Source organism: Macrotis lagotis, chromosome 1 (genome assembly GCF_037893015.1).
Source record: "Macrotis lagotis isolate mMagLag1 chromosome 1, bilby.v1.9.chrom.fasta, whole genome shotgun sequence".
Taxonomy (NCBI): domain Eukaryota; kingdom Metazoa; phylum Chordata; class Mammalia; order Peramelemorphia; family Peramelidae; genus Macrotis; species Macrotis lagotis.
In genome coordinates, this window is record NC_133658.1 from 235078812 (window position 1) to 235150900 (window position 72089).

The following is a 72089-nucleotide window of genomic DNA, read 5'->3' on the forward strand; positions in this document are numbered from 1 at the left end:
TGGTTAGAAGACTGAGTTGTGAGAGTTGTTCAAAGTTGCATAAAAAGGAGATAGCAGAACTAGGATTCAAATCTCCTCAATTAACAAGGAATGCCAGAGGATCAGCTACATGGCAGAGGATAGAGTATCAGGATTGTCCTCTGAAAGACTGAATTCAAATCCAAAGAAGTAAGTGAGTGGTGATTCTGAGCTATGATGGTGGTGCTATGAATGGAGACAAGGAAAAGAATGTGAGTGTTGTTGAGGAAATATTTTTTCAAATATTGGGAAAAGATGGAAAGTTAAATTTGAAATCTTTAAATTATAAATTTTAGGGGTGGCTAGGTGGCACAGTGGATAGAGCACCAGCCCTGGAGTCAGGAGTACCTGAGTTCAAGTGCAGCCTCAGACACTTAATAATTACTTAGCTGTGTGGCCATGGACAAGCCACTTAATCTCATTGCCTTGCAAAAAACCATAAAATAAATTATAAATTTTATAAATTTGTCATTTTAAATTTTAAATTAATTTTACATATTTAAATTAAGTTTTTGCTTTTAATTTTAATTCATTTTTATTTTTTGTGCTTTAATTTTATTTCTTTTTATTTGTTTGTTAGGCAAGGCAGAGTCAGGTATAATGGGAAGGAAGGAAGTCTAGACAAAGGTCTAGGAAAATTTGAGACTGGAGAGAGTACTTTGAGCTCAAGAGAAGAAGGAATGCTTCATAGCACATGTGATTTGCAGGCAGTGTTCCTGGAACCTCTGGATGGCATCTATGTAGCAGTAATAAATAGCAAAAGTCCTTTATAATATATACTTATTATATATGATGTTATACTGTATATAATTCTAAATAATATAATAATATATGTGATATATATTCACATATATACATGCATATATAAATGTATATGTAACATATATGTGTGTGTATATATATATATACTTACACATATACATACATAGACAATACACAGACACAAACACAAACATATACACACATATAATCGGGGTAAAGTGACTTGCCCAGTGACACCCAGCTAATAAATTTCAGAGATTGAATTTGAACTCACTTTCTTAGTCAAACTGACTTCTTTGTCTTAAGTCTGCTGGTTCAAGCAACCATTCCTAAAGTCTATGGGTTCAGTCTACTAGTGGGCTACTGAACTTTTCTCTCTTCCATAAAACAAGACTGAGTCCTAACTTTAGTTGGCCACCTGTAAATATATGCTGAGGAATCCATAAAGGGACCAGGGATTCTATTCATAGCATGGTACAACCTGTAGAAGGCCTGGGTTCAAGTCATACCTCTTTGAGTTATCCCTCAGCAAATTTTTTAACCTCTCAATTCATCAGGCAAATCAAGATGATAATTTGTAGAGATGGTACCCATCTTCTCTGAAAGAAAGCAAGTCTGAGTTCATTATGTGAATCACTGCTCCAATAAAAAGTACATTTATAATTGATGACATTTGTATAGTGTATTAAAGTTTGTAAGACCCTTTTCCTTTCTTATCTTAAGGGGAGTTTTATAAATATGTATAATATGTGTGTGATGGCATGTATATGTACATGTATATGTATACGTATGTGTATGTGTATGTGTATATGAACACACCATGAAGTTTGCCAGCAGTCTTATCTCTATTGAATACAAGAGCAAATGGGCCACTTAGCTCTTAAATATCAATCCTCTACAAACAATTTTTGTCTACTATATGCCATGCAAAAAATTCCCTGACTTCATGTAGATCTCAGTCCAATGGGGGAGACAAATGGAAGCAACTATGTACGAACAAGAATGGAGTTAATCAACTGAGGGAAGGTACTAGAATTAAGGGAGCTCAAGAATGGTTTATTGTAGGAGCCTAGTTGGAATTTGAAGGAAGCCAGGGGATCAAGAAAAGGCAAGATTTAGACCCAAGTCTTCTTGATTTGAGGTCCTGTATAGCATTCACTTTGTCATTCTACTTGTGGGAGAATGAAGAGATCTGACCATGGACACATAGATAGTAAGTGGTAGATTCAGGTCCTTTTCCCCCAAGTCCATCCCTCAGCTCATAAAACCAGAATTTTCTTTTTAAAAATTTTAATAGCATTTTATTTTTTTTTAATTACACATAAGGACAATTTTCAACATTCATTTTTTTTAGGTTTTTGCAAGGCAAATTGGGGTTAAGTGGCTTGCCCAAGGCCACACAGCTAGGTAATTATTAAGTGTCTGAGACCAGATTTCAACCCATACTCCTGACTCCAAGGCCGGTGCTTTATCCACTATGCCACCTAGCCGCCCCTCAACATTCATTTTTTTCAAGGCAAATGGGGTTAAGTGGCTTGCTCAAGACCACACAGCTAGGTAATTATTAAGTGTCTGAGACCGGATTTGAACCCAGGTACTCCTGACTCCAGGGACAGTGCTTTATCCACCTAGCCACCCCTCAACATTCATTTTTGAAAGATCTTGTGTTCCAAATTTTTCTCCATCCCTCCTTCCCCTTCTCCATCTCCAAGACAGAAAGTACTCTGATATAGGTTATACATGTGCAATTATTTTCCACATTAGTCATGTTGTGAAAGAAGAAACAGAACCAAAAGAAAAAAAGCATAAAAGATTGAAATAATATTCAACAATCTGCGTTCAGACTCCATCAGTTTCTTCTGTGAAGGTGAATAACAATTTCTCTCATGAGTCTTTTGAAATTGTCTTGGGTCATTGTATGACTAAGAAAAAGTAAGTCAATCATGGCTAATCATCACACAACATTATTGTGTACAATATTCTCCTGGAAAGTAGGACTTTCTAAAAAGATCCTTTACCTGACACAAAGATATATTGCAGGGTCCCTGAAAATGTTCTTATTTCCCCATGCACTTAAGGTCTGATTCATTTTACACAAATTCAGTTTACTCATAGTTCTCTAGAAGACAAAGTCCATAGAGGGGGAAAAGGAGTGAAGAAGAAAAGAAGGAAGGGAAAAGGAGTCCCATTCTGGATTCAAGACATCCTCATCCCAAGCCACTGGGGGCAGGTGCCAGTGATCCAGGGAAGGTTTTGAAGATATCAAGAAAAACTAACCACAAGGGGAATTTATGTCTTATTTTCATTTCCCAACTGAAACTCATCCAGGGCCCCTGTGATCTCAATTGTCAGATGAATTTTATTTCATTTAAATTTACTCAAATCCCTTGGTTAATTCTTTGCATGAACTGGAGTTCTATTGGTTGAATTCTTTTAGGCAATTTCAGTAGCTCCTGGTTGATGCTCTCATCCTGCAGCTCTAAAAAGTCCCAAGGGAATGGCATTAATGGGTTGGCACCATGTGACCCTGAGACTGCAAATGAAATCTATAGGTATAAGTGATTTCTGTTGGAATCTTGAAAGGGCTTGTGTGCATGAGAGAAGATGGAGGGAAGCTAATGGCTACTGGGATTTATTTTCATAATTTTTAACCCCATCAGAATTTCACTCTAAAATGGCTGAGAAAGAAAGGTGTTCATGTTAGTGGGTTTGGAACTTACAAGCATCTGCTTTACAAATGCAAGCAGTAGACCTCTAAATATGTACATTTCTCCACCCATACATACTCATCCTCATCTCCCCTATTAGCCTTTTATTTTCCAATTTAGATCAACTGGAAAGTTATTGTCCTCAAAGCATCCCTGCTCTCCAGGGTTAGCTGGCATAGTGAAAAGGGAATTGAACTTAGAATCCAAAGACATTTGGGTTCAGATTCAGGCTCATTTATTAACTATGTAACAAGAGTAAGCCATTTAGCCTATGTGAGATCCTAATTCCTCAACCATAAACCAGAGTTGATAAAAGTACATGTGTTACTTACCAGGGTATGCTGGTAAATGTTTGACACTGAGTCTAAAACAAACAAACAAACGGTGTGCTCAAAAAACAATGTATACACATATTTTTTTTTGGTGTTTTTTTTTTGTAAGGCAAACGGGGTTAAGTGGCTTGCCCAAGGCCACACAGCTAGGTAATTACTAAGGGTCTGAGACCGGATTTGAACCCAGGTACTCCTGACTCCAGGACTGGTGCTTTATCCACTACGCCACCTAGCTGCCCCTACACATATTTTTAAATTTCAATCTGCATAATTTGTATTTTCTTAAATCTAGAAATCAAGAAAACAATAAATCAAGCCCCATTTTATGACAGTTATTTCTTTCTGAGGAATAAATGGTTTCAGCAAAAATTTAACAATAGGCTCTCTCAAGAGAATTAGATCTGACTCCAGCACTCTCCTAAACAGTCCTTTCTACTAAAGATTGATAGAGAAATTACTCTAGAATCAGGAAATCAGGGTTTACTTCTGACCCCTACCACATACTGGCTGTAGGACTATGGGCAATAATCGCCCTGGGTAATTCCTTAGACTAAATCAAATAACCCTTAATGGAGAAAGGTAGGACAGATGAGTACCTCCTCTTAAAGAGTTCAGATTCTAATCGACAGATTATTACACATTAGCAGCAGCATAATAACTAGTATTTATTGAGTCCTTAAAGGTTTGAAAAGTACATTACAAACATATTATTTTGCCTTCCCAACAATTCTGTGAGGTGTGTACTATTATTATCCTTATTTTTTATATGAGGAAATTGAGACTGACAGAAGAGCTGTGACTATTCCAGGGTCACACAGCTGGTTTGGATCTGAATTGGCCTATTAATTTTGGTCTTCCTAATACCAGGTACAGAAGTCTGTCTACCATGCAGCTAGTTGTTTTATAAATGAAGTTTATTTATAAAGAGGATGGCAAGTCCAGAGGGTCTTCATTCTAGGACAGTTAGTCCAATTGATGCTGGGGAAATTTGTGGTGCCATCAAAAAGATGAGAATTCTTGGTTTGTTTTTTTTAGCCTTTTTTAGTTTTTCAAGGCAATGGGGCTAAGTGGCTTGTCCAAGGCCATACAGCTAGGTAATTAGTAAGTGTCTGAGGCTGGATTTGAACTCAGGCACTCCTGACTCCAGGGCCAATGCTCTATCCACTACACCACCTAGTTGCCTCAAGAATTCTTGAAAGTGAAAAACTCATGACAAGTCCTGAAGGTAGAAAAGCTCAGGATTTTTTATTTTACAAGCCTGCAAAGTTCACAGATAAAAACTTTTTCCTGAAGAGACAATTAGCTGTTTGAGGACAGGTTGAATAACAAAGATCTAGGTGAGAGTGTTTGAAGGGAAATAGAAAGTGAAATAGCCACAGAGCTGGCTGGGTTTAGGTTCAGTGAATCCAGCCACAAGGGAAGTTTAGGCCAGACATTTATAGTCTTGCTCATTTCCTGTGCAGGGAAGAGTCAGGGAAAAGGGGGTAAAGGGATCCTACCTCCTCTATGTGATTGAGGTCAAATATCCATTCTGAAAGTCAGGAAGCTGGAGGAGGGCTAGAAAGATGAGCTGAGATTGCTCTTATCTAGGGGAATTTACATTGACAATGAAGTTACATTGAACAATAGGAGGGAATTTACATCTGATTAGGGTCATGCTGCCAAGGGAGCCCTCAGAAAACATCAGATAGGCCCAAATAATTTTTTTAATATTAAAACTAGACAGATATTTTTCCTTCTATACAATGACAGTGTTGGAGATCTTCAGGTCATAGAAACTGGGCAGATAGGAAGTTCTAGAGGAACTTAGGAAGTAGCAGCAGGCAGATGATGAGACCTAGTGGTCTTCTATCTCACCAGAAAGAACATTGGAGACTCCTAACTTATACAAACTCCATGATCAATCAAACATCCTAGATGGAATTCAATATGCATCAGGACTGGGGGAAGAGGCAAGGAGAGGAAAGTACCCCAGTGTTGGTGAGAAGAAAATATGATATTTTGGATAGATAGTTGGCCTAGGAGTCAACATGTCAATAAATTCCACCTCTGAGGCATACTTGTCAAATAATGTCATCTTTTAGTATCCTAGGCAACCTTCTAAGCCTATAAATTGCAGCATAGGTTTTGATAAGTGTTGATAGGGTAAGTCTTCCTCATTAGATATTCTCTATACCAATGAAAGCACAGATTACATTCTGACAAAAAGAAGGATTTTATAATCTACTAAATGAAGGATTCAGTATGTCAAGAGAAATTCTAATATAGCTAACATGGACTAAAAATTATTGATGTAACAAAACAAATGACTGTCATAGGGCACTTTCAGAGATGCTGCTTCATTAAAAAAAAATCTAACTATCTTGGTGAGATAAGCCGTGGTATTTTTTTTATCCCCCCTTTACAATGAGGAAAATGAAAATCTGAAAAGCTACCTGGCAGCATGACCCAGTTAAAAAAGAACTAGTTTTGTAGTTTGAATTTCCAGCTCTAATTCTATGATCCTGTTGGTTGCTAGGGTCAGAGGGAATAAGTGACTGATTCCAGAGACATTATATTCAATTTTTTTAAAGTGGTAAGATGTCTTAAATTTCCATATGGCAATCTGATTGAAATTCACTGGCAGTCAAAAGTCAACTAATTATCAAGATTTCTGCATTGCTCTAGGTCCAGAGGATCAGTGTTTTAGAGGCTGAGGGCAGAGAATGTTTGGAATGTCTGATGTTCTTGTAGCCCTCCCCAAGGGTCTGAGAACAAGCTTTCTATCAGGAAGAAGAGTATTTATATGGGAAGGATAAGGCCATGCAGAACCATGAAGAATCACAGAACATGAGAGTTGGAAGGGACCATCTGAATCAATCCATATAGAAAAGAAATCCTCACCATACAAATAACCCTTTGTATATTGGTTTCAAAAAAGACCCCAGAGAAGAATAAAAGACTTAGTTGCTTTAGGGAATGAAGCATTCCCTTTATGTCTAGAAGGTTATGGGTTTGTTTTCTTCTGAAACTGGGTCTTTATTACATTTTCTGAAATTTTTTTTCTTCAGCCACAATGATTCTCAACAACCAGGGAAGCAGTTGGCAGGCAATACAGTAAGAGTCTTTATGCTCAGGGAATGAGACAACCCCAGAAAACCAAAGGGGTTATCCATGCCTATTGCACATTGTTTCCAGTCCAAACCTCTTAAAAAGTTCAGGAATCTTAAGAAGGTGGCCTCGGCAATAGGGTCTGAAGCAAGAGAATTTGGGGTATTCAATTTCCATTCCATTAGCCTAGGTGTCATCAATTTCAGAGTACTTAGCAATATACTTGCTTCCCCTAATATACTTGCTTCCCCCAAAGCACACCTCATAGAATTATAGGATTATAGTTATAGAACTGGATGAGACCTCAGAGGCCAAACTATTGGATGGGCTAGGAAGAGGGAGGGAGAGAAACACATCCTGCAATATCCTCATTCAGAAAGACATTTATTCAGTACCCTGTGTCTCTTTGACTGGAAAGATGGCCAAAGTAATTTAAAGAATGCTCATAGATCAAGTCAGCTTTTGATTTCTTATTAGTTGCACTGCTTAGACAGAACTCTATGATTTCATCTTCCACCCCACCTTTTCAGCTTTCTTTTGCATATTGTCTTCCTTCATTAGATTGTAAGCTCCTTGAGAATAGAAACTTTTCTTTTTTTTTTATTTGTATCCATAGCACTTAGCACAGTTCTTGGCGCATAGAAGGTAATTAATAAGTGTTAATTGATTGACAGTTAAGGAAATTGAAACCCAAAGAAATTGCATCATTTCTCTAAGAGCACAAAGAGAGAAAGGGGCCTCAAGGATGAAAAGGAAGAATGGCATCAAAGGACTGGGGTCAAGGTCACTAGAAATCTCAAATCCTGACATGAGTACAGTATTCCTTACACTATACAAACAGGAACCATTGTCACCTCTTCCCCAAGGGAAGCTTATCTATATCTACAGAGTTAACTCACCTTCCAATAGACCCCAGAATCTACAGACCCAAATAATACCACTAAAATTAGAGGATGGTAGATTTAGAGTAGGATCTAGATTAATTACCTAATATCATATAAATAGAGAGTGGTAGAGTTCAAAATTCAATCTTGGACCTTTGACTCCAAATCCTAATGCTTTTTTTGTGGCAGCAAATTATAGAATCACAGAGTTTAAAGGAACTCCAGTAATTAAGTAGCCTGATCAAACTTTTATAGATACACCCTTCACAACATATCTAAGTAGTAATTCTCCACTTTCACTTTAAGACTTTTAAAGAAAGGAGCCAACTTCTTCCCCTTAAGCTATCCCATTCCTTTTTTGATGGGTTATATTGTTAGAAACCTTTTACTTACATTGAGTTGAAGCCTGCCAGTCTTCAACTATCGCCTATGGCTCCTTATTCTTATATGACCAATAGAAAAAAAATCTAATCCCTCTTCCACATAAATCATCCTTCAAATTCTTGAGGATATGTGTCATATCTCCTCTGAGTCTTCTCTCCACTTTAAAATATCATTTCTTGCTGCTCTGTGTCCCTTTCAGCACCTTCTAATTTGCTGCTTCCAATGCTCTTAGAACTCTTTTTGATATTCTTGGGCTATAGACCTACAACTAAGATCATTAGCTCAAAAGATGTGGGAGACAATGATGCATAACAGAATAGATGCAACTGGTCTTCAAATTCTTCATTTCCATCTGTGTGACCCTGGGCAATCATTGAACCTCTTTGGATATCAGTCTCCTCATCTGTAAAATGAGTTTATGGGATTTGATGGCCTCTGAGATTCTTTCCAGTTCTAGTTCTATGATTCAATGAAACCCACCCATGAGAGATCACAAGAAGCCCTCATTCTAGAGCATTCAGGTGAAGTGGCAAGAATTTGCCCCAAATCTCTGGACTATTCTACTCAGCTCTTTGATGCTTGGACTCTAGGAGGTAAAGAAAATCAACAGGCCCAAGGAAAAGGTTCTAGGTTCAGTTAATTTGCAGAGTTCCTGGAAAAAATGTGCTCTGAGTTAGGTAGTGAAAATAAAATCAGAATCCATTAGGAAATAAAATGTTAGAGTCCAAATTTTATTTCATTGTTATTCATAATGAAAATAGACTGTTACATATTGTAAATCTATTGTATACCATGTCTATTTTATCTAGAAATATTCTTCAACTAGTCTGTTTTTGGTATATCTCACACAAAATTTCTTCATTTTCCTTTTCCCTAACACTTCACTCTTTTATGAGATGATATGATTTGTAATTTCCCACCATCATGCTCTGTTATTCAATCATTCAGTCATGTCTGACTCTTTGTGACTCCATGGATCATAGCATACGAGGCCCTTCTTTGCTCCACTATCTCCCAAAGTTCATCCAAGTTCATGGTCATCATTTCCATGATATCATCTATCCATTTCATAATCTGCCATTCCCTTTTCATTTTGCCTTCAGTCTTTTCCTAATATCAGGGTCTATTCTAGGGAGTTTTGTTTTCTAATTATGTGGTCAAAGTATTTAAGTTTCAGCCTTAGTATTTGACCTTTCAGTGAATAGTCTGAATAAATTTCTTTAAGAATTAACTGCTTTGATCTCCTCACAGCCCAAGGGACTTCCAAAAGTCTCCAGCACCATAATTCTCAAGTGTCAATTTAGCGGTACTCAATTTTCCTCAGAACCATACATTACAATAGGAAAAACCATAGCTTTGACTGTATGGATCTTTGTGGACAAGGTGATGTCTCTGCTTTTTAGTATGCTGTCCATATTTGTCATAGCTTTGCTTCCAAGTTCCAAGGAACAAGTGTCTTAATGTTGCAGTCATGGTCTGCAGTGATCTTTGAACCCAAGAATATAAAATCTGACACTTTCCATTTCTTCTCCCTCTATTTACCAGAAAGTGACGGGACCATTTGCCAATATCTTTGCTTGTTTTAATGTTAACATTCAAGTTAGCTTTTGTATTTTCTTCTTTTACCCTCATCAAGATTTTCTTAATTATTCACTTTCTGCCATCAGAGTGGTATCATCTATATATCTGAGATTGCTAATATTTCTCCCCAAAATCTTAATTCTGGTTTTGATTCATCCAATTTGGTTTATAAGTTAAATAAGGTGACAGTATAAGCCTTGTCATATTACTTTTCCAATTTTAAACCAATAAATCAGTTGTTCCATGTTCAGTTCTAACTGTTGCTTCTTGGACTGGATACAGGTTCCTCAGAAGACAAGCACAAGGATCTGATACTCCCATCCCTTTGAGTATTTACCATATTTTGTTGTGATCTACACAATTAAAGGCTTTATTGTAGTCAATGAAGTAGAAGTTCATGTTTTTTTTTTTTTTTTGTGGAACTACTTTGTTTTCTCCATAATCCAGCGGATTGGCAATTTGGTGTCTAGTTCCTCTGTCTTTTTGAAAACAAATCTGTTGTTGCAGGAAAAATTTTTGATTCACACATTGCTGAAGCCTAGCTTGCAGAATCTTAAGCATAATTTTCCTGACATGCAAAATGATTATAATTGTTCAGTAATAATTTGAACATTTTTTGACATTGTCCTTCTTTAGGTTTGGGGTATAAACTGATCTTTTCCAATGCAGTTGTTTAGATATACTCTGTATAATTTTGCAAATGAGTTTATTTTTCTCAATTAGTATTTTCTTTTGTTATAATTTCTGTTTACTCTTCTTCAAACAAAAATAAAATCTCTCAACTCGAGGCATTTTTACTGGTTGTATTTTAGGCCTAGAATATTCTTCTCCATCTTGTTCTCCTGGCTTCTTTGTCTTTCTTCTAGTCCCAGATAAAATCACAACTCCTACTGCCTTTGCTGATTTCCCTTAATTCTAATGTCTTTCCTCTGTTAATTATCTCTAACTTATCCAATATATAGTTTGTTTGTACATAGTTGCTTTCATGTTGACTCCCTATTAAGGCCATGAGGTCCTTTAAAGCAGGCATTGGGCTGGATTTTTTTTGCTAGTTTGTTTTCAAATTTTTATGGTATCTCCAGTGTCTGGCATAGTAGGAGCTTAATAAATGTTTGTTGATTAACTGAAAGTGTAACTTGATTGAAACAGTTTCTGCATCCTTTTTTATCCTTGTGGTAACTACTTTATATCTTTTATAATTTGTGTATGAAATGGTGCCCTTTCCTTTATGTAATTCCCATTTCTTATATTAGTAGTAGCTTCTTTAAATAGACAAGGTAAGATCTGATGCAATTGTGCATAATATCTTTTTGAATTTATCCTTCCTTTAGAATGAAAAATTATTGTCCACAAACTTTGCTTAAAGATTTAATGATTTGATTGTACATGGACAGTATACATGGGATTCACAAATGACTTATACATCAATAACTAGAAACTTTCTGTCTGTTAAGATACCCTCAGTTTCATTCTTTTATGATGCTGTAAGAAATCTTGCCATGTTCAAAACTTTCCAATTCTTTTCTTGAAGGTAATAATCATGATATGTAGACTTGAGACTTCTGAGTAATTTTAAAAACTTTGGTCACGTTTTCCCCTTTAACCCAAGCTGTATTTTCTGACAAAGTCTTTTTCCTTCTCCTTTAAGCTTATCTTTCTTTACAGTTTTTGATAATGAGGGGATATTTTGTACCAATCACATTACTGTATTAAATACCCATTTGAACAAGCTAACTAAGTCTGGATGGTAAATATACACTAAACAACACTATGGAAAGGAAAATCATATTGATAGGGACTTATGAACTATATTATTAGAAAAATCATCTCCTGAAACCCTTATGCTTACTTTAGACAACCCCCCAAAAGAGACAAACATTTGTGTTTTAGGGACCTGAATTGCTAATATGAGTATGTATGCTGGTGTGGGATGGGAGGGGAAGAGTAATACCAAAGAATGTACTTCAAATGTATATGTTGACATCTATAATAATTACCTCAAAAATGTGAATCAGAAAGTAACCAAGCAGATTGTCCCTGAATTCACTAGTTTAGGTAACAGAGAAATTGTAGTTCTTGAGAGACAGACTTAGAAGAGAAAGAAGCAGAAAATAAGTCTATCTTTGGACCTTGTGATCAGATTACCTGGGTCTGGGCAGTGAACTCTAGTCATAGGTTCCAGGAGGCTGTCCCACAGATCTCAGGACCTTGTGAACTCCTGTTAGGGACAACAGTGGTCAAGGGCTAAGGAACAGCTCCTTATGGAAAGCTGAGGTGTGTGTGTGGGGGGGGGGGGTGCTGCTGGCAGGTATGACAGATAGGCCTTTAGCTTCTGGCCTGAGACTCCTTCCTGCCTGGCTTGGGTGGGGGGGGAAGGAAAGTGAGGAATAAAAAAAAAGAAAAAGACAGAGGTGAAAAAGGAAGGGAGGAAACAAGCATTTGTTAAACAACAAACCAAATACTGTGCTAAGCACTTTACAAATATTATCTCATTTGATCCTCACAACAACCCTGGGAGGTGGGTTCTAATATCCTCATTTTACAGGTGGGGAAACTGAAGCCACTATAGTTTAAGTGACTTGACCAAAGTCCATGAGTTACTAAGTGCTTGAGGCTGGATTTTAACTTATCTCACAGGCTGCCACCCCACCATAAAAAAGGGGGTGCTCAAATTTGTAACTTTTGCCTGTGACCTTTTCTTACCTATTTCATTTGTTCTTTATAAGAAATCAGGAGACCACCAAAAAATCCCTATTGGAGTGATCAATGCAGGTAGGTAGACATAGGGAGAGAACTGTTTCCTCTCCTTCATTAGGAAAAAATATTCCCCTTCACACAAGCAAAATCAGAGCAGAGGGATCAGAAAGAGTCCCCTTTAGGGTCTCTAACAGAAGAGAAACAATTTATAAACCTAAAATATTAATCCCCTGTACTACTTGCCATTAAGGCAAGTGGAAGCCAGTTGAGAGAGAGCCTCCCTTAAGGCTAAAGGATAAAGAATTGGAGGTGCTTCCAATTTTACTACTGATACAAGAAACAATCTAGCACAAAACCTAGGTCCCCATTAGGTCTTTTCAAGGAGACTATATGTACACTATTACTTTAGTGAATCAGCAGACGCTTTTTATTTTTATTTCTCCAGTACCATGACTCATGACTTGGTTTTGAGGATCTTCTTAAACCCTTTGTCAAAATTCTCTACATTCTTATCCTCAACAGATGTTGGCAAATGAGCCCATAGCTCCCTGACACCTTTTGTCTTAGGGTCTTCTTAAGCACTGAAAGGTAAGGTATCCCATCAAGACATTTTTTGCTTGTCTTTAGGAAGATGTTAGAACCAGTTCATTTCTGCATTTCTCTATCTATGATTCTATCTAAAGAATCATTCTTCCACTTCGCTGTAGCTTCTTTCTGTCCTCTGGTTGTCTTCCTTCAAATACCAGATAAAATCCTACCTTCTGTAAGAAACCTTTCCTGTCCTCCGTAATTTTTATGTTTTCCCTCTAGAATTGTCCATGATTGATCATTTTTATATGTTGTTTATAGTTAGTTGTAGGCATACTATTTCCTCTAGTAGACTGTGAGTTCTTTAGAGCATTGACTCTTCTATCTTTTTTGTCTTCTCTCTCCCCTTTTCTTTGTATTGCTAGCACTTAATACACACCATCTGTTGCATATTAGGTGCCTAAGAAATGCTTGTTGAATTAATTTGACTTTTACCACTATGCTTCCATTACTGTATAAACAGAAGGGCAGAAGCTGTGGGGGATGGGGGAGTGGGCCAGAAGAGGAAAGAAAGAAACATACAGGACAGGAACGATTTAAAATTTTTTTCTTTGTTTTATGATTTGTCTCGGTCAATAAATTTGTCACCCTACAAACCAATCCCTTGGTGAAGAGCTTCTTTATCTCCACTCACTTAGCTAAATTAGTCCCTGGAAAGGACAAAAAAATCTATTGCCAGGTCTTGAAGTTTCCAAGTCATCAATTAAACTAGCAAAAAAGAATTTGTTAAATGCATACAATGTGTCAGGTCCTCTACTTAAGGTACCATGTTAAAGTTTGTTTGAACCTGACAGAACTTGCATTCAACTGCCATAGCCTTAGAGACCTAGGGCAGGAGTTCTTAACTTTTTTTATCTTGAACCCTGCGGACTCTTTCTCAAAATATTTTCAAATTCATGAAATAAAATGTAGATTGTTACAAAAGAAACTAATTATACTGTAATACAGTTAACAAACTGTATTTTTTTTAAGTCCATGAACACCAGGTTAAGAGCTATTGCTTTGAGTGTGGGAGAAAGTATAGGGAAGAAAAAAAAGGGAAAAAAAGAAATTTATATAACTCTATTATATATTTAAAAGGAATAGTAAGATGTACATAAATAGATTTGCAGTTTAATGTGCAATCCCTTTTTAAAAATTATACTTTGTTATGGAAAATGTAAAAAAATAAGTTTAAAAATTTTTTAAAATAACTATTTTCCTAGTCATCTCCATGTCATGGGGGCATTGGAGAGGTTTTTCAGGGTGAGCCATAACCTCTCTGAAATCATGTGTTTGACTTTTACTTTGGGATTTTATTTTAATTCTAAGAAAACTAATTTTGTAACTTATTCTGAGTCATTCTCTATATATATACACATACATATATTTTGGGGAGAGAACAAGAGCAAGAGGGATAAATGAATATGAATGAGGGACTTTTTTTCTTGGCGGGAAGAGTTCTTATTTGAAGGGAAAGCTAGTCAAAAATTACATCAGTTCCAAAATATCCTCCCTGTCTCATGGATAAATATAGAGATATGTCACTAGAGGATGCTTTCAAAACAGAAGGAGGAAGAGGTACTTGAGGAGATTGCTGCCAGCTCTTTCCCCCTTCATTTCATCTCCTGCTTGAGCTGACTCCCCACAGCCCTTGTGCAGGTGTAATCTTTTATTCTTTCCAAATGAGGGAAGATGACCTGCTTCCATCTCAATGCAAAGCATTCTGGGAAAGTAGAGGAGGCAAGGGAAGGGGGAACAAGATGAATAGTATGTATTTCATTCAAGAAAAATGATTTGAACTTATTGAGAAGAGCTGCATCCTGTCTTACCATCTTCTAAGCTAGCTAGCTAGAATTTATATAACTCCTCCTAAGTTTCAGGCATTGTGTTAAGTAATTTATATATATATCTCATGAGATCTTTAGAACATTCACTGGGGGCTAGGTGTTATTATTATTATTCCCATTTTACAAATGAAGAAACTGAGACAAACAGATGAAATAATTTGTTTAAACACCAAAAGGTTGGATTTGAACTCAGCTCTTCCCGATTTTAGGCTCAGTGCTTTCACCTGAACAATCTAGCTGCCTCAACCTGTTAACCATTTTTTTATTTAAGCCTACATAGTTTAGAGATCTTTCATTTACTTTGCAAAATAAAATAGACCCCCAAATAAGAATTGAGTATAATAGAAACACAAAATCTCTAAGTTGGAAGAGATATTTTTGTCTATGTAGTCTGAACTATATCAGCCAAAAAACCTCCAACAAACTTCTATGAAACATGGGTTAGCATTTGTAACTTGGGGGAAATCTGTTCAATTCTGTAACAATATTGCTTTGTCCAAAAGCATCTCAACTAACATATCAAGCTTGCCATTCTTCCCTACCACCTGAATAAAAAAATTCCAAAAATGGAGTCAGTCTATGATATTTAATAGATAATATTTTTATATAACTGTTTATTGATCACTTTTGTTTCATAGGACCTATATATCCCAATACATTTCTTCCTCACTCTTATCCCAAAGAACCATCCCTTTTATCAAAGTATGATGAAAAGAAGAAAGAAAAAAAACCAGTTAAGATAAATCATATAGTTTGTCAAAAAAGTTTATGATATATGCAGTTTCTCACATCCATTTTTAGGGAAAGGGAGAGAGAGATCTCACAATTCTTGCTTGGAGACAAGTTTTTTCATGATAATTTCACTAAATTCAGTTTTGATTATTTTGTTCTTGATTTTAGAAAATTTGAACTACTATTATCATTGCTATATATTGTTTTCCTGATCCTACTTACTTTACTTTGCTTTAGTTCATATGTCTTTACATGATTCTCTATATTCATAGCATTTATCATTTTTACACTTCAATAGTCTATTATATTCACATACAACAATGTATTTAGCCATTCCCCTATCAATAGCATCTACTTTGTTTCCAGTTCTGTTACCAACAACAAATATTGTTTATATGGAGCCTCTCTTTTTATTTCAATAATTTTTTGAGTATGTGCCCAATAATAAAATATCTAGGTCAAAGGACATTTTAGTCACTTTCTTTTCATTTCCCGAATGACTATATCAAATCGTATCTCTAAATAGAATCCTGCCCTTCACAATACTTCCACCATGAAATAGCATAATTGTCTCATCATCTTTACCAAACTATTGGGAATGGATAAAACCCAGAAGTAGTTTAATTTGTATACCTCTTAAAATTAGTGGATTTGGTATATATTTTTCAAAAATTTATCAGTCCTTTTGATACAATGATACTACAAGATCCCAAAGAGATCAAAGAAAGAGGAAAGGGGGGGGGCAGCTAGATTGAACAGTGGATAGAGCACCAGACCTGGAGTCAGGAGGACTTGGGTTCAAATTTGACCTCAGGAACTTAAACATTACCTAGCTATGTGACCTTGGTTAAGTCGCCTAACCCCACTGCCTTGCCAAAAGAAAAAAAAGAAAGAGGAAAAGAACCCATGTGCACAAAAACATTTGAAGCAATTGGGTTTTTGTTTGTTTGGTTTTTTTGTATGGGCAAAGAATTAGAAATTAAGGAAGTACTCATTAATTGGGGAATGACCTAACAAACTATAGTATATGAATATTATTAACTATTGTTGTGTCATAGAAATTATGAAAGGGACAGTTTCAAAGCAACCTGGGAAGATTGTTTAAATGGATAAAATATGACAGACTCATAACCAGAAAAACAATTTATACAATAACAACACTATAAAGACAAATAATTTTGAAAAAAATAATAATTTTGATTAATGCATGATTCCAGAGAATAGAAGATGAAGAATGCCACCCACCTCCTGAGAAGAGATAAGTGCTACAAAATTTTGGATATGGCCAAACTTATTTTGCTTTACTATGTATATTTGTTACATGGTTGTTTTTTCATTTTCCACCCACAGTAGGAAGGAGGAAGTGATGAGCAGAAGAGAAAATAAATTTTTGTTACTTGAAAAAGAAGTATGGGGCGGCTAGGTGGCGCAGTGAATAGAGCACTGGCCTTGGAGTTAGGAATACCTGAGTTCAAATCCGACCTCAGACACTTAATAATTACCTAGCTGTGTGGCCTTGGGCAAGCCACTTAACCCCATCACCTTGAAAAATCTTAAAAAAAGAAGTAAAAGAAAAGAATAAAGAATCTACTCATTTTAAAACATTTTATTTCAAATTATGCTCTATATTGAATAAATAAATTTCAGATCAATGTCTTCTTTTTTGCTATATGTTATTTTAACCGCTTCTAAAACAATTTAGGCATTTTAAATGACTGTCTTACATTTTTACCCTTGCATACTGAGATAATTTAATTGCAAAGGCTTTCACTCTATAAAATTGATGGGAGGAGGGGAATTAAGCAAATGTCTTAAGTACAAAAAAAATGAAATTAAGTTAAAAATAAAAGAAACCAATGTCAGAACATCATCTCCAAAATGTTACTTTGAAAATATACATATGCTATTTGAGAGAACAAAGAGGAATCTATGTTAACTGCTTTCCAGGAAATTATCCAATTTATTAACTAATTTTTCTAGTTTTTTTAAACAATTTAATTGAACTTCTAAGTTTTTTTTGTCTTGATTTTTTTAACTGATATTTTGTTTTTGACAAAACACATGCTGCCCAACAGATATATAAACCAACTCTAATTAAAGAATATTGAAAGCACTAAGCCAAACCACCAACTAGTGATTATGCCTGGCCATACACTTTTGTAATTATCGGAAAGGACAGGGATATGCTTCATTTTTGATAATATAATTCTAACCTTATCAACTATGCTTTATCCAGTAGTATACTACATATGGTATACATTGTTCCTTTGCTCTGCTTTATTCATTCTGCATCAATTCATATGAATCATCCCATATTCCTTTGAATTCTTTGCAGTCAATATTACTCATGGAACCATAATATTCAGTTCCATTCCTGTCTTACAAATTGTTCTTCAATAGTTGGGCATACATTTTGTTTCTAGCTTTTGTAACATCAAATAATGCTGTGAATATTTTGTACTGCTGGGAACTTTCTTGGCTGACATTAAATTCCTTGCTGTATAAAACCAATAGTGGAATTTTTGAGTCAAAGGGTATGGCAATTTTTTTCTTTTTCTAGTATATTCTAGTTTCTTTTTCCAGAATGGTTGTACCAATTCATGACTCCTCCATCAGTGAATTAGGATATATCTCTTTCTACAATCCCTCCAAAACTGAATTTTGTCTTTCCTGATTACTTCTACTCTGATGAATGTGAGGTAATTTCTCAGTTGTTTTAATTTCCTTTTCTCTAATGATGACTAGTGATTTTGAGTAATTTTCAGATGGTTGTCATCAATTTCCATTTCTCTTGAAAACTTCATATTCTTTAAATATTTGCCTATTGGGAAACAACATTTGCTTTCAAAACAATAGAAACTCTTACAAAGTTCATGTTAAATTGATATTGATTGAATTAATTAATATGACAATTTAAAACTAATTTATATTTAAAGGAATGTGATTGGGGGGGGGTCATATTTGAACTGGCCTGGGGAAAGGCTTTCTGGTAAATATGCAAAGTCAATTCAATAACATTGGAATTATCCTGACCACACTAAAATGCCTGGTGACCAAACCTGATTCATTTTTTCTTTAAGTACTCCCCAGTAGAACTAGACAACAGGTTGGATATGAAGTGGCAGGGAGAGGATAAGAACTGAGGAGTCATTACAGCCAAGATGATGGAGAGAAGCCAGGCCCTGTGTTAAGGCCTCCTGATCTTTCCTCATAAACAATATGAAGCAAACCTCTTAATGGAAGTCCTATCGACAAAACTCAGAAAGAGAAGCTAGGAAAAGAACATTTACCTCAGGGTCTGTCTTTGAGGATGGGGGTATAGTGAGTGCAGAGTGCCAACAGACAGTGGGGGAGGGACAAGAGCCAGACTAAGATCAGCCCCGGGGGCTTTCACTGTGGGAACCATTTCACTCAGAGAAACAACCAGAGCGAAGGCATGGCCATGGGACTGACAGCCACGGACTTACAGAAAGGGCTGGAGGGTAAGTAACAGCCTCTAGCACTGCCTACTGGCTGGGAGGAAATATTACATTCAGTGAGAAAAGCCTCCAACACTCCCTACTAGCCAGCTAGAGATATTACACTCAGTGAGTTGGCATCCCAACACCAAAACTCTGTGAACCAGCCCCTCCTCCAACACAAGATCTTAGGAAAATGAAGAAAGGCCAGCAGGAAAGGGGGGCCCTAGAAAAATTCCTAGAAAGAAGAGACCCTAATTCAGAGAGATGTAGAACCTCTGAGGAGAATATGATTTGGTATCCAGCTCAGAAAGATTTACTTGAAGAAATTAGGAAGGAGTTTAAAAATCAACTGGAAAATTTGGGAAAAGAAACCCAAGAGAAGATTAACACAAATCCTTGGAAAATACAATTGCACAAATGCAAAAAAGAAAATAATTCTCTCAAAACCTCAAATGATCAAAGGGAAAACTATTACAAAAATAGAAGTGACCAATTGGAAAAGGAGTTGCAAAAGGTAAATGAAGAAACTTTATACCTAAAAAAAGAATGGAGTCTATGGAAACCAATGACTTCATGAGACAACAAGAATTTGTTAAACAAAACCAAAAATTTGAAAAAAATAGAAGAAAATGTTAAATACCTTGTCAGCAAAACCACTGACCTCAAGAATAGATTGAGGAAAGATAACCTAAAAATTATTGATCTTCCTGAAAACACTGAAGACAAAAAAAGCCTGGACTCAATTTTATAGGATTTAGTGATGGAAAACTGCCATGATATTATGGAACCAGAGGGCAAAATAGTTATTGAAAAAAATAGATCAATCCCCTCCCTATCAGATAAAAGAGAAAATCCTATAAGCAGCTAGAAAGAAACAATTTAGATACCAAGGAGCCACAGTAAGGATTACACAGGACTTGGAAGCATCAACATTACGGGACTGAAGGTCCTGGAATGCAATATTCTGAAAAGCAAGGGACCTTGGAATGCAGGCAAGAATCCATTATCCAGCAAAACTGAGCTTTCTCTTCCAGGGCAAAAGATGGATATTTAATGAAATAGGAGACTTCCAACTTTTCCCTGATGAACAGACCAGAGCTTAATAGAAAATTTGGACTTCAAATAGGAGACTCAAGAGACACATGAAAAGATAAAATTAAAAAAAAGAAGGAGGGGAGGGTGAAAAAACTGTTATCAAATAAGATGTAACTGGCAACATCCCTACCTAGAAGAAAGACTTTAACAACTTCCGAGAATTGTAACTCTATTAAAGAGAATTTAATTAGCCAGAAGAGATAGAAATGCATGACTTATTTGAAAAACTGTTATCCAATAAGATGAAATTGGATATATCCTTACCTAGGAGAAAGACTCTAATAATGCTCAATAATTGTAATTCTAGTAGAAAGAATAGCCAGAAATGATGGACATTCATGACATTTTTGTGACTCAGATAGAATGATTTAAAAACAATCCCATCTTAAAAAGGAGGTCAGTAAAGAGATGGGAGGATGGAGGAGACTGAATGGAGTAAATCTCATTACATTAAGAGGTACAAAGGACTTATTGCAATAGAGGGGAAGAAAGGAGGTGAGAACCACCTGAATCTTACTCTCATCAGATTGACTTAAAGTTAACATACACACATTCAATTAAGTTAAGAAACTGATCTTACTTTTAAAGTGTTAAAAGGGGGAAAGGGGAGGGGGAGGAAAGGAGGAATCAACAGAAGGAAGGGAAGGAAGAAGGGGCAAAGGGAAAGGGGAATAAAGGGGAGGGGGGTTGGATAAAGGAGGACAAACACACTGAAGGTGGTGGTATTCAGAAACATATTGGGAAATATGGATAAAGGGGAAAAGGGGGGAAATACAAACAGAGGGAAGATAACATGGAGGGCAATAAAGAGTTAGTAATTATAACTTTGAATGTGAATGGGATGAACTCTCCCTTAAAACTTAAGCAAATGGTAGAATCCCACAATATGCTGCTTACAAGAAACTCATCTGAAGCAGAGATATACATATAGAATAAAGGTAAAAGGTTGGAACAAAATACATTTTGCTTTGGCTGAAGTAAAAAAAAGCAGGGGTAGCAATCCTTATCTCAGACAAAATAGGTGCAAAAATAGATCTCATTAAAGGAGATAAGGAAGGAAACTATATCTTCCTAAAAGGTATCATAGACAATAAAGTAATTTCAATACTAAATATGTATGCACACAATGGTATAGCATCCAAATTCTTAGAGGAGAAGTTGAAGGAGTCACAGGAAGACATAGACAGCAAAACTCTACTAGTGGGAGACCTTAACCTCCTGCTCTCAGATTTAGGTAAATCTAACTATAAAATAAACAAGAAGGAAATTAAGGAAGTAAATACATTGTTAGAAAACCTAGACATAATAGACTTATAGAGGAAATTGAATGGGAATAGAAAGGAACATACTTTCTTTTCTGCAGTACATGGCACTTACATAAAAATTGACCATGTACTAGGGCATAAAAAACTAATAATCAATTGCAGTAAGTTAGAAATAGTGAATACATCTTTCTCAGATCATAATGCAATAAAAATCACATGCAATATTGGGCCAGGGAGATATAGAACCAAAACCAATTGGAAACTGAATAACCTCATGTTAAAAAAAATGAGAGAATCAAACAACAAATTATAGAAAGAATCAATTATTTTATCCTAGATAATGACAATAATTAAACAACATAAGAAACCCCATGGGATACACTCAAGGCAGCTGTCAGGGGATATATTATATCTTTAAATGCTTATATGAATAAATTAGAGAAAGAGGAAATAATGAACTAAATATGCAGCTAAAAAAATTAGAGAAAGAACAAATTAACCCCCCAGTTAAATAACAAATTAGAAATTCTAAAAATTAAAGGAGAAATTAATAAAATCGAAAGCAAGAAAACTATTGAACTAATAAATAAAACCAAGAGCTGGTTTTATGAAAAAATCAATAAAATTGATAAACCTCTGATCAATTTGATTTAAAAAAGAAGAAAACCAAATTGCTAGCATCAACAAATTAAAAAAAGTTAACTCACCACCAATGAGGAGGAAATTAAAGTAATAATTTGTAATTATTTTTGCCCAATTCTATGCCAATAAATTTGATAATATAAATGAAATGGATGAATATTTACAAAAATATAAGTTTCCCAGGTTAAATGAAGAGGAAATTAAAAACCTAAATAACCCTACCTCAGAAAAAGAAATTCAACGAGCCGTTATTGAATTCTCTAAGAAAATATCTTCAGGGCCAGATGGATTCACAAGTGAATTCTATCAAACATTTAAGGAACAGCTGGTTCCAATTCTATATAAACTTTTTGGAAAAATAGGTGAAGACAGAATTCTGCCTAACTTTCTATGACACCAATATGGTGCTGATACCTAAACCAGGAAGAGTTTAAACAGAGAAATAAAATTATAGACCTATCTCCCTGATGAATATAGATGTAAAAATCTGAAATAAAATCTTAGCAAAATGATTACAACAAGTTATCACTAGGATAATACATCATGACCACGTAGGATTTATCTCAGGAATGCAGAGTTGGTTCAATATTAGGAAAACTGTCAGTATAATTAATTATGTCAATTAAAAAACCTATCAAAAATCATTTGATTATAGAAATAGAAGCTGAAAAAACTTTTGACAAAATACAGCACCCACTCCTGCTAGAAACACTAGAGAGCATAGGAATAAATGGATTGTTCCTTAGAATAATAAACAGTATCTATCTGAAACTATCAACAAGCATTATATGGAATAGGGATAGACTAGAAGCATTCCCAATAGGATCAGGTTGAAACAAGGATGCCCACTACCACCACTGCTATTCAATATTACATTAGAAATGTTAGTTTCAGCAATAAGAGAAGAAAAAGAAATTGAAGGAATTAGAATTGGGAAGGAAGAGACAAAACTCTCACTCTTTGCAGATGACATGATGGTATACCTAGACAATCCCAAAAAATCATCTAAAAAAACTACTAGAAATAATTAGCAACACAGGATATAAAATAAACTCTCATAAATCCTCAATATTTCTACATATGACTAGCAATATGTAGTAGAAAGAGCTAGAAAGAGAAATTCCATTCAAAGTAACTTCAGACAATATAAAATATCTGGGAGTCTACCTGTCAAGGTAGACTCAGAAACTTTTTGAAAACATTTACAAAACACTTCTCACACAAATAAAATCAGACTTAAATAACTGGGCAAACATCAATTTCTCATGGATAGGCTGAGCAAATATAATAAAAATGACAATTCTACCAAAATTAAACTACCTGTTTAGTGACCTACCAATCAAAATTCCAAAAAACCATTTTAATGAGTTAGAAAAAATTGTAAGTAAATTCATATGGAGAAATGAAGTTGATAATCTCCAGGGATTTAATGAAAAAAAAAAGTGTAAACGATGGTGGCTTAGCCCTACCAGATCTAAAATTATATTATACAGTATCAGTCATCAAAACTGTCTAGTATCGGCTAAGAAATAGAGTGGTGGATCAGTGGAATAGACTAAGTGCAATAACAGGAATTGATTATAGTAATTTCCTGTTTGATAAACCCAAAGAGTTCAGCTATTGGGATAAAAACTCTCTCTTCAATAAAAACTGTTGGGAAAATTGGAAGTTATTATGGAAGAAACTTGGATTAGACCAACACCTCACACCTTGTACCAAGATAAGATCAAAATGGATACAGACTCTAGACATAAAAAAACAATATTATAAGGAATTTAAGAGAATACGGAATAGTTTACCTGTCACATCTATGGAAAGGGAAGCAGTTTATGATCAAGGAAGAGATGGAGAACATCATTAAAAATAAACTAGATAATTTTGATTACATTGTTCTATTAGAAACCAGGAGGGATGGGAATTCAGGGAAGCATGGAAGGATTTGTATGAACTGATGCTGAGCAAGATGAGCAGAACCAGAACATTGTATACCCTAACAGCAACATGGGGGTGATGATCAAACTTAATAGGCTTGCTCATTCCATCAGTGCAACAATCAGGCACAATTTTGGGCTATCTGTGATAGAGATTACCATCTGTATCTAGAGAAAGAATTGTGGGGTTTGAACAAAGACCAAAGACCTTTAACTTAAAAAAAAAACATTATCTTATTATGCAATTTTGCTATCTTGTACTTTATTTTTCATCCTTAAGGATATGACTTCTTTCTCATCACATTCAACTTAGATCAATGCATGGGAATGACATAAGGATAACAAACTGCCTTCTGTGGGGAGTGAGGGGAGGGAAGAAAGATGGGGGGGGGGAAATTGTAAAACTTAAAATAAATAAAAACCTTTCTAAAAAAAGTGAGGATTTAAGGATGTGTTGTTCATAATAACAAATTCCAAAATCTAAAATAGCTCGAGAAGGAAGTCTTTTAGGTTTTTAAGTAGAGCAAAAGAGCTGGAAAGGAGGTGTGTTTCTCTATTTTTCAGGTTCTGGAAGGTATGTATTATAGAGGATTTTGAAAATAGATTTTGTTTTAAATAGAAATTTGTAGCTTAGGACTAGACTATTATTGTTTTTCTCATGTTATAACAGTTCACAGTAAGTACATATAAGCACAAATTGGCAAATAAGGCCTTACCATGTTCATCTTTTCTAGTTTAAATCTATGCTGGAGTATAAATCATTATGAATTAAGAAAAATCACATTTTAGAATTTACACATACAGTGAATACACATTAATTCATTTAAAATTCCAGAAAAACAAATGTTACTAGCCCTATTATCTATTTACCCTTAAAATAAAATGAAATCTTTAAAACTAGCCTTTTGTTACTAAGTTGTCTCAAAGAGTAGCTTCAATGCATACTATTTGTTTATAGTTACAATTCAATAATTTTCATAAACAGTGATAAAACAATAAGATAAGACTTTCCATAAGCAAACCTGTAAATTCTTCACAACTTCACCACCTATTGTCAGAGATTCTTTCAAGGAGTTGATTGGATCTTCTGACACTGTCCAAATTGAAAGTTCCAAATAACTTCATAGATAAGGTCAACTTAAGAGGTCTGTGGTATTTCTGTCTCTTTTTCAATAGAAAGTTCTGAGGGGCAGCAAGGTGAAGGTGATATAGTAGATGGAGCACTGGACCTGGATTCAGGAGGATCTGAATTCAAATTCAACCTCAGACAGTTAATACTTACTTAACTGTGTGACCTTGGGCATGTCACTTAACCCTATTACCTTGCAAAAACAAAAAAATGTAAATTCTTAAGGTAAAATATAACGAATTAGATATATTTTAAAATTTGGGAATATATTCTTTATTGGCACAATTAATAACCAGACAGAATCCAGATTTTAATTTTCTAATGATACCTTATGGGTATCATTTTTCAAATTAATAGCCATTTTTGTCATAATGGTTTCATGAAAATTCACAATACTAGAAAAATTAAAAGCCTAATAATAGCATAAATAGTATGTATTTTGAAAACAAAACACAAAACTTTTTTTTGCTAAATAGCATCAATTCATCTAAATACATTTCTGAATTCTCTTATATAAAAAATCATCTCCTTATGATGGAAAAGAGAAGAAACTATGGAGTCTGAATGCAGAACAAAGCTTACTATTTTCAATTTTTAAAATTTGTTTTGTGTTTTATGTTTTTTTCTCTCTCATGGTTTTTCTTTTTTCCTTTTTATGCTGATTCTTCTTTCACAAAATGATTAATATGGAAATATATTAAATATAGTTATACATGTGTAACCTATTTTGGATTGTTCTCTGAGTGGGATGGGGAGGGAAAGGGGGAAGAAAAATGTGAAACTCAAAACCTTACAAAAATTATTGTTGAAAATTATCTTTACGTGTAGTTGGAAAAATGAATTATTTAAGAAAAAAGTCACCATATATCAGTTTGGTCTTGTATACCAATTGCATTAAAAACCAGTATAGATTAATTACACTTAATGAAAATAATAAATAACGTTGTATAGTGTGATAGGCACTTTACTATTTTTATGTTATTTGAGATTCTCTTAACAATCCTGATAAACAACCCTATTATTAACTCATTTTAAAGACGAAAAAACTGAGACAAAACAGAAATTAAGTGGCTACTTTAGGGGAACACATCTAATAAGTATTTGAGACTGGATTTGAATTTGAGTTTTCTTGATTCAGACAAATTCCAAGCATATTACCTTAATACCAAATATAACATGTATTTTGCATTGTTTTATTTTAAAATATTTTACACTATATTTCTATTCTCCTAAACAGAGCATACATCTCACTGTAAATGAAGCCATATTATAATTTAGTTTGGGGACAAATTTCAACCAAATCAAATCTGAATTTACAATTATAAATGGAAATATTCAAAATCTCAATTTTTCCCAAGGAATATTATTTGTCCACAATTCAAATTGAAGAGTCCCCTGATTTCATCACTTTTTGGGGTGGAAGGGGACAAGGTAATCAGGATTAAGTGACTTGCCCAGTGTCAATAGCCAATAAGTATCAAGTGTCTGAATCCACATTTGAACTCAGGTCTTCCTAATTCCAGAAGCTTGTTAGCTCATTGTCTTTTTTTTTTCTAGATTTTTACAAGGCAATGGTGTTAAGTGGCTTGCCCAAGGCCACACAGCTAGGTAATTATTAAGTATCTGAGGCTGGATTTGAACTCAGGTACTCCTGACTCCAGGGCTGGTGCTCTATCTATTGCACCACCTAGCCGCCCCTTGTTAGCTCATTTTCAAACATTCATGGTGACAGTCTCACATTCCCATATTCTCTTTTTCATTTTTGAGCCAATGAGGGTCTAAGGATTGGGAAATACTTTTCTAATGGTCCTAATGTGAGACTGGTGGTCAGGAGAGAGCTTAGGGTCAGACAGATAGATCTGAGTCATTTGTATATAGATGATAATTGAATCCATAAGATGATGAGATCATCAGGAAATATAGTATTTAGGGGATAATAGCCCATGATAGAATTTCAGAAGACACATACAGTTAGTGGGTGTAACCTGGATGAAGATCCAGGAAAGGAGGCAAGGGTATGGTGACCCAGGTAGAACCAAAGTCACTCAAACCCAGACAGAAAAGAGCATCAAGAAAAAGAGGGTACAGTTAGCTAGGTGACATAATAGATAAAGTACTAACCTTGGAATCAGTGGACTTAAGTTCATATTTCACCTCAAGCCCTTGCTAGCTGTATGACCCTGGATAAGTCACTTAACCCTAATTGCCAGGAAAAAGAAGAAGAAAGAGGAGGAGGAGGAGGAGGAGGAAGAGGAAGAAGAAGAAGAAAAAGAAGAAGAAGAAGAAGAAGAAGAAGAAGAATGGGCAGCTAGGTGGTGCAGTGAATAGAACAATAGAGCATTGCCCTGGAGTCAGTTCAAATGTGACCTCAGACACTTAATAATTACCTAGCTGTATGACCTTGGCCAAGTCACTCAATTCCACTGCCATGCAAAAACCTAAAAAAAAAAGGAAGAAGAAAAAGGAGGAGGAAGAGGAGAGGAGGAGAAGAAGAAGAAAAAGGAGAAGGAAAAGAGGAGAGGAGGAAGAAGAGGAAAGAAGAAAGAAGCCAGTGGACAGGGTGATTGAAGATTAACAAGAGTGTGATGATAGAGGAATTGACCTATTATAGATTAAAGATGGATTAAATATGACCACTTGAGCACATAGAGATGTTTGCCTTGGCAAAGAGAACAGCTATCTCTTCACATGAAAAAAAAGTGGTAAAGGAGAATACAAGGGGATACAGACTCATAAAAGAAAGAGTTAGATTGCTTTTAGGAAGCTGTAGATTGCTATTAGTGATTCCAGGTTGTTCCCTGGAGGTAAAAGGAGATCACTTTAAATCATGATATTCCATACCTGGAAACCATATAGCATGAAACACAGGAAGGAAGGAAGGAAGGAAGGAAGGAAGGAAGGAAGGAAGGAAGGAAGGAAGGAAGGAAGGAAGGAAGGAAGGAAGGAAGGAAGGAAGGAGGGAGGGAGGGAGGGAAGGAAATATTTATGAAATACTAGTTTACTATGTGCCAGGAACTATTTTATTTACTGAGGATACAAATGAAAGGTCCCCTTACCAAAAAAAAATCTAAAATAGTCTCTGCCCTCAAGTTTATGCTCTTATGGGGGAAGATAACCCATGAAAAGAAACCAAAAAGTGGAAAGAGAAAATGAAGATACTCTATTGCAGTTGTGTGCAGTGATTTTGAATGTCTAGATTTTGATGCTTATAAAGTCAGAAACAGGGCCAGGAGTTCTTTTTTAAAGGTGAGAAATCCACAAGTAAGGTACATTGCATACTTTTTTAGACTTTTGTATCATATCGATCAATTTTACTGATTTTCTCTTCTTTTTTTCTCTTTTTGACCTTTAAAAATATCCTTTGTTATACTGAAGGGAAGGGATACTAAGGAAAATTTTGATGATATTAAAAAAAGATCAATAAGAATTTATTTTAAAAAATAAATGCTCATCTAATCCATCTAACAGTTAACAAAAGGAAGTTTAGGTAGAAATACCAGGAGCAGAATGTTCTGAGTAGGGAAAGGATGTTCTTCAAGATAAACACAGATTCAGTTGAGCATAGCTTCTTAATCTTGTTCAAAGTGCTGGATCCTACAGATGAATTCTAGATGTTATATACCCAGCTGTCAAGGAAGCTATATCAGTGGTCTAAACCTTAATCCCCAGAACCAATTAAATCTAAAATTCAGTTTCAATTCCTTTTAAGGAAAACCTAACCTAACTTGCATTGTGGGTAATGAGTTGGGTAGGAATTTGGAAAGGCATTATTCCCACCAGAGAAGGGATCATGTCTCACTTTCTGCAGGCTTATCCTCCTTCCACCTTCCAGTTTCCTTTTTTTTTGTGGTCTTCCTTTATTAGACTGTGAGTTTCTTGAAGGTAGATGAAATCTTTCTTTTCCATATATCTGTGTAAACTGAGAAATTACCATAGTATTGGTACTTAATATTTGTTGACTGATATTAATCTCTTATCTCTCACCTAGAATTCTACTTCTTAAAAAATCCATATTTCTATCTTTTCATAAGATCTATTTATTTCTAAACAGATTTCTTTCTATTTAGATTTTCATACTTCTTATTCAATTTCCTGATTTTTAGCTGTTTTTGTAACTTTCTAACTAGGTTTCTAATTTGGCTGCTGAATTTCCTCATTTCTTGGCTTTGTTTTTATCTGTTTTTCTATTCTTATCTTTCTAGTTAGATTCTAATTTTTTTAAGCTATATATTGCCTGACTGCATAAATCCTAATTAGAAAAAGTCTAAGCTACTTTCTTAATTTTCTATGAATATTGGAAAAACAGTACATGAAATATCACATATATTAAAAATGTCCCCCAAAAGTTTAAAATGGTCTGCTCTAAATCTGGAACTCCCCCTTCTCATCTCAAGTTTAAAGGTTAGCAGGATTTCCCACATCCAACACAGATAACTGAACCATGGTTGAATTGATGCTTTCAAAATGAAAACCTGGATGATCAGTACATCAGAAGTAATCATCCCTTGATTTAAAGTTTTTGTAGCTTTGTGGTTTATATCCATCTTGTTCATTGAATACCTTAATTTCTAGATAGATTGAAAAATTGCTAAGTTATTTTTCTAGTTCTGTATTGCTATTAAGTAGGTTTCTAACTAAAGGTGGCACAGTGGATAAAGTACAGGGCCTGGAGTCAGGAAGACCCATATTTCTGAGTTCAAATCTGGTTTCAGATTTGAACTTAATAGCTATATGACACTGACCAAGTCACTTAATACTATTTGACTTAGTTTTCTTATCTGTGTAAGAAAATGGCAAAAAATAAAAACGCTAAAAAGGAGGGGTAGCTAGATGGAGCAGTAGATAGAGCACTGGACCTGGAGTCAGGAGTACCTGAGTTTAAATCGAGTCTCAGACATTTAATAATTACCTAGCTGTGTGACCTTGGGCTAGCCATTTAACCCCATTGCCTTGCAAAAAAAAAAAAACCCTACCCAAAAAAAAAAAAGAAAATGGCAAACTTTTCCTGTATCTTTTTCAAGAAAACCTCAAATGGATGAAAAAAAAGAAGTTGGGCATGACTGAAATAACCAAACAACTACAAAAAGTTAGATTTCCAGCATTTAAACACAAGCTTTCTAAATTGTTTACATCTTTCTAGCCAAATTCCAAATATCTATCGTGATTGTAAGTGATCCAACCTAATCAACTTATGTGCTTACTTTTTTCCAGTTAAAATCTCTAAACTTGCTTTTTTTCCCTCTACATTCCATGATCCTAAAAGCTATAAAGTCAAATACTTGGTTAAGTCTTCATTTCTGCATCTGGTAAATGGTGAAGTTGGACTAGGAATCTCTGAGGTCCCATCATGTTTAAGTTATAGATCCTATAAGTGAGCAAATGTCTTTAGGAAGTCTTACATCATTTTGTTGCACCAGTTTCCAAGTCCTTTAGAGAGAAAAGGAGGATTTGCCATTAGAACTTCCATTTTTGTCTTCCCAGGCTATTATATCAATGTTTTTGATTTTTGCTCTTTCTCAAGTGAGGGTCCATTCAATTCACAAGTGATCAACACTGAAAACAAAGTCAGGTTTTTTTAGATTTGCTGAGGCTGTACAACATCTTTCATGTTCTCATTTAACAAAAGCAATAATTGGAAAAAAACCTCCTATCACCAAAAACAAAATCTTCCTAACTTCCCTATTTCTGTGGAGGGAGCCATTATTCTCTGCCACACCAGTTAACCTAAGAGTCATCCTCAACTCTTCACCCTTGTTTACTCCTCAAATCCCAACTATCATCAAGTGTTCCACAATATTTCTCATGTGTGCCTCTTTTCTTATATAGCCACCACCTGCATCAGGCCCTCATGATCTCTCAAATGATTACTGTAATCGTCTTCAATATCTATTCATTCAGCCTTACCCCCCTCTAAACTATTCTACATGAAATTCTCAAATTAATCGTCCTCTAATGCAGATCTTATCATATCATTCAAGAAGTGTCCCCAACTTTCTATTACTTGATAATAGATATAAAATAGGATAAAATACAAAGTTCTCTACTTATTTATCCACCTTTTCAAACTGATTACTCATTATTCTCCCTCACATACTCAGTGCTCTGGGCAGACAGGACTACTTGACATTCACTATAATTGGTAATCTCCTTCCTTTGCCTCATCACAAGCTATTTCTCCATGCCTAGAATGTTGTCTCTCCTCACCTCAAACTCTTTTAACCTCTGGCTCCCTTTAAAACTCACCTCAAGTGCCACTTCTTTCAAGATAGCCTAATTACTACTGTCACCCACTAAATCACTGAAGTTTTAGTTTATGTTTATCCTCTATTTATCTATTAATATGTTGTATGCTCCCAGAAAAATATAAACTCCAACAAAGCAAGCTTGGATTGTCTCACATTTATCTCTGAATTCCTAGCACCTACCACAGTGCCTACCTAGCATTACATCTATTAAGAGATTTCTGATTGATTGTAATTAATGAGTTCTTTCATTGCGTCTTCCTAAAGAATATTCCCTAATGTTGTCCCCATCAGCACAAGGATGTCTTCCACAATACTGAATATTGTATCATTTTTGCATAAGAGATAGCACACCACCATGAGCATAAGCAACCATTGCTAACCACAGATACTTCATCATATATGATATGGGAGCTGGGCTGGGCCACAATGGGCCAGAAGCCAACAATTCATAGAAAAGTAAAAATTTCAGAGTTGGAAAAACATTCAGAGGTGATGTAGTCCAATCCCAAATTGAAATGGAAAAAATCTTCTAGAACCAAGCTCCCTCCCTGCCCAATCAAAGTGATCATACTGTCTTCAACTGGAGACCCCCAGTGACTGGAAACTCATTACCTATTAAAGCAATCACTTCATGCATGTCTCAAGTAATGAGATTTCTGAATACTAAGTTGAGAACAAACAATTGACTTTATGACACAAGACTAGCTTAACTAGGGCAGATTTCTATGAGAATTAACATGAAAGGTGAGGTAGGGTTGAGAGACTCTTCAGAAATGGCCCTGAGCAGGCAGGGGATCTGTCTGCTGTGCCACTCAGCTACCCTACAGTAGAGACAGAGTGAAAGGGGAGAGAAAATATAGTACATGGTAGTGGAGAAGTACAAATGGAGGGAGTTGTGATCAGCAATGGCAATGGTGGAAAACTATGGAAGTAACTTTTGTGATGGACTTATCATAAAGAATGTGATTCACCTGCAACAGAGCTGGTGGTGTTGGAACACAGACTGAAGCACATTTTTTATTATTATTATTTTTTGGGGGGGTGCAGGGCAAATGGGGCTGGGTGGCTTGCCTGGGGCAGCACAGCTGGGTGATTGTTGGGTGTCTGAGGCAAGATTTGGACCCAGGTGCTCCTGGCTCAAGGGCCAGTGCTCTGTCTGCCATCCAGCCACCCCTACTAGTATTTATTATTATTATTATTATTATTACTATTTTATTTTATTTTGGGTCTTTTTTTGGTTTTTGCAGGGCAATGAGGTTGGGGTGGCTTGCATGGGGTCACACAGCTGGGTGATTTTTGGGTGTATGGGGCCAGATTTGGGCTTGAGTGCTCCTGGCTCCAGGGCTGGTGCTCCATCCGCTGTGTCACCTGGCCATACTTACAATTATTACTATTAAAGTTTTTTCTCTCCCCTTTATCACTCATGTGGGTCTATATTTTTGGGGGGGGAGGGGGTATTATGTTTACTCTTAAACAAGAATATTTTATTAATGTATAAATAACTATTTGTACAAAATAAGAATAAATAAATAAACAAACAAATAAATAAATAGATAAGGGGAAAAAAAAGAAATGGCCCTGAGGTAGGTATATTCTAGAGTCTTCTCCAATAGGCTATCCACAGATGATCGTTAAATTTTCAATGTGAGTATTTATGCTTCAGAAATAGGCAACCCTATAAATCAGGGTTTGATTTCTTATTTTGTTGATTGCCTAGACTTAAGAAATGTTAATAAGGTGAATTAAACTTAAAAGTGCATTAAGAGTAATTTTTTTTTCTTGGAAAGCTGGCTGTTAAATATTTATCAGCAAACCCCTGCCTGAAGCTATCCTGGGATCTCTGCCTTCCCCTAAGGGATGTTTGTTTGGGTACAGCTTATTATGCTTGCCCCAGAAACAAGTTTTCTACCAACTATTATTTATTTATAATTCATCTACTTCCTTTTGGTTATACATTTCCTGAATAAGATATTTTACTCTGTCACATGGAAACAGTCATTGATTACTTTGCAGTCCACACAAACATATATATATATATATATGTATGTATATATGCCATATGTCCCTCTATTGCCCACTGGTTTACTTTCAATTTTGATTCTTTGGAGATCATGTTTTCCCATGAATCATAGTCATATAGCATTTTGGAGAGAATTCTCATGTGTTTTGCTTTTTTTTAGATTTTGCAAGGCAATGGGGTTAAGTGGCTTGCCCAAGGCCACATGGCTAGGTAATTATGAAGTGTTTGAGGTTGGATTTGAACCCAGGTACTCCTGACTCCAAGGCTATTGCTCTATCCACTGTGCCACCTAGCCGCCCCAAGAATTGTCATGTTAAAAGCATGTGGTTTTGTGCAAAGAATAGTTTCAGATCATTAAATGGACAGAAAATTTTCCCAAATACAATCTACTTCATTCCATTGAATTAGTTTCCCTCTTCAATTCATCGTCCATCTAAAGCCTGTCCAATATATTTAAAGAGGTGGACTAACTGGGTAGACCACTTACTTAAATTTATGGGAAACAGGTATTTCTAATCCACTTTTCCTTGTGTGGATGACTTGACTCTCACTTTTAAGAATCCATGTTATTTCTTTGAGAAAAAAAACCTTTAAATCTTACTAGAATTTTACATCAAAGTATCTGTAGTTGAATCTATCAAAAATTCTTGCACATATCTCTTCCTTGTTGGAAAAGGAGTTTTTAGGCCATGTTTTCTTCCCCAAGCACCTATTTTAGTGAGCTTATTCACTAAAATAGTTCAGTAGCAGAACTGGGATTCCAATCCAAATACTGTGATTTCTAATCCAACAACCAAACAACTACTTGGGCAGCATGACACAAATGAGTGCTTAGCTCAACACTGAATCAAGGAGATCTGGATTCAAGTGCCACTTCAGATTCTTACTAGCTATGTCACCCTGAGCAAGTTGTTTAACCTCTCTGATTTTCAATTTCCTCATGTATAAAATGAGGATAAGAATATCTATCACACTGTCTTGTGAAGAGCTGATATGAGGATCAAATGAGATAATCAAAGACCCTTAAGCTAGGATTCAGAGTCCCCATAGTGGTCTTTGAAAATTTCAAGGGTTTCTTAGATTTAGAGAGGAAAAAATTACATCTTCTGTTTATTAACTAAATGAAATTTAACATTTCCTTCAATTGTGAATTTTTATTAGAAATTTTGTTCTGAGAAGGGGTTCACTAGATTGCCAGAGGTGTCAGTGATGCAAAAATGATTGGGTTCTCTATGATAATTGCTTTAAAATACTTAGCAAACCTTAAAGGGCTAGGTAAAAATGTCAGTTATCATTATTATACCACAATATTCCAACCGAATTCTACAGGGGATAGATGCACCTGTTCTGAGTTTTCAAGAACCATGAACAATTTAATGACATTTTCATTCCCAAGATGAAGGTGATGGTGGTAGTGGAGAGTAAGGCAGATCTGGGAAACTATGTGTTCAGGGAACAATGTGTTCACAGAATTTGTTTCTCACTCCCATTGTTCCTGTCCGTGGTAGAGGGAATAATTTCCTGGGTATTTTCTGAATGGATCAGAAGATGAGCCATTATAAAGGAGATAAAATAAAGTACTCAGCCCAAAATAGTTCTGTGGGGTATTGCCAAGGGACATGTTTACCACAGAGACATTTTAGTAGATAGAGCTATTATATTGTTTTTGAGAAAGATCATTTCTCTCCCAGAGTTTATATCCAGGATCTCTTCCTGGTTACAGAAAACTTGCTGGACACACCTAATCAGACATGACTGAAAATGACTGAACAACAAAATAAAAGTGTAACCCTTAAAAAAAAAACAAGTTGGAACAGAGCTCTCAGAGGTGATGCAGTACAATTCCAAATGGAAATGGAAATAACCTTATAGAACCAAGGTTCCTTCCTGCCCAATCTAGCCTTCAACTGGAGACCCCCAATGACAGGGAATTCTTATCCCTGGTTCATGAACTTGTAGAGAGTTTTTTTTTAAAAAAATGTATTTTGAAAACTGTATTTCAGTATAATAAATTCCTTTGTAATCTTATGTATTTTTATTTTTATTTAAAAATATTATTCTGAGAAGGAAGCCATAGGTTTCAATGGACTACCAAAGGAGTCTATGACATAAAAAGGTTCATAATGATTGAGCCAGGGCATCATCTTATTTTACAGATGAGAAAAGTGAGACTCAGAAATATTAAGTAACTTATCCAAGGTCCTGCTGCTAGTAAGTAGCAGAACTAGGATCTGAATCATAGTCCTCTGAATCAAAATTCAGTCTTCTTTCTATTACATCTCACTTAAAAGGCTATATTCTGAATGGATAAATGGATTGAATTATAACACAATTCTGCAGCAGGCAGTTGGATTTGAGGAATCAGTCATCCTTGTTATAGTAAGTATAGCAATGGAAATGTTCTAGACTTTAATTCATCCAGTCTATCTTCCCATTAGAATAGAAATTATATATTGTAGAAAGGTGAATCTTTCTGCAGGGCTATGATAGAGCAATCTAGAAATGTGAGATAAACTGGAGACCCAGACTGGGGTGATTAGAGAAGGAAGAATCCTGGATGTGGAAAATTTCCACCAAGAAATGGTTTTGACATAGTCATGGGTAGATGATTCAGCATTGAGGAGGAAGTCAGTCCTTTTGGTTAGGATGTCTGCCACCATTGGAATGACCTCCTGCTGACTGTGAACAGATCTATAATGAGATCTGAAACTGAATTGCATCCATTTGAATTGTCTTGGGAAGATTCTGAAGACAGCCTGGCAGGATAAGGTAATATACAGAGGTTCTTTTTTAAACTAAACTGCCAAGTTTTCAAACGCTTCTGCAACTCTGTTGGACTGGCCAAACACAAGCTTGCCTAAATGACTGTTTTATGGAAAAGTCACACAAGGCAAGTGCTTGCACAGAGGTCAGAAGAAGTGATACAAGGGACCATGTAACAGGGAAGACATTGGCACAGGACCATCTAGCATGATGTGCCCACCTCAGGGAAGGTGCTGTGCTGCAAGACCAAAGCAGAATTGAAGTTGTTCCAAAGAAATATGAGATGAAGAAATTTAGAGAATCCACACCAAATGTTCACATGGACTATTTGTGTCTGACCTGTGGTAGAGCATTCTGAGCTTCTATTGGTCTAAGTCACAGTCATACACACTGTCACTTGACTCTAACATAGTGATAATATTTTCATCCTCTTTGAGAATGAAGGACATCAACTACTGCCACTAATGGCACTCCCATTTAGTAAAAAAAACATTGGCAAGATTGCAGCAAGCCTGTTTGCTTGTACTTGGTCTGAATACATACCTTTCAAATATATATATATATATATACATATATATATATATGTATATATATATATACACACACATATATATATATGTATGTATACGTATATACATATATACATATCAAGTTATAGCCAACCAAAAAGGTATCGGATAGAGTTGCTTTTGACCTAACTTTGGAATATTGTGGCAAGGTCAGAGTGATACCTAACAAGCATCATCAGAAAAGACAGACAAATGTGAGCAGAAATGTGTGAATCTATTCAAGGTCTACCATCTTTAAGATGTAAATGGCATGCCCTTTTGGAGGATGGACACCTGGTCCTGAGAATCAGGGGCCTGTATCCCATTGCCAGTGAATGAGTCCTGTTAGCTTTGAATGGAGTCTATTGGCTGCAAAGTTCATAGTCTGTAGAAGAGCCCTTTATAGCCTATAGAAGAAGCAGCTGTACTAAGATGCTGGTGAGAGCTAGGGAGGAGGCAGAAAGAAAACTGAGCAGCTTTGTACTTGACCTTCCTTAGAAGGAATTTGAGACTACAAAGAAGATGCTTAAGGCTCAATCATAGAGAGAGCAAAGGTCAGGGTCTCAGGAAGCAGCAGCTGTCCAATGGGAGGGACCTGGGGCTGGCGAGGGCTTGGCTGGAGGAGACAAGTTCTGAATGAGTCTTTGTTTTCTGTTGGAAAGGAAATTGTTGTGGTCTTTATTGGCTTATAATTCTTTGAAACTTTAATAAGCCAGAGCTAATTCTATCTAATTCAGGAAGAGGGCAGGTGCAATGGGTGTGGGTAATCATTAGAGAAGAATTAGGTTGTCACTGAATCACAGAATCCTGAGAGCAAGAAAGACCCTCAGAGATCTGCTGGTCCAACCCCCTTATTTTATGGGTAAGGACAATTGAGACCCAGAAAGGCAGTTCAGTGGAAGGAAAGCCGAGTTCCACTCCCAGTTCTGCATGGTGTGACCTATATGTGATCTTGAGCAATTCATGGGACCATACAATTTAACATTAGGATGAATAAACAATCAGTTATTATATGAGTACTATATACCAGGCTCTATGCTAGGTGCTGGGGATACAAATACAGACGTATATGGTATTTCTCTTCCAGGAGAAGGAGAGTGGGTCACAGGAGTTTTTGGTCTGGGAATGACAGAGATTGTGAGTGGAGACATAGAAAAGTTATAGCAGATGGGAACTTGGATACAATGACTTCCAACACTTGATTTATGAATGAGGAAACAGAGGGTCAGAGAAGTAAAATTATTTTCCCAAGGTCATGGCAGGGAGTAAATATTAGAATCAAGGCTCAAACTTAGACTTATGGACATGGTTACTCCTACCATTGAACCACATTAGATCTAAATTTTATTACTTGTAATCAAGGGAGTTGGTGTGATTTCTAATGAGGTATCTTATGGTTCTATGGTTTCAAGATGGTGGAGGGATGTTACTAAGTGTGAAAAATTAGGGGCAGGAACATAGTTCCTGATTCCCTTATAGTCCAGAGCTCCTTTTACAAATTGATTCTACCTCTTTAGATCATCAACTTTGTGTGTTTTTAAGAGGAAAAACAAATTTGATACAAATAATAAGAGTAATAACTAACAATTATTCATCACTTTTCATATTGCAAAAGGCATTTTACCTATATTACCTCATTTGATCCTCACAATGCTGTAATGTAGGAATTATTATTATTTCCATTTTACAGATGAGGAAACAGACATAGAGAATGGGCTTGTGTCTATTTGGTTTTTTTTGGGGGGGGTTGGTTTGGAAAACTTCCAGTGAGGAAATTCCTGCTAGATAAAGAAATAATATAATTGGTAGCAAAGATACTAATAATAATAATAATTATTATTATTATTAGTATTAGTATTAGTATTAGCAAAGAATAAGACAGGGTAAAATATAGAGCTAATTGTACTGTACAAACACAAATTAGTAGAAGAGTTTAGAGGAAGGAAAGTTCATGGGGATTTGAGTTCAGATTCTGTTTTTCTACTGTGTGACCATGGGCAAGTCACTTCCCTCCATTGGATTCATCTATAAAATGAGAAGGTGGAATTCATACATATCCCTTCCAGTGGATTACATTGGTTGGGAAAAAATTCATGGAGGACATAGGATTTCGAGGCTCATCGAAAAGATTAAGAGTTAAATAGGGAGAGATGAATAATACAAACATTGGCAACCAATATCAACACTGGTTTATTCATGTCATAGAAGTACAATCCTCCAAACAAAACTGGGGATAAAGAATGAATATAACAACAGGGACCCCAGAGAAAGTAAATGCTAATTCTCACTTTTAAAAAAGGAAAGGAAAAGTTAGAATTTTAAAATATTGAATCTTGGGAAGAAATAATCCCCAGGAGTTTCCTGTGATCAAACACCTGCAGGAAATCAGAGCAAACCATCTTGCCTCATGTTGCTAGGTAACCAAAGAATCATCATTTGTTGCTATAGGGATATCACTTTACCATCATTCACCTCCATGATCAGATAAATACATCCAGAAGGAATGAATATGCAGGTTTGCAGCCCTAAATAACAATGCAAAACATTTGTGAATCTATTGGATGGGATTAAGATAGAAGTAAAGAAAAAGTCCATGAGTAGTGGGCTGTGTCCCAGAATTAGTTACAGACAAATGGGAGGCGTGGTTCTCTTCCTCATCCCCTTGTCCTGGACCTTTCAATGACTCATGAATGTCCCAGAGAGGAAAGATTCCACAAAGATCACCGTAATTTATGAGACACTGGATTCTTCCTTGGAAGGAAGTGTGCTTCTCTACAATAGGCCACGTTTAATCCCGAAGGGGTCTCTATTACAGTCAGAAGTCATTAGAACCAGTTGAGGTAATATAAAATCAATTCAAATCAATACAATAAGAGATTGTGTTATTGATGTTATCACTAATCTTGGAGGTGGGAGAAGGGGAAGGTTCCCAATAGAAAGAGTTCAAGGACAAGTTGTATTCCTGCTATTATTTTATATTAGATTTTCTGCAGACTATTTCACAGGTAGATAAAATGACTGGATTTTATAATTAAATAAAATTATAAAGATGTATGCTCATCTGTTAAATCAGTGAAAATACCTTGGGACAACTCCAATAGCAAACTATCTCCAATGACAGAGACAACATATAACTTGTCCTGTTACCTGGTAGTTTTAATTTCTTCCACTAGAGTTCTATATTTTGAGAGCTTTTCCTTTTTTTTTTGTTCTTTAGAAATTTTGAGTATTTTATATAATATCATCTCTTAAATTTTTATGGATCATTGTTAGGATCTGACAGTTATGGACAATCGTTCTGCCTATAACAGAGCTTAATAGTCTATAAGTTGAATTTTCAAGAATATTTTGGGGTTAGTTTTTGTAGTCTAGAAAGTTATCATCTTATATAAAGATTATAAAGGATAGAGAGAGCTGCTGGTATATAATTCTAGCTACCTGATTATGCCTTTCTAGGTGTCCAGGAGATGCTACATTTTATAACTTGCTATGATATTTTGTATTGTTCCTATGCAATTAATTACAAAACTTGCATTGATCAATCAGATCAGTTTCTCAGGAATTGCCTTCAAGTATTTCTGGTTATAAGTCAAGAATGTCCAGGGATTTAATGAAAAAAAAAAGTGCAAAAGAAGGGGGCTTAGCCCTACCTGATCTAAAATTATATTATAAAGCATCAGTCATCAAAACTGTCTGGCATTGGCTAAGAAATAGAGTGGCAGACCAGTGGAATAGACTAGGTGCAATAGCAGGAAACAATTATAGTAATCTGCTGTTTGATAAACCCAAAGAGTCCAGCTATTGGGATAAAAACTCTTTCTTCGATTAAAAACTGCTGGGAAAATTGGAAGTTAGTAAGGAAGAAATTTAGATTAGAACAACACCTCGTACTCTATGCCAAGATAAGATCCAAATGGATTTAGACATAAAAAAACAATACTATAAGCAAACTAGAAGATCAAGGACTAGTTTACCTGTTAGATCTATGGAAAGGAAAGCAGTTTATGACTAAGGAAGAGATGGAGAACATCATTAAAAACAAACTAGATGATTTTTATTACATTAAATTAAAAAACTTTTGCACAGACAAAATCACTATAGCCAAGATCAAAAGAAATGTAGTAAACTGGGAAACAATCTTTACAACTAATATTTCTGACAAAGGACTCATTTCTAAAATATACAGAGAACTGAGTCATTTTTTTTAAAAAAAGCCATTCCCCAATTGACAAATGGTCAAAGAATATGCAAAGGCAATTTACAGATGAGATCAAAGCAATCCATAGTCATATGAAAAATTGCTCTAAATCATTATTTATTAGAAAAATGCAAATTAAAGCTTCTCTGAGGTACCACTTCACACCTCTCAGACTGGCCAATATGACCAGAAAGGACAATGATCATCACTGGAAGGGTTGTGGGAAATCTGGGACACTATTACATTGTTGGTAGAGTTGTGAACTCATCCAACCTTTCTGGAGAGAATTTGGAACTATGCCCAAAGGGCAACAAAAATGTGCATTCTGTTTTATCCAGCAATACCACTACTAGGTCTATACCCTGAAGAGATGATGAAAAAGGGTAAAAACATCACTTGTACAAAAATATTCATAGCAGCCCTGTTTGTGGTGGCAAAGAACCAGAAATCAAGTAAATGTCCTTCAATCGGGGAATGGCTCAGCAAACTGTGGTATATTTATGTCATGGAACACTATTGTTCTATTAGAAACTAGGAGGGATGCGAATTCAGGGAAGCCTGGAGGGATATGCATGAACTGATGCTGAGTGAGATGAGCAGAACCATAAAAACACTGTACACCCTAACAGCAACATAGGGGCGATAATCAACTTTGATGGACCCACTCATTCCCTCAGTGCAATAATCAGGGACAATTTGGGGCTGTCTGCAATGGAGAATACCATCTGTATCCAGAGAAAGAACTGTGGAGTTTGAACAAAGACCAAGGACTGTTACCTTTAATTTAGGGGAAAAAACCTGATATCTTGTTATGTAATCTTGCTAGCTCTTATACTTTATTTTTCTTCCTTAAGGATATGATTTCTCTCTCATTACATTCAATTTGGATCAGTGTATACCATGGAAACAATGTAAAGACTGACAAATTGCCTTCTGTGGGGGGTGAGGGGAGGGAAGTAAGATCAGGGAAAAATTATAAAACTTAAAATAAATAAAATCTTTAAAATAAAAAAGTACAGTAGCAAAGCACACCACCTGATTCTGCCACTAACTTTATATGAATATGACTTCTAGAAACTTCTGTTTCTTCCTATGTAAAAATGAGGAGAATGAATTAGATGAACTTTTAAAAAAAGTATTTCTGGTTATTATATAGTATAGAAGAAAGAGATATTGACTCTGGAGTTAGAGTGGGTTCAAATCCTACCTTTATGCTTGTTGTTTTTTGCTGATCCTTTGTACTCAAAGACAACATGAAGTTGAGATCAAAGTAAAATGTGGTTGATTATGGATGATCAGTCCAATATGAACTCAGAAAGCTTTACCATGGGTAAAACCTGTTTTGAACACTTGAAATGGAAATGTTTCTAGATTTTCACATCTCATGTTTCCTTTGTATTACTGCAGTTCTGCTTTCCTTATAGAGCACAGTGCCTTCTTTGATATACACATGCCTTGTGTGTGGGGTGGGGGGCAGGACCTTCTTAAGCTCTCTCAGGTTTCCCTCAAAAAACATCAATCTAGCCTCTAAACTGATTCCAGAATGACAAGAACCCACAAAAGAAAGAGTGGAGCATCTTTCAACAGGGGTCTGTCTTAGATGGAAGGGAAGTCTAGCCCAAGACAGCAAGCTGAAACCAACAGGGACAGTGTAGAGTTCTGACACAGCAGAGACCCCTGGGACCCCAGCTCAGCAGGTCAATGGCACAGCTGGACAGTTGGGAGGGGTCAACACTGGGGGTACCCCAGGGCCCCATTCAGCTAGCGTGACTAGACGGTTCAGTTAGTGAATGAGACTCAGGCATTCTCAGAACAGGTCCCTCCTCCAACACAAGGAGCTTGGGATAGCTTCTAGTAACAGGGCTCAAAATGAGTAGGAAAAGTCAGAGAAAATCTGGGACTATAGGAAATTACATTGCTGATAGGTAAAGCACAAGAACATCTCAGAAAAAGATGGCAGAAAAAGTGATGCATATGAAATCTCAGAGTGAAATATGAATTGGACTCTAGTCCAAAAAGACTTCTTGGAGGAGCTCAAAAAGTTTTAAAAATCAAGTAGAAAAACTGGGAAAAGAAAGAGGCATGCCATGCTGGGCAGTGTTGTGTCAGTGTCTCCCCAAGTCTCATAATCAATATTAAAGTTTTTCAGAGAGACGTTGAGAATGTCCTTGTATTTTTTTCTCACTTCCATGTAAGCATTTACTTTGTATGAGCTCTCCATAAAATATGCTTGGCATTCAGGCAATATATAGTCAGTTATCCTAGTTGCACTCTCTGTAGGAGAATTTGAAAATATATTTATCCTTGTGATATTTAGCAAGGCCCTTCACCTCCATAGGCCTGAGTTTCTTCATCTGTTGCCTTAAGTCCCATCCAGTTCTAAGTTAATGATCTAATCCTGAATTGTTGTCATAAACTCATTCATTTCTAAAAATTAATAAATGATTGAACCCTTTGGTGATGTTTCTTTATTGACATGTTGTTAGTTGAGTTTAGGTTCCTGTCATCCATGGGATGCCTTTGTTGAAAGACTCCATCCAGAATTAAATTACTTTTCATTAACTTTGAAAAATTCAAAAGCATATACTTGTTTCCTTTGTATTTTCTTTGTGAAACACATGCTCTGAGATCATTAATTACAGTTCTCTGCCTTGGAGTAATAAGTTAATATTTCATTAATGTTGCCTATACAACATTTTTGTTCGAACAACCACTAGATCCATTTTAAGCATTTTGCTGGTAAGAAATGATGGTGTTGCAGAGATGTTAATTGCTCTAAATTTGATTTTTCTCCTATTAAGTTTTGACTTTAGGATGTCTGTAAGCCTACCTCAGAAATCCCTTTGATAGCCTAATGTTTGATTTAGCAGGAGAAGATCAGGTCATTCCTAAGCATTCTCTTCTTCTATTAGTTCAATTTGACCTTTAAATTCATGTTCAAAATCTCCAGTCTCCAGTTCATTCTTTTTTTTATTAAAGATATTATTTGAGTTTTACAATTTTCCCCCATCTTTCTTCCCTCCCCCACCCCCTCCAGTTCATTCTTGATGCACATTAAGAATTCTATATTAACCAAAAAAACTTACATTTTCATAACATTAGAAAAACTTTTCATAAAATAAAGTAGTTAATATATTTTTCACTAGAGACATTTAACTTGATGTCATAAAAGTACATAGTGATTGATACATTGCTTTGGCATATCTTCTCTTTAACTAGAAAGCTATGCTCAGTTTTATATGGGAGTAATGAAAATAGATTTATAGCTAGATAAAAAATAATATGTTTAAATTATGTTCCAGAAAGATGTCATGCATTAAGTCGATTGTTCTTGAAATTACTATGTTGGTGTCATATTTTTGTTTTGGGTTTTGGTGGTATGTTTTAAATTAAATAAAAAAGATTTTCAAGTGAACATCAAAGTACTCTAGCCTCTTCATTATGTTTAGATCTATTTTATATATTTATAAGATATACTAAGTCATAAGTGTGGAGCTGAATCAAAGGCTTTGAAATAATCACTGAAGGTTTTATAAATGTTACGATACATTCAAGTGATTTGTTTAAAAATCACCAAAACGATTATCACCCCTTGGCCTTTTGGCCAGAGCTCTTTGATCAATATGATTTTCTCATGCTTATGGATTTTGGGGGGGAGTAAATACAAGTTGTGAATATTTTATAAAGAACATAAATATATAACTTCCACATAGGATGAGGTCATTGGCATTTTCATCTTTCAGTAATAAAAAATATGATGTTTCTATTTTCTAAATATATATATATATATACACACACACACACACACACACATATATATATATATATATATATATAGAATGAAAAGATGTGGGCATGCAGAAGAGAGATAAATTGTAAAGCATTTACTAATCATTCATGTACCACTGGGAAGAATCTGTGCCATTTATTTAGCCTAAACAAATTGCTACTAACTAGTAGTCTGATCTTGGATAAATGACTTTTCTGGGTCTCTATTTCTAGTCCAAAGGAATAAAGGGATTTAATCAGATGATTTTTCAGATGCCTTTCAGTCCCATCTTTCTAAGCATGAATTAAATATTAGGCCATGTTAAACATGGATAATCCTTAAGCATGAATCAGTGTTAAGCATGGCCAGTATTAGACCATCACAAATGATAAATATTTACAAGTCTCCTTTAAAACTCATTTATAACCCTTAATCACTGAATTCCTAGTGAACTGATTTATACTCACCAATTTAATGAAAATAATTTTATTCTACCCATCAGTAAGCACTTAGTGCCTACCATTTTTCAGAGAGTATGCTAGACACTGGAAATGCAAAGATAAAAATGAAATAATTCAAACAAAATACAAGGTAATTTATTTTTTTTCATGCAGTCATATCATGTTGGGGTGGGGGGTGGGGTGGAGATAAAGAGACAGTAGTGGTTGAGGGAATCAGGTTAGACCTCAGGAAGAGTTGTTCTTGAGCTGAGTGGGTCTTGAAGACCAGAAATTAGGGTAAGGAAAGAGGGCTTTCTAAGCATGGAGAACTGGCTTCTGTAAAGCCAGAGATATAGAGGATTGAGAAATTCATAGGCAGTATAAAAAGAAATAATATTTAATTAGACTAAAAATGGAAATTGGGGGTCAGGCTGTAAAGGACTCTGAAGGACATTTTTGATCCTGGAAATGATTGGGTTACATTGGATTTCAAATAGAGCAATGATAAGGTCAGACTTTGTTCTTTTTAAAGTTATAGTTCCTGGGGTATGCTATCTTTTCTGGTTTTTGTGGGTTTTTTTAAAGATCACCCCCAACTCACCTTCTAGTGTCTGGGGCCTAAGATAGGAGCGATAACTGCAATGTAAGCTAGGTCATTTTTTTCCCCTTAAAAAGTGCCAAAGCTACCATTAGGACTCAATTGTCCCTGGGGATTAAGCTCATTGTGTCTGACCTGTTGGTAAACCCCAGCATGTAGAACAGTGGCTGACATATAGTAGGCACTTTAAATGCATTTCATTCCATAAAATGACAGGTCCTATCCAAAGATAACTGTAATAGCCAGCACCCTGATCGCCTAGGGACAAAAAGACCTTGACAGGGACTCAGCAGCTCTTCCCTAAGCCTTTTGTCAGGCAGACCAACAGGGCTATTGCTGAGCTGGGAAGCTGTGCCTGGACGAATCAATGCTGTTGTCTTTTCCACATAGCCATTTAGGGTTATAGCTAAGTCAACCCCTTTTTGGTAATTCTTTAGGCTGTTTATGAGCATCTCATTTTTTTTCCAAACTGAACTAGAAGTACCAGACCTACTTGAGTCAAGGCTGGCCTAGAACAGCATCAGACTCAGCATGGAGTATTCTATGGATCTCATGTTCAACATGCAGCTGGTCACTTTGGATGAATTACCAAGCATTGTAGGCAGGGTTGAGTTGGGCTAGGTCCAGGAGCTATTATGTTCAGAGTTTAGAAATCAACTCTCTGAAAATGTATAATGCACTTTTAAAAGTTTAATCTGTATTTCTAACCTTTTCCTTATCACTTTCTTAAGTCTAGACAATCAACAAAACAATCACTCAAGCTCTGATTCATACCATTTGCTGATTTCCAAGATGTTAATGATACTCATACTAAAAATTTAATAATCGACTTTCACAAGACAATCTGAGCTAGCTCATAGTACAACCCTGACTGTAGATGACAAATTAACTCTCTTGGTGTCTGCTCATGTCTAGAACAAACAATTTCCCTAAATGAACCAAGAGGTCCCTGAACACACGTGAGAAGGGTTTCTATTCAAGACTGAAAAGCAAAGTACCTGTAAGCCAGGGATCACTCAGCCTCTTCAGTTAGGAGCTCTTGCCTGTGGGCTAAGCCTTAAGTTTTTGAGCAAGGACATTGAGCCATCTGGCCTCTTGGTGTCAACATTTTTAAGAGACTTCCCTGACCAGATGGGCCCTATTATCCTGTCACTTGGGATCCTTCTTTCAGCTTCACAGCTATCACTGCTCTCTCTCAACAGTGAGAACTTGTTGCTGTTGACAACAAGGAAAACTCTTGAGGCTCTTGGATGCACATGCTGGGTAGGGAGTAAATAAATTCACATGTGGTGAGTGAAAGCTACAGGCATCACAGAATCAATATGGGAGAATTCATTGAGAAGGAAGGGGTAGGTACCCGGAGGAGAAAGCTATAAATGGCTCAGCTAGAATAGCATTCTTCCCCCCCTCCCCAGTTTTGAACCTTTAATGAGGAAAAAGAATAATAATAACAATCATACCATTCCCCAGGGCTCTGTGTGTTCTGGTGGTGGATGCAAAGCCTGGAAGATGGATTGTAAAAATGAAATGGTGGTGGCAAAGTTGATGCCCAGGAGGTGGCCTCTTAATCTCTCAGCAGCATGTTGGGGATCCCTCAGCTGATGGAGAACAGGCATCCAGATTCTGGGCATTACAGAGTGCCTTCCACCACCTCTACCTCCACCTCTAGCAGGATGTGGTGCACCTTCCTCAGAAATTCTTCCTCCTTTTCGTAGCCCTTGAACAACTGCTTGGGCAGTTCAGACAAGGGACCCATGCTTTTGGCCACTTCCACCAGCACTGTTCATTCCATCTTGGGGATCATATGCGTCACAAAGTCTGGGTTGAAGTCCACAGGGCTCACGCTGATCTCAGAGGCCTGGATACACAGCAGGAAGCCCCAGGGCCCCAACCCACACCTGGGAGCTCAGCAAGGTGTGCCTAGAATAGCATTCTTATCCTTGCTCCCTTGTCTTGGAGCCAGCCTAAGATTAGAAGCAGCAGCATCAAGGATGCCTTCAACACGGATGAGTTTGGCTGCCCTTTTTCAATCGAGTCCATGTTGAATGAGAGAATCTTGTGCTATTTCAGTTCCTGGACACTTATACAAGATGATGTGAAGCAGGGAATTCTCTTTTGTTGTCTGGTATCATCCTTCCGTCAACCATTTGGAATTGATGCAATGAAGATGGGTCCTGTCTTAGGTCCTCAGGAGATAAGCCCAAACAACCCAATTATACTGTATTCCAGGAGGTTTGAGTTTGGTGGGGGTTGGGGTTAGGAGTTGACTTAAATTGTCTCAAGTACCTGGCACAGCGCTAGACTAGGAGTCAGAAGACCTTGGTTCTGCTCCCACATTGCCCCTGATTCCATCAAGTGATTTTCTTCCCTGGACCTCAATTTTCCTGTCAAAAATGAAGTGGTTAGATTAGATGATCTCTAAGGGCTCTTTCAGTTCCACTATTTTATGTCTTTGTGATGCTGCAACTGCAACTGTAAGCTGATTCATGAAGGACTGACTTGAGCTGTTAACTGTGCCTGGCTTCCTTAGAATTTAGGCACCTTTGGGGTGGCTAGGTGGTGTAGTGGATAGAGCACTGGCCCTGGAGTCAGGAGTACCTGAGTTAAAATTCAGCCTCAGACACTTAATAATTACCTATCTATGTGGCCTTGGGCAAGCCACTTAATCCCATTGCCTTGCAAAAACCTAAAAAGAAAAAGAATTTAGGCACCTGCAAGAGGGTCACATGTTGTGGGTTGGGGATAGATTTGATGGTTTGGGCTCCATGTGGGGAAGTTTTGGCCTTGGTTTTTCATGGCTCCCGGGGCACCTATTGTCAAGTTGCCTCATAAATGTGCATTTACCCAGGACAAGGGGGTGGAGGGAACAGCAGGTGAGGCAGAGCTGAGTCTCACCTCTTATTGTGATGGATTGATGGCACTCTCAGTGTATGACTCAATCCTTTGAAATCAGAGATGAGGTTCAGCTCTATCCCACCTGCTGTCCCTTGATCCCACTTTTTATTCATTGTGACCCTGTCCACATTCTTGTTCTTCTGGGAAGGGGGAGGGGGTCTTAAAGTCCTTGTTTCCATGAAAACCATGGAAAACTGGAAAATGTAATAGCTAAAATAAAGGAGGGAAAAAAAATAACCTTTGGTCTTAAGATGATCCTGGGCCAGAACCTAGGGATTTGGGTAATTTATTTTGGACTATTCAAAGGAAACCACCAGGAAATGAGTTTCCTGGACCTGACCTAACATAATATGGTGTGAGGAGAACAAGAAGTTTGATTGTACCCAAAGATTTTCTTCAGCTTATTCTTATTTCTTCAGTATATTCTAAGAATCATTCTTTTCTGTTCAAGGCAATGTCCCTAGAATATGATACTGGAAAGAATAATATTAGCACCTACCAATACTTAGCATGTATTCATGTTAAAATGAGCTAATTGTGAATATAAAAATAGGGGGATCAGGATACTGAAAAAATAGTATACAGGACTAGAAATGTGGTGGATAGAAACTAGTGAGTGAGGACAAAAACAGGGAAAAATTGGACTTAACTTTTTCCCAATTTTGCTGAGAGTTATTTTAATCTAAAAGAATTAAATTACAATTTTCCCTGAAATTTTTCCTTAGAACAATGACTATTTATGTTATGTTACTGCTTGGCTTTTGTTTTCCAAAAATGATTTATGGAAATTATATAGAAAAACATTTTGATAGAAAAAAAGCTTAGGATCATTGCTTTTGAGCCAAGAATGAACCTTGAAGTTAATTAGTATGACCCTCTCATTTTATTGATGAGAAGATTATGGACTAGAGAGGTAAAATAACATATTTACACAGTAGGGAGCTGGCAAAGGCAGGATTCAAACTCATATCTTCTGCCTCTAACCTATCAGTCTTTCTACTCTACCACTCCATGAATGAACTATATTGCTTGCATAGTGAGCCAAAGCATTAAGGTGCAGATCTCCTGTAAAGCAAGTAGTAATACATATTTCAACCTGCAAGGCAATTTCCATTTTCATAAGAAACTAAAGGATTCAGAGCCTCCTTTGTTGTTTTCTTCCTCTTATTAACCTAGATGCAGGGATGGACTCATGTTTTTATCCTCCTGCCTGGATCTCAAGGGACCAGAGATCTAATGGATCTAAGGAATCTGAGGCAGGGTAGAGAGAATATGGACAGGGTCACAATGGCAATAGCATCTACTGATTCCTGTAAAGGTCAGAGACAGTCAGATAAAGCAGAACTCTTGCTCTATAACCTTGAGAATCCACAATAACTGACAGAAAAGATTTTTGGAATTTAATATACTGACTATATTTTATACTGTTGTTTAATTGCTTTTAATCATATTTGACTTTTTTTATGACCCCTTTTGGGATTTTCTTAGCAAAGATCCTGGAGTGTTTTGCCATTTCCTTCTCTATCTCATTTAGAGATGAGGAAACTGAGGCAAACAGGATTAAGTGACTTGCTCAGTTACACAACTAGTAAGTGTCTGAGATCAGATTTGAACGCAGGTCTTCCAGACTCCAGGCCAGTGCTTATCCCACTGTGCTACCTACTTGCCCCAATAAAATATTGGCATCCACATATTTTCATATCCTGTGTAAAGTATAACTGAACACTTTCTAATCTGAGCCATGTGACAGTCACTTCCTTTCACTCAGCAGTGAGGTGAGCCGAACTGAGACCCAGAGGAATAGCAAGTTATTTACTGCTCTACAAATCCAGCACATACTCTGTATGGCTGGTGTTTACCTCCAAATCATCCTGATACTCTACTGCAGTTTTCCATTTTTTCCACTCCTATAAAATGTTGCTTTAAAATGTTGCTATGATGACGAAACTTAAGTTGATATGTAAAAGGTAAATAGAAGGCATTAAAAAAAAAACTTCACAAATGTAATAGAAGAAAATAGTTCTTCCACTGTCTTTTTCCTCTTTCTGCTCCATCCATGCCTCCTCTGATATCAATAGTATCACAAAAAGACTGATGAAGCAATACTATAAGTATCCATATATTGACTTTATTCCAGGAGGAAAAAGACACTTGAATATCAAAAAAAAATGACCAAGCACTTGCAGACTGTATATTTTCTCTTGGAAGGTTTGTGTCTACTTCAGAAAATTCTAGGGGATAGGGAAACATTAGAATCTCTTCTCTCTTTCTTTCCCTCCCCTCCTCTCCTCTCCCCTCTCATCTCTCCCCTCCTCTCCTCTCTTCTCCTCTCCTCTCTCCTTCTCTCTGTGTCTGTCTGTCTGTCTATCTGTCTGTCTGTCTGTCTCTCTCTCTCTCTCTCTCCCTCCCTCCCTCCCTCCCTCCCTCTTCCTTCTTTCATTATAGAATCTACATAAGGAAGAACCAATGGAACCTAGAGTCTTTCATTACTTAATGCTAAGGAGGGTGGGGTGAAAATGAATACCAGGAGACTGAATCCTAGACTCTGGGATAATATTTGCTATTGCCACCTGTAGGGTAAACCATTTGACCTGGGTTGGCATATGAATTTCCCTTAATCACAGTGTGCAATTTGACTGTACAAGACCCATATTTAGACATTCATTTAGTCTGGAGTACAGTCCTTATTTGGGCCTGGAAGCAGCTACATTATATAAGTTGTTTATAACTGTTGATACTTAGTCTTAGATTTGGCATGATGCTGGCTTTGTTCTATGCCCCTATAACTGTCCAGCCTAGGGAGGTAGACCAAGACAAGTTAGAGCTAAATTTGCTTGCAAGCAGACAGAAATTAGCTTGCAACATGGTCAATGGGAGACAACAAGCGGATAGCAGGAGAAGTGGACCAGGAATTAGGGAAAGTGCTAAGAAAACTTGGGTTATGCAGATAGATTTATGTGTGGACTTAACCCTGAAGCCTTCCACCCCCAAGGCTTAAATCTCTCCAAGCTTCCTCAGCATTCCTCTGGTCTCCCAGAATAAAGAACTTGCAATTTTCATAACATAATTGGAAAAATAAAATTAAAAATAAATAAATATCCTCATATACAGAATGACTAATATGTCAACATGATAAATACAAATGTATATGTACAACTTTTTCTAGACTGCCACTGAGAGGAAGGGGATGGAAGATTAAAGTGGTAGAAAAATGTGTCACATAAATATGCAAGTGGATGAATGTTGAAAAATTTTCATAATAATTGGAAAAATAAAATAATAAATAAAAAACAACAAGGATGGGATTTGTTTGAAACATCCTGCCCCCCTTGATTAGATAAGGACTTACTTTTTTTAGTGTGGTCATAGCAGAATTGATCTGAGTTACAATAGTCACAAAGATGGATAGTACTTCATTTACAATTGGCTCAAGTTGACAGGATTTACCATATATTTGTATTTGCTTTATACCATCAGTTTTCATTTTATTTTTTTTATAGAAGCCTTAAAACAAGAGAGAACAGACTTGCTGCAGAGCTTATGAGTTATTTAACATATAAAGACCCCACTGAAGATATAAGGCATGTTTGTTTTAATGACTGACAATATATGGAAAGCAGCTTGGGAGGGCTGATGGAGAATATATATCACAGACTGCAGCCATCATCAGATGGGCACACTCTGACCTATACTTCCCTTATGACATCATGAAGTTGGACATTTTCCACAATAGACATGAGAGAGCCAGGAAAGTGAGAATGAATGTAAAATCTGTTCATAATATAGCTGATGTCTTCCAGAAGCAAGAAGGAAAGAATGCAAAGAATATAGGATAACAACACAGAAACTTGATGATAATGGAATGGTAATGTCCCTAGAGAGTTAGCTTTTTTTAAAAAAAATGCACACACAGGGAAATTCTCCAAGATACAGTAATAACTGAGACTATAGCCAGATTTAGATTTCTCCATCTGTTGCAGCATGCAAAAGAAATTGGTTTACAGAAACGGTGTTGCCAGATCAGGAAATAAACTTACAAGTGAAAAGAATAACAATGTTTGTCTCAATTCAGGCAAACCTTCATGTTTTCCAAATCCATGAAGATGCTAAGGGAAGCCTCAGAAAAAGCAGAAACTGCTGCTAATAGTAGAACAGAAAATAGGTTTAATTATGCAAAACTCTATGTGGCAACAGTTGTCTCAGGAAGACATTACTACCACCAGATCCTTCTCGGAAATGCCTGGGTTATCTATGTGACACTAGGGAGACAATTAGGAGATTTACTAAGTTAAAAGCATACCCAATGGGGAGATATCCTACAATCTCAACACATACATGACCCTTATAATCTGAAAAAATGCAAAATAAGCTTTTTTTTAGCTGTCCAACAGCTGACACAAAACCCATTCATGAAAAACACAAATACTTTATAGGTTCTCATTTAGAATTCTTATGATATGTATAATTCTAACTAATTTGTTTAGGTTACAGCAGGTCAGAAGTATAATTTAGAGGTAGGAAAGGAGAGCACTTCTAGAAATAGGCACATTGCCAGCTTCTAGAAGTAGATAACTCATGACTCAATATAAAGAAAACTTTAAAGGGTCACAGATTTCAAATTGGAAGAGGTCATCCCATAATCATTAGAATCACCTCATTTTACAGATGAGGAAATTGAGGTACATACAGATTGTGACTTACCCAACCAAGGTCAGATAGGAAGCAGTAGAACTGGAAGTCAAACCTATGCCCCCTGACTTTAAATCAGACTCTTAACTTGACTTAAAGTGGGCTGTAACTAGTCCTATCTTTTTTCCAAGAACCTTCCCTTCTAATTTTGTATATATTTTGTCTTATCTAGTTAGGCACACACTGTCTCCTTCATTAGAAGATAAGCTCCTTGAGGGAAGGGAATGTTTCACTTTTGTCTTTGTACTCTAGTGTTTACCAGACTGCTTGGCACTTGAAAAGTGATCAGTAAAAGTTTGTTGATTTATTTGAAAGCCATCCCTGAAGAGTGCTGCTAAAAAGTAGGAAGGGAGAGACCAATGTGGGCTACAGTGCCCTAGATATCCTCCTGGAGGAATGGACCTTGAACTCAAGCCCTTAGGGATAGAAGTCCAGGGCTTGAGGAGGATCAGGCAAGAGGAAAAAAGGCTAAACATCCCTGGTGCTTGGGCTCCTGGTTTAATAGGCATCAATCACACTCTAGTTTAAATCACCTGTACAACTCTTTAGCTTCAGCTAAGTATACTGGGTGTAGCTCCACAGACAGTGGCTATGAACATTCCCATTGTCTATCTCAGCACTACTATAAGCCTTTTCCCCGTACAGATACCACTCCAGGGTCCTTCTTGTTTACTTGGAAGTCCTCTATACTTTGGAGGGGTGGCATTCCTTCAGCGACCTTGTGATTCTGCTCTGAGAAGCCAGTTTTGTTTTACAGAAACCTTAGAACCAGGCTTGTTTCAAAGGCAGGTAGTTACTGAGTGGCAGGGAAGTATATAAGAATTGTTTCTGTTTCTCACTCCAGGTTGAGGACTACCTCAAATAAGACCTGAGTTCAAATTTGGATTCAGACACTTACTATGAAACCCTTAAGCTCTGTTTGCCTCTATTTTCTCATCTGCAAAATGAGGATAAAAGCAGCCTCTACCTCCCAGGGTAGTTGTGAGCATAAAACACTTGTAAAGCACTTTGCAAATCTTAAAGTGCTATAAAGACAAGCTTTGATGGTAATGATAATCCTTTCTCCCATATTTCAGATGAGGAAAGTGATACTTTGAGAATCTAAGTGACTTATGCAGGGTCATATGGTTGTTCAGTTTTAAGACCATTAATTTGTCATCTGGTAGTCCTGAGCACACAGATAATACTCCAGTAGAACTTTGATGCTGTCCAAGCACTCATTTGCTATGTTGTCCTCTTGATTTTAGGAACTTCTTCCGATGTCTGGATTAGCAATGGGGCACATACAGTATAGTTTCTCTCCTAAAACTCCTTCCCTCCTTCAATAAGCTTGAGGGAGATGTAGGGTAGAGTATTGGAGAAAGTTGGAATTGTATTGGAATAAGAATGACCTCAGTTCCAGTCCCATCTCTGATTTTATTATATGATCAGGAAAAACAGTCACTTAGCATATCTTAGCCTCAGTTTCCTTCACTGTAAAATCTAGATGATAATTTCTATACCACTTATCCATATTATTGTTGTGAATATCAAATGAAATAATGTGTATAAGATGTTTTCACACCCTCAAGTATTATATAAGTCATTTATTATTATTATTATTATTATTATTATTATTATTATTGTTGTTGTTGTTGTTATCAGGATGTTGAACAGATGATCAAACCCCACCTTTGATACTTATTAGGATTCTGACTCAGGAAATTACTTAATGTTTCTGAGTCTCAATTTCTTCATCTGTAAAATGGAGATGATAGTGCTTATATCTCTCATCCCACAGGATTATTGTGTGATAAAACAGTGTAAAACAAAGAAGTGCATCAATGAGACAGTATTATTTGGCAAATATTTGTCCTTTTTCACAGAACATTCGGTAACACTCTGTATCCCTGATCTGTCCAAAAGGAAATTATTTTCAGGACATCAATATCCTGCTGCTATAACCCATTATCCACTCTCCCTCACAGCTGTTGAAAAGGAAACAAGTTACTATCACCCACCTGAGGGAAATGGGAAGGGTGCTACACTAAATCCATGTGACTAAAGGAGATGGACACTGTTTAGTGTGACCATTTTTGTTATTGTTATTGTTCTAGGCTGGAATGATAACATTTGTTATCTGTAAAAAAGTACTAAAGAAATGCCAATATCTTAGAGATCAAGGACAACCCTGGAAGACCTTTTATGGACCATGCTATTCACCTCCAAAGGAATCCAGAGGCAAAAACAAACAAACAAACAAAAAACCCAAATCCCACAAAATCTGATTGGATACTTTGTTCACTTTTTAAAAAAACTTCTCTTATGCCTTTCCTTCTTATCTCATGATTTTTTTTTCTTTTCCCTTAGTCCAAATTCCTCTTATACAAAATGACTAATATGTAGTTTTTTTGAATTTGATTTTTTTTGTTTATTTATTTTATATTATTACAGTAATCTTGTTGTGAGAGTAAACATACCCCCCCCCCAAAAAAGATGAGAAACCTCAAGAATAGTGAGAGAGAAAAAAAGTGTACTTCAGTCTGTGTTCAGATTCCAATGGCTCCATTTCTGGGATGAATTGCCTTCTTTATCATAAGTCCATCAGAGAAGTTGCTTCAATATTTTTCCTATAGTTGCCATCACTAGTTGTATTTCCCTCCACTCTATTCCTCTCCATTCTCATTTATTCCATTTTCTCTCTCCTTTCATCCTATCCCTGTTCAGAAGTGTGTTGTACCCTTTCCCACAATCTTCCCTTTTTTCTATCACTACTCCTCCCTTCCCTCCCCCCATTCCCCCTTATCCTATCCCTTTCCTCTAATTTTTCACTGGGTAAGATGAATTTCTATACCCTATTAATTGTGGCTCTCTGAGCCATTTCTGATGAGAATGAAGGCTCACTCATTCCCCCTTGCCTTCCCCTGTTCCACTCTACTGTAAAAGCTTTTTCTTCACTCTTATGTGAAATATCTCAGCCCTTTCTTCCCCTCCTTTCTCTTCCTTCCAGTACTTTCCTTTATCACCCACTGACTCCATCTTTTTTATTATATTATACAATTATATTCTGCTCTTTCCTGTGTCCTATCTACATATGCTCCTTCTAACTGCTCTTATAAATGAGAAAGTTCATGTGAGTTATCAGTATTTTCTTCCCATGCAGGAATGCAAGCAGTTCAGCATCATTAAGTTCCTCATAGTTAGTCATTCTTGTCCACCCCCTCTATGGCTCACTTGAGTCCTGTACTTGGAGATCAAACTTTCTGTTCAGCTTTGGTTGTTTCAATAGGAAAGTTTGAAAGGCCCCTGTTTCACTGAAAGTCCATCTTTTCCCCTGAAAGAGGATGTTCAGTTTTGCTGGGTAGTTGATGCTTGGTTGTAAACCAAGATCTTTTGCCTTTGGAATATCATATTACAAGCCCTGCGATCCCTTAATGTAGATGCTGTCAAATCCTGTGTAATCCTGACTATAGAGACATGATAGTTGAATTATTTGTTTCTGGCAGCTTTTAGTATTTTCTCTTTGACTTGGGAATTTTGGAGTTTAGCTATAATATTCCTGAAAGTTTTTCTTTTTGGATCTCTTTCAGTATGTGATTGGTGAATTCCCTCGATTTCTATTTTACCCTCTGCTTCTAGGATCTCAGGGCAATTTTGCTGTATTATTTCTTGAAAAATGAAGTCTAGGTTCTTTTCCTAGTCATGACTTTCAGATATCCCAATAATTTTTAAATTATCTCTCCTGGACCTGTTTTCAAGGTCAGTTGTTTTTCCAATGAGATATTTCACATTTTCTTCTAATTTTGGGGGGTTTTTTGGTACAGTTTTATTTCTTTCTGATTTCTTGCAAAGTCTTCAGCTTCCTTTAGTTCCATTCTGCATTTGAAGGAGTTATTTTCTTCAGAGAGCTTTTTTTAAAATCTCCTTTTCCAGCTGGCCAATTCTGCTTTCTAATGTATTCTTCTCATTTGCCTTTTGGGTTGCTTTTTCCATTTGGTCTCAACTGGTTTTTAACATATTATTTTCTTCAGTATTTTTTGTATTTCTTTTACCAAGATGTTGACTTAGTTTTCATGATTTATCTGCATTGCTCTCATTTCTCTTTACAATTTTTCCATTACCTCCCTTAATTGCTCTTCAAAGCTTTTTTTGAGCTCATCCATAGCCTGAATTCATTTTCTATTTCTCTTAGGAGGTTTTGAATACAGAAGCTTCAACTTTGTCATCTTCTGAGTATGTAGTTAGGTCCTCCATGGGACCAAAGTAATTTTCTATGGTCAGATTATTTTTTTCCTGTTGTTTGCTTATTTCCTCAGCCTATGACTGATTTATTGCATTTTCAAGTCTTTGCTGGGTTTTGGGGACACTCTACAGGTACCTTAATTCCTCCAAGGTTTATGAGAGGCTCTGACTGCTCTCTTGCCTGTGCTCTGGTATGTGGATAAACACAGGCCCTCCCCTCTGTCCTGAGCTGTGAGGGTTCCTGCTAGACTATGCTGGTGTGGGAGCCCAAGCTGTAACCTGGATCTGAGTGTGGGCAAACAGTACAGTCCTGCCCCAGGGAGAGCAGAGAGACCTCTGCAGTATCCTCGGACCCCCCTTACTGTCTATGGGCTGAGAGCTCTGGAAGTGCTGGGTGGTTCCACTGATTTCTGCTGCAGGTTCTCACCGCAGGGCTGCTCTAAGGCTGATGCTTGGCTTCACACTCACTTTTCACACTCACTCACACTGCTCCTTCCAGCTGTCCCCAATGGTTCCTGGGCCAAGAGGTTTGGAAACCACCCTTTCTGCCACAGACCCAGGTGCTGGCCTGGCTGCACTGTGGCTGTGCTGCAGCTGGGGCTCTTTCCATACCTGGGTCCCAGTGAAACAGACCTTTCCTATGGAACTTCTAAGTTGTCTTGGACTGGGAAGTTGCATCACTCAGTCTTTCTGTGATTCTTCCCTTCTAAATTTTGGCTAGAGTCATAATTTGATGGCTTTGGAGTTTTGGGGGGAACAAGTTTCTGGGAATTTGTTTCTGGGAATTCCTGTCTTCATGCTGCCATCTTGGCTCCGCCCCAATATATAAATACATTTAACAGAAATGTACAGGTACAACTTTTATCAGACTGTTTCTTGCGAAGGGGAGGGTGATAGAAAAATGTATAACTTAGAAATTTGCAAATAGATGATTGTTGAAAAACTACCAAAGCATATAATTTGAAAAATAAAATATCAACTTAGTAAAAAAAGAATAGAAATATTGTTATAGGCATCTGCAAATCCCTCCCAAGATGAAGTTATTGAAACAGAAAAATAGTATTATTTCAATTTTCTCCATGGGGGGGGGAGTAGGTGAGAGACAAGCTAGATAGAATGACCTCTAAGGTTCTTTTCAGTGTTAAGATCTTAGAATCCAAGACAATTTTTCTTTAATTATTAAATGTAGCAGTAGGAGTAGATGCAAAAAAGTACATTGGCAAATGCTTAATAACTTGTTATACAAAATTATGTTTGTACAGGACACACTTTTTTTAAAGATTTTATTTATTTTGAGTTTTACAATTTCCCCCCTAATCTTGCTTCCCTCCCCCCACCCCCACAGAAGGCAGTCTGTTAGTCTTTACAATGCTTCCATGGTATACACTAATCTAAGTTGAATGTGATGAGAGAGAAATCATATCCTTAAAGAAGAAAAATAAAGTACATTTACATAAGATAACGTCTTTGTTTACTCCACAATTCTTTTTCTGGATACAGATGTTATTCTCCATCACTGATAGCCCCAAATTGTCCCTTATTATTGCACTGATGGAATGAGCAAGTCCATCAAGGCTGATCATCATCCCCATGCCGTTGTCAGGGTGCGCAGTTTTTCTCTGGTTCTGCTCATCTTGCTCAGCATCAGTTCATACAAATCCTTCCATGCTTTCCTAAATTCCTATCTCTCCTGGTTTCTAATAGAACAATAGTGTTCCATGACATTCATATATCACAGTTTGTTAAGCTATTTCCACTACTAGAGTACAGGACATACTTTAAGTTTAATCAGCATTAACAATTTCTTAAGTCTATTCAACTAATGAAAAATAAACTAAGCTCTGATTTTTAGTTTTTACTGATTTTGGAGGTAGAAATACTCACACTGAAAATTTAATAATTGGCACGAACCAGTATAACTGACTCTGACACACCACCCATTAGATGCCTCCTGGAGTCTCTCTTCCCTAACTGACCTGGGAAGTTAGGTGGTACAATAGATGGAACATTAGTCCTAGAGTCAGCAAGATCTGAGTTCAAATCCAGCCATAGACATTTTCTAGCTCTGTGACCCTGGGTAAGTCACTTAACCTTGTTTGCCTCAGTTTCTTCATCTGTAAAATGAGTCGTAGAAGGCAATGGCAAAACACTTCAGAATATTTGTCAAGAAACCCTTAAATGGGATCACAAAGAGACAAACATGACTGAACAACATGAAAAGGTCTCTTCCAGGTTCTGAAATTTATAACTTTTGTATGAATTAATCTTTCTTGGTCTCAGTTTCCTAATTGATAAAATGTGAATGTTGGATTAAATAATATCTATAACCCAACTCTACAGGTTTATGGCATTCTATAGGATTCAATAGCAATTGATCTCTTTCATAATATTACTTTGAATTTATATAGGCTTGGAGGGTTTTATATGTATTAGCTTAGTTGGACCTCTCCACAACCCTGTTAAAGTAGTTATTACATTCCCATTTTACAGATAAGGAAACTGAGACCGAAAGAGATTGACTCACCCAAGATCAAAGGATCTGAGGTAGCATTTGTATCCCTTTTCCTATATTACCTAATTAGCCATGGTGCCATGTTGCTGTTGCTGTTTCTGCTGCTGCTCAAGCTAAGATAAATAATAGTCCCTTAATGGGTATATAGTTGAGAATGGTGGGCTTGTGAATTTGCCAAGTTGTTTTTGAAAATGTGTCTGCACAGAAGTTATATCCGAGCAGGGCAAATTTCCCAAACTATGGGTAGAATTCAAGACAGGACTCTGTTATATTCAATTTCATAAATGTTTATTAAACATCTACCGTGTACAAATTTTCAGTACCCCAGGCAGCTCTCCAAGATCATAATTTCAGAACAGCTGTATAGCTGCAGATTTATTTAGGGGATCACAGATATAGAATAAAAACAACAAGTCACAAGAACCTATAATAGACACTAGGAATTCAAGTCAAAACAAAACCATTGATACCCTCAAGGGGCTTATGTTCTACTTGCATAGAGATGGGGAAGACTACATGCTTCTGTGAAAAGACCCCTCAGTTATATCCATTTCTTATATCCTGATATATCCATATCAGTATCCATATCCTGGTTCTTAGTGGCATTTTTAAATTGTTTATTTTTTCCAATTACTTGCAAAGATAGTTTTCAACATTCATCCTTTTGCACATTTTTCTACCACTCTCCCTTCTCCCCCCACCCCACCAACCCCATGACAGTGAACAATCTGATATAGGCTATGCATGTACAATTGTATTTAACATTTTTCCAATTTAAGTATAACACATATCACTTTTTGTGACCTAAGGCAAGTCACTTTACCTGGGACTTCATTTCCTTATATGTAAAATGAGATTAGACTAGGGAAAAAAAATCTCTGAAACCCTTTTTTAGTTCAAAAACCAAGATTTTATGATCCTATGAATCACTCTAGGTTCCCCTTCTCTGGACTTCAGTTTTCTCATATGAAAAATTAGATTAGACTAGAGAACCACAAAGGCCTCTTCCATTTTTAAATCCAAGTTTTTATGACCTGAAAATTACTTCACCTTGGGCTTCAGTTTTCTCACCACTAAAATTAGAGGGTTAGTCCAAAAGACTTCTAAGATCCCTTTCAGCTCTAAATTTATGATGCTATAACTGAAGATGGATAATTGATGTAGAGAGAGAGAGAAGAGTAATTGTTGGTATATATGGAGTGGGGGGGCAGAGAGAAAGAAAGACAGAGGCAGACAGACAGACACAGAGAGAGAAAGAGAGAGGGACAAAGACAGACAAAGGGAGCAGGGTGCTTCTTGAAGGAGGCTGAGGATTCTAAAGAGGTAGAGGTACTTTTACCCACTGAGTTTGTCCTGCTCCTGCCGTCACTATTATGGCATCACTATATTAAGTCTGCCTAATGCACTTTGCAGTCCTGGCCCACTCCAAGTTTTTCTGGTTCCCCTCCCCATCCTTGTTTATGGCTCAAAACATCTGGGTGGAAATGCATTTCTCAGTTTCCAAAGAATTCACTGCCTGCCTCTACTCTTCCATCTCACTGTTCCTTTCCACACCTGAAATCATGGTTCCCTCCAGGCCCTGTTTATGAGTGTTTGCTGTGGAAACGGTCTTGGATTCACAAGCTGAGGGAGCAAACAGGTGGGAATGGAGCTCCAGCTCCTAGCAGCTCATATATGAGTCACAGAGCCTGTTTCTCATTTGGATAGGCAGGAATGGGGAGCAGGGGATGAGTATGGCAGAGGGGAGGATGTGGAGGCCAATAAAGTACTCATTGGTTTTCCATGAGGTGTTTGCTGGGTTTTATGAATATGGATCTCAGATTGGCTCCAGATGTGAATGCAAGTGGCCCTCTCAGGTTGGAAGCAGTCTTAGAGGGGTTGAGGCAGGCTTTTCCTGATTCAGTTCCAGAAATGTGCTCACTTCCAGAAATGTGCTCACTTCCTCTTTAGCACCCATCACAGTTTCTTCCTCCCCTGCTATCCTGCACCCTCCCCCACATATCTCCCTTCCCTTCTGCCACTTTCTTCCATGTGAACTAAGAAGTGTCATATTGGTTCTTAAGACTATAATTTTTGCAAAGTTCTTGTCAATCTGCTATGAATGAATACTCAACCCCATCCCTCAAGGGAAATGCTACCTGTACATTGGAATTGGCAATTCAACAGCTATAGGTCTGCCTTGGTAGTCTCACTTTACCCATGCAATCAGAGATCTAGCTTCCTGTCACAATATGTAAAGAATTACTAAGCTAGACACTGGGGATACAAAACAAAATCAAGGGGCTTAAACCATACTTGAAGATACATGTATACAGACTGGGAGGGGGACACTGAAGCCTAAGGAAATGAAAATATTTTTCTAGAGTCTCATAAAAAGTCAGTGATATTGAGATTAGAGAGAAAAAACTATCTAGAATTGTAAGATTTAAAAAGCATAATTTTATCCATAATCCCAATTAATTTTTTTTCCTGTGAGGTAGTGACAAAAGAGGTATTATCTTGCTCTCTGGCTTCCTTTAAGTCCCAAATAAAATTCCATTTTCTACAGGAAGCCTTCCCTAATCATCTTAATTCCAGTATTTTTAATTTTTCACCATTTAGCCTGTAACTAGCTTCAGTTTTTTCACCAATAGAATTAGAGGGTTAATACAAAAGACTTTTAAGATCCCTTTCAGCTTTGAATTTATGACATTATAACTGAAGATGGATAATTGGTGTAGAGAGAGAAGAGTAACAGCTCATATATATGGAGTGTGTGGGAGAGAGAGAGAGAGAGAGAGAGAGAGATAGTCTGCATGTTGTATCCTCCAATAGACTGCAAGCTCCTTGAGATCTTTTGCTTCTTTTGTATCCCCAGTGCTTAGTACAGGATCTGGCTCATAGTAGCCACTGATAAATGCTTATGAAACTGAATTAATGAGAAAATTGAGACTCTGAGAGATATGAGGTGACCCAGAAAGTGTCAATTCAGGATTCTACCACAGCTGTTGCCAGGGTCTAGGCTAAGTATTATTTCCCTATATTTTTTCCAGCTTAGACATTTTCCATTCTCTGTCTGAATCCATTGCACCATATAGTCTTCTAAAATGACTTGTTCCATGGAGTATGATTAACTTTCTTTAAAATAATCACCAAGCAAAAGAAAATGTTACCCTGTCTACACTCTATTTCCCTTCTTCTTGATCTCTTGATGAACCAATTAACTTCTCTCCAATCCCTTTAGGCTTCTGAAAATCTTGCCCTACCAAATCCCCATCTTAGATTCCACCCATCATCTTCTGGCTTCACTCTTACTTATGTGACACCTCTCTTACTGCTTAAAAAAACTGGAGAAAATTGTGAATCAGCAGGCCAATAAAAAGGAAGACCCTTATTGAGACCAAGCAATCCCTTTATACCACCCCAATGGATATAATGTCCCACTCTCCACAGAAGCTTTGATAAGTCTTTTCATTCCTTTTCAAACCTCCCAAAGCACTCCCTCCTTCTATCCTCTCATTACTACCCTCCAAATACTACTATGAGATTTAGTGTCACTGACCTCTTTGCCATTCTTTCCACAAAACTCTCTTGAAGAGAGCTCCCTCATCTCTCCTCACTCTCTCACATTACTCAGATGCCTTTTCCCAGCTCCTTCTTCACTGATGTCTCACATGAAGAGCTGACCCTTCTATTTACCAAGGCAAACTCCTCTTTATGCACAAGTGAACTCATTCCATCCTGTCTTGTCCAGTTCTATCATCCCTACTCCCAGCGCTAATCTTTAATTTCTCACTGAATACTGGCTGCTCCTTTGCTGCCTATAAATATGAACAGGACTCCTTCATTCTCAAAAAGAAACAAAATTTGATAGCTTTCTTGTTATCTTCTTACTTTTATGACCAAACTCTTTGAGAAGGCTTTCTGCAAGGGTACCTTCACTTCCTTTTGGCAGTCTGGTCTCAGACATTATTATTCAACTGAAATTTCTCCCTTCAAAATTACTAATATTTTAATTGCCAAATAAAATGGTCTTTTCTTAGTCTTCCTTCTAGACTTCTCTTCAATCTTGAGCATTATCCACCATCCTGGAGACTCTCTTCTCTCTAGGCTTTTGTAGCATTATTCTCTCGGTTCTCTTTCACCTGGATCTTGGTCCAGTTCACATCCATTAGCTAACATTCACTAATGAGCATCCCCCATATTCTACTCTAGACTCTGTTCTCTTCTTTCTCTATACTCTTTAACTTGGTAATTTCATCAGTTCCCATGGTTATCAGCAAGATAACTCAGCTATGCGCAATTATCACTTGATTAGCCATAACCTCTCTCCCAACTTCTAGTCTCAAATCTCCAGTTGCCATGTGTTATCTCAAATTGAATGTCTCATAAACATCATAAACTCAACATATCCAACAATATCCCATTCATTCATCTCCCCACCTCAAGTCTCTTCCCATTCTAATCCATTCTTCATTCAGCTATAAAATTGATCTCCTATAAATGCAAATCTACGATATTGACACTATCCCTCATTTATTTAGTAAGTTCTATCGCCTCCCTATTACATCCAGGATCAAATACAAAATCATCTGACTTTTAAAGAACTTCATAACCTAACCCCTTTCCATTTTTTCTTGACTTCTTGAACATTATTATCCTCCAAATATTCTGAGATTCAGTGTCAATGGCATCTTCTTCCCACATGAAATTCCATCATCTAAATATGAGCTTTCTCTTATGCCTGGAATGATCTCCCTACACCTCTCAACTTCCCTGGATCCCTTCTCAACTCAGCTAAAGAAGAAATCTTTCCTAATTATCTTTAATCTCTGCTCTCCTCAGAAAGATGAATTAGTGGGCTAGAATTATATCTATCTGTTCTCTTAAATTTAATTTGATTAGAGGAAACAATCAGATTCAATTTGCTTCTAATCACTTTTCATTATTGGGGGAACTAAATATCCAACTCTAAGTCCCTTTCCCACAAATTACTAGTTCCATAATGAACTCAAATAGTACATATCAAAGAAACCCATTTATCCAAATCAGATGAAAACACTAAACAGAAAAGATATACATGGGAGACTATAGCAAACAGGACAGAGTGAAGGAATTCTCCCACTGGGAGCAAGATAACTCAGCTCACAATGAGAGTGCCAGATCTCACCCGAGGGGAAATTGCTTTCAAACTCTAGAGTGGCAATTTGGGGATAGGGATATGGTGGAACCTGCTGCATCTTCTCGTTTTCCTAGAGTTCAGCAATATGAAATGGGGTCAGTCCCTTCTGGTTCCCTCTCAAAGGTGGGAGCCAGAAACCCTTGAAATGACTTGCAGTTTGAAGAGTCATAAAGAAACTGGATGAGAACTGGAGTTCTCTCCTACTCTCCCCAACTCTCCCCAGACTGTTACAGAGCATAGGGCCTTCATCTCCACCAATAAGGACAGAGTCTCATTCTAATGGACTTTGGGACAGAAGTTACATACTTTCCCCATGTTAAAGATGAAGGAATCAGGAATGAGAAGGGTGAAATAATGGCAAATCTGAGTGTCAAAATAAACAGGGATGTGACAACATAGAATGGTGATTTTTCTTATTTCAAGAAAGCTTTCTGGACAAGATAAGGAGAGGAAGAGATGCATTTCACTGTCTGAAGAACATGGGTTTATTCATTTAATAGAAACTCACAGAACATGGGCTCTCTGCTTCTCACTGGGCTGGTAACAGTGTGTGATGGAAAGTTAAGTGAGACTCGGTCCCCTTCCATGAATATTCCTTCTCACTCCTGGCTTCTGAACTCTGAGCTGTTTTCAAAGCATCATTCAGATACTATCTGCTACACAAGACCCTTCCTGATTTTTTTTTCTTCCACCTAAGTCTGGTTAGTCCTTTTCCATTAGATAGATAGATAGATAGATAGATAGATAGATAGATAGATAGATAGATAGATAGATGAGAGACAGAGACAGAGAGAGAGAGAGAGAGAGAGAGAGAGAGAGAGAGAGAGAGAGAGAGAGATGGAATGGATGGAATTGATGGATAGATGATAGATAGATAGATAGATAGATAGATAGATAGATAGATAGAGATAGAGAGAGAGATAGATATTGGAATTGTACTGGATTCATATATATGAATCCAGTACAATTTTAATCCAAAGGATTTTATGCTAAGTGCTTACAAATAAGCTACAAAGTAGTTTCCTCAGAGAAAAAAAGACTATTTCTGGGGGAAACTTCAGGGGGAAGGTAGAGTTTTGAAGGTTTTGAAGGATGAATAAGATTTTTGCCAGCTGGAAATGGAAGGAGGAGGTAAGTCCCTTTTAGCTATAAATTTATGATACTATAACTGAAGAGATAAGTTTGGTTAAGAGAGAAAAGAGTAATAATTGATACATGGGGAGGAGGGAGAGAGAGAGACAGACAGACACGGATAGAGCAAATGGTGCATGGAAGAGAGAGAGAGAGAGAGAGAGACAGACAGAGATAGAAAGAGACAGAGAAAGATATAGCAGAGACAGAGACACAAAGACTAGAGAAAAAGACAAAAGACAGAGACAGAGAAAGAATGTCTTAATGAATGAGCTATCTGTCCTTAGTAAATTTCTGCAGTACAACAAAGGAGGTACAGAATGAATGGTAAGGCCTGGAGTGAAGGGAGGGAGTTGGAGGGAAGGGAATAGAAGAGAAGAAAATTAGGTCTTGTTTCTAAAACAGTCTACTTGTGATGCTTTCTTATCATCATTGCCTAATTGATTACTCCATAAGTGCCTGTTTCTGGAAGCACTCCGGGTTCTGAGGAGAAACAGACTGTATTCTTTATGCTTCCTACATCACCCAGGGTCCTTGTGTCTGAAAAATCTAATTAGCCTGAAAGAAGGCAGCATGTTCCTTGGGACATAACATCTTAAAGATTTGGGGAAGCAACACTCCCAGCAGTCTTTGTGACCAATATCTTCTAACCTCTCTGCATCCTAGGAGCCAGCATGAGATTTGATGATCCAAAGTGATATTCCCTCCCTCTCTTGCCCCCAAAAGTCACTGATATTCTGATTGTTTAGCTGACAAGTCTGGAATCCAAAGCAGCAGGGAACACTATGTCCAATTACAGAAGCTCAGATTTGGAAATATCTAACTCAACTCATATCTGAATGTAATAGAAAAGCATTTATTATGGAAATAATACATACATACATATATACATATATATTTCTTATCAGCCAGGCCCTATGGAAAGTACTGGAATTATTAATAAAAAAGGCAACAGTCCTTATTTCAGAATCCATCTTCTTAAGGGGGAAGAGAGAACATATACAGTATCTAGTTCAGTGTCACAGTGAGTAGAAAGGTCAGAGGTTGTACTTCTGGGAAGGGGAGTCTATGGTGGGGCCTGAGCAGGGGGGATTTGTCTGAGCTGTTTTGATAGATAAGGAGCCTTTCTCTAATACAACTGACAAATAGTCATCCATATTTTCCTTGGAGATCTTAAATGAGGGTAGTAACCCCCTATCCAGTTGCATACCACTTTTAAGACATTGGGTGTTTCTTTCAAACTTCCATTTATTACTCCTGGTTTAAACAGGAGTCAACCTCATTCCTTTACTTCAGAATTTTCTCTACTCCAAATTAAACAATCCCAATTGCTTCAACCCCATCTTCCTAAGGTAAGATCTCAGGGGCAGTTAAGTGGCACAATGGATAAAGCACTGTTCCTGGGGTTGGGAAGACTGAAGTTCAAATCTGACCTTAGATACTTGGCACTTAGTAGCTGGGTGACCTGGGGCAGGTCACTTATCCCCATTGTCCCATAAACAAAAGAAAACATCAAAGACAAGATTTCAGTCTTTCAGTTATCCCTCCTCCAGTTACTTCTTAGCTGATCAACGTTTATCCCAAGACACAGTGATCACAGTCCTTTAGAGTCTGACCAGAAATGAGGATATGAGGACAATGGCCATACTAGTTTTGATCTCCATGGCTCTATCAAATGAACTATTTTGACTGTCCTATTGACTTTTGTTGAGTTCACAATTCACTAAACTCCCTAAATCTTTTTTTTTTCAGAGAAACTGCTGCTGAGTCACATCTCTTTCATTATATATTAATGAAGTTGATTATTTGAGTTCAGATCAAAGACTTTATATTGATCTCTATTAAACCCCATCTTATTAGACTTTTACCTAGAGTCCTAGCCAGGTAAATTCTTTTTAGAAACTGAATTTGTAATTCACCATGTAAGAAAGCCTCTCTTTATGAAGAAGGGACCTGCCACCACCTCCCTCCTGGAAATAGCGGAGCTTCCTGAACCATTGACTTTGTTTCTAGACTCATTGCCACAAATATCGCCCAGGTAAATAACCTTTGCAGAAATATGCAGCTGCCCTGTTTGTGGTGGATAAGAATTGGAAATTGAGTGAATGACCCTCAATTGGGGAATGGCTTAACTAACTGTGGTATATGTATATCATGGAACACTATTGTTCTATTAGAAACCAGGGGGGATGGGAATTCAGGGAAGCCTGGAAGAATTTGCATGAACTGATGCTGAGCGAGATGAGCAGAACCAGAACACTGTACACCCTAATAGCAACATGGGAGTGATGATCAAATTTAATAGGCTTGCTCATTCCATCAGTGCAACAATCAGGCACAATTTTGGGCTATCTGCGATGGAGAATACCATCTGTATCCAGAGAAAGAATTGTGGAATTTGAACAAAGATTAAAGACTATTACCTTTAGTTTTAAAAAAAAAACACATTATTTTATTATGTAATTTTGCTATCTCTAATACTTTATTTTTCTTCCTTAAGGATATGTTTTCTCTCTCATCACATTCAACTTAGATCACTGTATACCATGGAAACAATGTAAAGACTAACAGATTGCCTTCTGTGGGGGGTGGAAAGCAAGATTGGGGAAAAATTGTGAAATTCAAAATAAATAAAATCTTTCTTTTATTAAAAAAAAAGGAAATATGCAGCTGCCTCTACACATGCTGCAGACCTTGCATCAGTTACCAAAAACCTGATTTATAAAAAAGTTCTCACCAACAAAATCTCTGTCATGTAAAATGAGCCAACATCAGAAATGGATATACTTTTATCAACAGAAATGACCTTTAAAAAGATATCTATTTGCTTTGCCACTGTACCTAAAGGTAACTGGATCATTAACTTGGACTTAATGAGAACACCTTTTATATAAATTGGCACCCTGTATTAGAATGTGCATACTCAGCAGTGTTTTATATGTAGTAATTAGCTAATAAATGCTTTTTATATTCATCCAGCTGCTTTCTTGTTTTGGGGAGCATGGATAACAAGGATTTCTCCAAAGTTACTGGGGTTTCTCTTTATCTTTTTGGAAGATAGTCGCAGAAAATATAGATCTCTGTTAAATGGATCTACAAAGTGAAAATTTCAGCACAAGCAATCAAAACAACATTTATTCATCCATTCAACAAATATTTCTTGACCAGGAGCTAGAATCTTTAAGTGACACGAGGATTAGTTGCTGGAGGACTTCAATTTGGAATCAGAAAGATTTTGATTCAGTTCTCAACCTTGATTGATATCTGTGAGGCTCTTGGCAAGTCACTTAAACTTTCTGTGATTGCATCCTCATTTATTTCTTATTTTTTAGAGTTTTTCTTTTGCAAGGCAATGGGGTTAAGTGGCTTGCCCAACGCCACACAGCTAGGTAATTATTAAGTGTCTGAGGATGGATTTGAATTCAGGTACTCCTGACTCTAGGGCCAGTGCTCTATCCACTGTGCCACCTAGCTGTCCCTGCATCCTCATTTATAAAATGAGTCAATTTTACATCATTTTGGTAGCCTCTTTTTCTTGTTCTAAATCTATGATTTTTATGGTCTCATAAGATAACCCATTCCATTATTGAACAGATTTACTTGTTAGAAAAATTGATCTTATACTACCTCACCAAAATGTTTCTGCATTCGTTCAAGCTCTGCTCTCTAGAACCAAGAAGTACAAGTTTCATCCTGTTTCTATAGAATAGCCCTTCATATTTATAAGTGCAGCTATTATGTCTGTTTATTGTCCTTATTAGTTAGCAAGTAGGCAAATAAGCTTTTATTAACGTCACAGTCACTGAACTAAGTTCTAGAGATATAGAAAAAAGCAACAATAATACCTACACTCAAGAAGCATACATTCTTATGGGGAGACATCATAGAAATAATTAGGTATATTCAAAATAAATGCAGATCATGAACTTTAAAGATTGTAATAGGTTCATTTTTTCCCAAGGAAACAAACATTTCTTCTTCAATGATCAATTCTGCATTAGTGATATGAATCTGGTCCCAAATAGAAGTTCTTTTTGTCTAGTCTATCTTCCATAGGGATTAAATTATCTGTTTAATGCCCATCACACTTACCACTTTTACTTTGCCAGGAATTTCACCAATTTCATCTTCACTGGATGATTGGATGGTGACTGGATAAAAGAAGATGTAAACCCATCCTCATTGGTAGGAAAAAAAGAATCTTATAAGAAAATGGGCCATTACTATTATTTAAAGTTCAGAATAGTGTACCTATATCATACTATATTAATGAATACTACCTTTTATATTTATTTTGTTTTTATTTTTGTTGTTGCTGTTTTTAATTTTAATTTTTATCATAGATCAAAGACTACCAAAAAAAAATCTGAAACATCATATGAGTTGAGTGACCTAGTAGTCAGAATATTTGGACCATCAGGAACCTCTTATCAGAATTAATATTTTATGATTGTAGTTTTTCCTAGAGCAGCAAGGTGATAAAATGAAAAAGGACTTTGGGTTGGCATTGGAGGAAGGAAGACAAGTTTAAATACTACCTCAACAGATAACAACAACCAAAAAACCCTTCTCTTCAGATAGCAAATGAATAGGAATTTAACAGTGAAAAGTGCATTGAATTGAACAATGAACAGTGTATGTTCTGAAGGTCACATGAAGGATGGAATCAGGCAGGGTGCACCCTTCCAGCTCCTAAGGAGTTATCCTCAGGCTGTAGCATAGGTTTTCTTTCTTTCTTTCTTTCTTTCTTTCTTTCTTTCTTTCTTTCTTTCTTTCTTTCTTCCTTTCTTTCAGGTTTTTTTTGAAAGGCAAATGGGGTTAAGTGGCTTGCCCAAGGACACACAGCTAGGTAATTATTAAGTGTCTGAGACTGCATTTGAACTCAGGTACTCCTGACTCCAGGGATGGTGCTTTATCCACTGAGCCACCTAGCCGCCCCCAGAGGTTTTCTTAAATGTGCTTATACTTAAATGTGAGAGTTCTCTGTGGTTGTAGTTATAAGGGAATCTTGGATTATCTTAAATATGTATAAGGAAGCTCTTTGAAAATTTATTTTACCTAAAACATTTTTAAAAAATTTATTTATCTTATTTATTTAAATTATCAATATATCACCTATATTATTCAATGTGTTCTTTCCCCTTTACCTCTTAGGACTCATCCTTTATAATAAAGAATAAAAGAGAGGGCAAAAAAGTTTAACAGAACTAACCCAGTTTAACAAAACTAACTAACATATATAAAAAAAAGCATGACACGATATAATGTTCCACCTTCACAGTCCCTCACCAATGCAAAGAAGGAAGTGAAATATTACTTTTCATGTTTTCTTTGGAGCCAAATTTGATCACTATAATTTCACATCATTTCAATGATCACTTCTCCTGTTTCTTGTCTTTTGCTACTAAAAAAATGTTACTATACATATTTCAGTATTCATGAAACCTTTAAGTCAAATGCTTTTTTAGTTTTAAAAACAATCCTTCCATTTAGTTGTTACTTCTTTTTATCTTCTAATAGGGAATGCAAAAATTTATGTGGTTCAGTTATTCCAATTCAATTCAAGACACCTGAATTCAATTCAATTCAAAACCTTCTTTTCTCCAGATCAAACATTGACAGTTCTGTTAAATAATTTTTCCTATGACTTGTGCTGTACAGAAGTTCCACAAAGTAGCCTTACTTCCTCAGAGAGTACAATAAGGATAAAAGGTTGTTGTTTTAAGTTTCAACAGTTTGTTAACCTGTACTTGGGAGTCTTTTACATTTTA